The sequence below is a fragment of the Cryptomeria japonica genome, chromosome 6 (assembly GCF_030272615.1).
Source record: "Cryptomeria japonica chromosome 6, Sugi_1.0, whole genome shotgun sequence".
Taxonomy (NCBI): Eukaryota; Viridiplantae; Streptophyta; class Pinopsida; order Cupressales; family Cupressaceae; genus Cryptomeria; species Cryptomeria japonica.
The window spans coordinates 250445718-250517806 of NC_081410.1; the positions used below are offsets into that span (position 1 = coordinate 250445718).

The following is a 72089-nucleotide window of genomic DNA, read 5'->3' on the forward strand; positions in this document are numbered from 1 at the left end:
TCCCACCAACATTTTTTTTAGACTATGATGAGTCAACATTCATAAATGATCTTATAGTGGGCAAAATTACACATTAATTATTTTTACCATACTTATTGGGTACAATTCATCATTCAAAATATGGGAAATTTTATAATTTTAAGATAACAAAGAAAATAAGATTTATAAATTTATGAGACCATATATGTGTGTTTTCCAATGGTATTTCATTATGTGGAGTACTATATAGATAGATCATGATTATTTATTTTGTAAGTCCTACCTTGTAAAAATGTAAGAACAGATTGAGGACTTCAAGTTCCTCTTCAATCATAATCTCATTTCAAATATTGATACATGTTCTTGAGCTCTTGAGCTACTTAAGTTTGAATTATGCTTTGAATTTTATCTAGTCCGAAGACACTTGATTCAATATTTTGACATCTCGTGATCAATTCAAAATAGTGACATTAATATCTTTTAAGATGAATGGAGTATAATGTCTTCTATTATACATTCATATAACTATAATTTATTTAAGATAAGAATGTAACAAAATACTTAACTAACATTTTAAAAATAATATAACAATAAAAACATTTTAAAAATAATAATACTATAGAATTCTATTAAATGACTTAGATTCTATATCAATCATATTACATAACATGTTGATGTGCACTCCAAGCTCTAGAGAGTGCACCAAAATTCTTTGGAATGAATCTAAATCTCTAGTGTTTGGACACATTAATTGGAAGTAGCACATTAATGCAAAATTAAAAAATGTTTATGTGAACGATTTACACACAACATCTAAGTTTTGGATGTCAAAAGTTATCTGGTTACCTCGATCCGAACGTTTGTCAACAGTCAAGTAGATACGATCTTTAATCCGAAATCATCTGAGAAACGTTACCTCAAAGGCTCAAGAGATATCATCTCATGGAATGCAATGATTGCTATATTTACAAAAAGTGGAGCTAATGAAAATCCTTTCGCAACTTTCAAACAAATACGATAGGTAGTTATAAACCCAAATTCTTTTCCGGTGTTCTTGTTGTCTGTGCAAAAATGAGAGCTTTTGAATAGGGCATGGAGCGGTACGGGGATTTTTGTTAGATATTATAGTTATAAATAGTCTGGTAGACATGCATGCAAGATTTGGAATCATAGACATAGGAGAGGATAGATATCGTCTCATTGAATGCAATGATTGCAAGATGACATAGCACAAGACTATAATGTCATCTTCCTCTCCTAAGAAATACACAATTAAAATGGTAAAAATGTAAGGATTCTATAAAATAAATGAATGTCACAGTATCGATATCTAATATTGCATTGTAAAAGGAATGAGAATCACTCTTGTATCACTCATACTCTTATACTTACACTTTTTCCCCATATTTCAAACCTGCATAAATCATTGAGAAAGATAGTTATCTTAAAGAAAAGATGCATAAATCATTGAGAAAGATAGTTATCTTAAAGAAAAGATGCATAAATCATCGAGAAAGATAGTTATCTTAAAGAAAAGATGCATAAAATAGTTATCTTGATTTCAGGAAACTATGCATAACGCTAATAAAGATAATTCTGGTCATACCTAAACTACACGCAAACTATCTTTTTGAGCCACACAATGGATCCATCAGAAAACACACTCAGCCCTTCTCTATCATGAAATCATTGCTCAATGCAAAATCCCTCATCATATGCCCATTTCTGGTTTGATTGCAGAATAGTTTGCATACCTGATGCAATAGTCGATCGATTTATTGTTGTTCGAATATGAATTGTTTTCTCCTCTTGCTTGGGTTCTGTTGCATACCTAATGCTATAGTTGATTGGAAATGCCTCTTCCTAGCTAAATGCCCATGCTTAAATGAAAATGTATGCATAGAAGTGCCCCCCCCCCCCCCCCATCTTTAAGGTTTACACAGGATATTTTACTTTTATATCCTTCACTCCCCCTGTTGTGACTGTATAGGAACGCCTCTCGACGTAATTAGTTACACATAATACTATTATTATAAAATTCTTTATATTATGTTGTTATTATTATAATATATTATTATATCAATATTATTATTATACTTATATTATTATTATTATCTTTAAATGCTTCTTTTGTATTTTATTTTTTAATCTATTTTTTATAAAATTGAGAGGTTTCTACAATGGCAGTAAAAGTATTGATTAACATTTCAATTTTTGAGTAAAATTAGGACTATACGAAAAATATTTAAGTTAGTGTAAGGGTTATGATTAAATAATGGTTGGGGTTAAAATACAGTTATAGTTAAAAATTAATTGGCTTATATATATATATATATAGAATAAGTGAGATAAGTGCCTATTTCTTTATCAATTAATCAAATTAAAGTGCAATAAAGAAATTAAAAATGCAAGAAGGATATCTCTACACTTATTCTATGTATATTGTTAAATATATATAGGCTAGTTTAATAATTATTATTATATATTAATTAAGAAAAATATGTATTAAAGAAAAATAATAACAAATATTAAACGAAAAATAACAAATTAAAAGTTTTTAAAAAATGAAATATATATCAAAAGAGAATCTATCCACGTTTATTATATAAATGTACAAAAATAATAGTTACATCTTTTGGTTTGTAGAAATGGGCACTCACTATCAAATCAGATAAAAATAAAGATTCTGCATTATTTATTTTGTTCCCGAATATATAATGTCATAATTGGTAAATTAGAGTAAATGAAAATAACTAGCTTATATATATTTAATAATATATATAGACTAAGCCGAGAGGTATCCTTCTAGAGGCGCCTATTTTTAATTAATTTTTCAACATTAAACTGCAATAGGCGCCTTGAGAAGGATACCTCTCGACTTATTCTATATATATTATTAAATATATATAAGCTAGTAGCAATCGCAGCGTGAATTGGAAGACATAATTCAATAAGGATTAGGATTCATTTTGGTTTACTATTAGGGTTAGGATGTGATTTGGTTTAAAATAGAGTAGGCCTAGTTATATAAGGAATAGGGTTCATTTTGGTTTGTTATTAGGGTTAGGGTTAGGGTTAGGGCTAAGGATTAGGTTTAGGATTATAGTTAGGGTTTATATTATTGTCGAAGTAAGGTTAATAGTTAGGATTTGGATTTACATCATGGTTAGTGTTACGGTTAGTGTTAAGATTGTGATTAGGCTTAGGGTTTAGGGCTATGGTTAGGACTATGTGTAGGATTATGGTTTATATCATAGGGCTATGATTAGGGTTAAGGGTTAGGGTGAGGATTATAGTTAGGGTTTACATCATTGTTAGGGTTAGGTTAATGGTGAGGGTTTGGATTTACTTCATGATTAGGGTTAGGATTAGGGTTAAGGTTAAGGTTAGGCTTAGGATTTAGCATTATGGTTAGGGTTGGGATTAAGGGTTAGGTTTAGGATAATAGTTAGGGTTTACATCATTGTTAGAGTTAGGTTAATGCTTAGGGTTTGGATTTACATCATGGTTAGTGTTAAGATTGTGATTAGACTTAGGATTTAGGGTTGTGGTTAGGATTATGTCTAGGGTTATGGTTTATATCATAGGGCTATGATTAGGGTTAAGGATTGGGGCTAGTATTATAGTTAGGGTGTACATCATTGTTAAGGTTAGGTTAATGGTTAGGGTTTGGATTTACTTCATGATTAGGATCAGGGTTAGGGTGAAGTTTGTGGTTAGGCTTAGGATTTAGCATTATGGCTAGGATTATGTGTAGGGTTAGGGTTAGGGTTAGGATTATACTTAGGGTTTACATCATTGTTAGGGTTACGCTAATGGTTAGGGTTTGGATTTACATCATGGTGAGGCGTAAGGTTTTGGTTAGGCTTAATTTATAGGTATATGGTTAGGAGTATGTCTACGACTTGAGTTTATATCATAGGGTTACGGTTAAGGGTTGGGTTTAGGATTATAGTTAGGGTTTACATCATTGTTAGGGTTTGAATTTACATCATGGTTAGTGTTAAGATTGTGGTTAGGCTTAGGATTTAGGGTTATGGTTAAGATTATGTTAAGGGTTAGGGTTTATATCAATGGGCTAGGGTTAGGGTTTACATCATTGTTAGGGTTAGTTTAATGGTAAGGGTTTGGATTTACATCACGATTTGGGTTAGGGTTAGGGTAAGGGTTAAGATTGTGGTTAGCATTAGGATTTACGATTATGCTTAGTTTTATGTTTAGGGTTAGGGTTCATATAATAGCATTAGGGTTAGGATTAGCATCATGGTTAGGGTTATGGTTATGTTGAAGATTGTGGCTAGGATTAACGTTTAGAATTATGGTTAGGGTTATGTCTAGGCTTATGGTTTATATCATAGGTTAGCGTTAGGATTAGGATTATAGATATATTTTACATCATTGTTAGGGTTAGGTTAATGGTTAGGGTCAGGTCAAGGTTGGGGTTAGGGTTAAGATTGTGTTTACGTTTGAGATTTATATTTATGGTTAGGATTATGTGTAGGGTTAGGGTTTAAATCATAGGGCTAGACTTAGGCTTAAGGGTTAGGGTTAGGGTTATAGTTATGGTTAGCGTCACTTTTAGGGTTAGGTTAGTAATTAGGGTTAGGTTAATGGTTAGCATTTGAATTTAGGGTTTAAGGTTAGGGCTAGGGTTATGATTTTTTTTAGGCTTAGGATTTAGGTTTATTTTTATGATTATTTCTAGGGTTAGGGTTTATATAATAGAATTATGATTAGGGTTAGGATTAGGATTTATGATTATGGTTAGCTTTATGTTTAGGGTTATGGTTTATATCATAGCATTAGAATTAGGATTAGCATCATGGTTAGGGTTATGGTTAAGTTTATTTCTAGGGTTAGGATTAGCATCATGTTTAGGTTTAATATGTAGAATTATGGTTAGGGTTAGGGTTTATATCATAGGGTTAGGGTTAGGATTATAGATAGATTTGATATCATAGTTAGGGTTAGGTTAATGGTTAGGGTCAGGGTCAACATCAGGGTTAAGAATTTGTTTAGGCTTAGGATTTATGTTTATGGTTAGGATTATTTGTAGGGTTAGGGCTTATATCGTAAGCTTAGACTTAGGGTTAAGTGTTAGGGTTAGGGTTATAGTTATGGTTTGCATCAATTTTAGGATTAAGTTAATGGTTAGGGTTTGGATTTACATCATGTTTAGGGTTAAGGTTAGGGTTAGGATTAAGATTGTAGTTACGCTTAGGATTTAGGGTCATGGTTAGGATTATGTCTAGGGTTAGGGTTTATATCATAGCCCATAAGGGTTATGATTATTGTTATGGTTTACATCATTGTGAGGGTTAAGTTAATGGGTAGGGTTTGGATTTAGAGAATGGTTAGGGTTAGGGTTAGGGTTAAAGTTTATATTAGAGGGCTAGAGTTAGGGTTAAGGGTTAGGGTTACTCTTTCATTTGGTTTAGTGTGAGGGTTGAATTTGGTACAGTGTTAGAGTTCAATATTGTCTACCATTCAATTTGGTCTAGTTTTAGGATTAGGGTTCAATTAGGTTTAGGGTTAGGGTTCGATTAGGTTTAGGTTTATAGTTCAATTTTCTTTGGTGTCAATCAGGTTTAAGGCTAGTGCTTAATTCAATTTAGGGTTAAAGTTTAATTTGGTATAATATTAAGGTTTGGGTACAAATTTGTTCAGGGTGAAGGTTTATTTTGGTTTAATATTCAATTAGATTTAGGGTTAGGTTTCAAATTGGTTTAGGGTAAAGGTTGTCATTCAATTTGTTTTAGATTGGTTTTAAATTGTTTTAGATTGTTGTCATTCGATTTGTTTTAGTTTGGTTTTAAGTTGTTTTAGATTGTTGTCATTCAATTTGTTTTAGATTATTGTCATTCAATTTATTTTAGATTGTTGTCATTCAATTTGTTTAGGTTTATAGTTCAGTTTGGTTTAGGGTCAAGGTTTATTTTGGTTTAATATTCAATTAGGTTTAGGGTTAGGGTTCAAATTTGTTTAGGGTAAAGGTTGTCATTCAATTTGTTTTAGATTGGTTTAGATTGTTTTAGATTGTTGTCATTCAATTTGTTTTAGATTGGTTTTAAATTGTTTTAGATTGTTGTCATTCGATTTGTTTTAGTTTGGTTTTAAATTGTTTTAGATTGTTGTCATTCAATTTGTTTTAGATTATTGTCATTCAATTTATTTTAGATTGTTGTCATTCAATTTGTTTAGGTTTATAGTTCAGTTTGGTTTAGGGTCAAGGTTTATTTTGGTTTAATATTCAATTAGGTTTAGGGTTAGGGTTCAAATTTGTTTAGGGTAAAGGTTGTCATTCAATTTGTTTTAGATTGGTTTAGATTGTTTTAGATTGTTGTCATTCAATTTGTTTTAGATTGGTTTTAAATTGTTTTAGATTGTTGTCATTCAATTTTGTCCAGGGTCAAGGTTTATTTTCGTTTAATATTCAAATAGGTTTAGGGTTAGGGTTCAAATTGGTTTAGGGTAAAGGTTGTTATTCAATTTTGTTCAGGGTCAAGGTTTATTTTGGTTGAATATTCAATTAGGTTTAGGGTTTGGTTTCAAATTGGTTTAGGGTAAAGGTTGTCATTCATTCAATATGTTTTTTGTGATGCTAGACTCGAAAGTGCATGACTTATGCAATGAATCAAACACTATTTTTGTACACATGGTGTCTCTTGAATGATCATATGTGGGGGTTTCTTGAAGTAATTATTATTAAATTATTTCTAAATTATTTTTTGGAGATGTTGCATATGGTGGATCATTCAACTCTAATATGGATTGGTCATATTTTTAGGACATTTGGCCTATGTTTATGAACTGTTATTCAATGCCATGTAAATTTGGGAGTATAATATATTGGGAGTATAATATGTTCATTATATTTGTTGATATTATCAAAATCACATTGTTGAGCATCTCAATGGCATTTACATTTCCTTCGTTATTAATATCTATTTGTGTTTATAACTCAATTTTTGTCTCAATTATATGGTTGTCATGCCACACATGATATTTTTAAAACTTGTTTCCTTCTAATTTATGATAACCTCTTTTTTATTACATTTACATGTATGACAATGTTATAATGTTGCTTAAAAATAAGTAGCTCACACTACTAAAATGTTCTAAAATATTCTAAATCCACTTATAGAACTATATAGAATCAATGAGATGCATTGACAATTGCCTTTTATTTACTATCTTCCAAACAACAAAATCATTATAATCTATTGAATAACATACATGTATGCACCTAGCTATTGTGGAAATCTGTATGACTCCAATTTATTTTGCATATTAAGACATACTTTAAGATTTAGTGCTTGTGAAGACTGACTATGTAACAAAGAAAAGTACCTTCAACGGCATTAAAACTGAATGTATTTATTTTAATAAATTATTATTAGCATACTCCTTAAAATTTGATTGGTTTTTTCTTGCATTAGAGGACAGGGTATTACAGATAAATTAGTTGAGTTTGATAGCAACAAGAAACATGAATACACTAAGACGTCGCATTTATTCTCGACATTTAGGCAGCATTTCTCCTTGGAAGGAAAAAAACAAGGGTTTAAAGAACAAATAAATATATAAACATTCTAATAAACTTTATTCAGGCTAGGTGTCATGCCATTGGGCATAAGACTAATAATTTTGCAGAGTTTAATGCCATGTCTTTAGGCTTGGATATGGCTATATCCCTAGGAATTAAGGATCTTGTAATAGAAGGGGATTCGATGGTGATCATCCAAAGTGTTTTGAAGAAAAGGTCTAATTGTTGGCAATTGCAATATGTTCGGGATCACATTTTACAGCAGTTAAAGTTTTTTTATTCCTTCTTGATTTCTCATTGTTATAGAGAAGTAAATAGAATTGCGGATTTCTTGGCTAATCTAGCTATAAACAGTAATGCTAATTTGTGTAATGTAAGTATGGAAGAGATCCCTACTTCGGTTCTGAAATATCTACACTAAGATTTGGGGTTCCTCCTTTTATATGGTAATTTTGAATTTTAACGTGCCCTTCTTCCTTTGGAGGCAGTCATGTTTGTTGGATATGTTCAAGTGGCAAGTATGCTTTGTAGGTGAGAAATTCTTTTCATTTATGAAGTATGTTACGATCTGGCATAGGCAACAAGGCTGGTTACCTTCCATGGTTTTAGGGTGGCAGCTTGTCATCATTCATTTCTGGGCATGGTCTTTTCAGTTTGCATTCGCACGAGTGTTTTATGTTCTTTGATTGCTTTGTGTTGTACGGAAGGATTGCCTATTCGAAGTTATCTGTCATTGTACTTGTGCTTTGATCATGATTGGGTAAGCATTTCTTAAGTTGCATCTGATGGGGTTTCATGTAATGTTTTTCTGCCACCAGTACCATGAGAAGTATTATGCTATTATTATTTTTATTTATGAAGATATCTCTCACGAGCTTTAAACTTGTTGATTGCCTTCATTTGTAATCATGAATTGTGTTGGCTCTTCTTGCTCACGTTTTTGTTTGCAGATGTCTTTAAAAGACGACAACATTTTTGTATTTTGGATTAGGCTTTGTCTAGTTCTTTCTTGGGTATGCATATGTCGAATGTTTCTACTCTTTGACGATACAGGGTTATTGTTGAATGCCATTATGAGGTCTCCAATGAGGATTCAGGAAGTAGTTCTGAGATGCTTGGAAAAGTTTTTAGTTTGTTTTCTCCTCAGGTGGATTTTGAGGTACATAGGTTGGTGGGGAGTCTCTGGTTGCAGACTGGTTCTAATTTTTCTGGCTCTAAGATTTTGTCTCGATTTCTTACTGTTTGCTATGACATTTTGCTTGATGAGGGTTTACTCCAATTCTTGGTTTCTATGTTCATACCTCCCTCGGTATGCACTTGGGAGCTTGTTAGGTCTGCACTAGATAGCTATCATTTTGAGCTGGGTTTTTTTTACCATGGGGGCTTTCTTCCTCATTCTGATCTTTTGGACAATGGGCGGTGTGGGGAAGTATTGTTTGAATTGAGAATGGGTTCAATGTGTGATAGATTGGGGGATACTTACAAATCATTTGAAACCTTACTAGTTTGGGTTTCTCCTCAATTTGTGGATAAGGCTTTGGTTGTGCTTATGGGTTTACATTCGCTGCTCTCTCTTGGTTTTTTGGCTTCAACACCTCCAAGGCTAGAATTCTCCTTCCGGATTGTCCCTCCTTTGAGAGAGGACAGGGAGCCTCCTGATGAGAGCTCAAGCTCTTGGTTTTTGACTTGATTACACTATGCAGGTATCTTTTTGGTTCATATCTTTTTGATGCAGGTTTCTAACTCATGAACTGTTCGAATTTTTGCGATCTTGAGAGGCTTTGATGCGGCCTGGTTATTTGCTATGAGGTTGCTTCTACAGTTTCAAATTTTGTGGTTTCATGGCCTGTTGGGGCTGTGTGGTTCTCTCCAATTTTTTGTTGGCATCTAGATACACAATATGTATATCTCTATAGCTATGTAATGGGCGATCGATTTTAGACTAATATTGTAAATGGGATATTTGGGTTATTTAAGTTTTTCTTTTTCGGGCCGCAACTGGAGGTTTTCTTGCGGGTTCTTTCCTGTCGATATGCCCTTTGAACCCATTGTAAACAAAAATTGAATATTAATAAAATATAGTTTAGTGGCATGTCCACTTTTATTGAAAATATATATATAAACATTCTAATTTAAATACAGAAAACCAATATTGAATTTCAATTTTACCCAAAACATAAATTACAAGAAAATAAATGTACAATTTTCATTATCATATTTAAAAACAAATAAATATACAAAACCAAAATATTAATTTAAATTTTATTTTTGAAATGCATATGAGAACAATAGGTTCTAGACTCAAAAAGACGCTTAAATTTTGTGGGATCATCATGTCTTGGTAAGGGACGGAAAAAAGATTCCAGCCATCCTCTTATTGATGGAAATTGCATAAGCTCATTTTCTTTGCCTCTTATTTCTTCTTCTGGATGCCTCCATTCTCCCTTTGGAAAACCAAGGTCAAAATCCCTCTTTTCTGGTAAAGGCCAATCCATTCTCGAATGGAAATCCCTGGATTCAGCCTACAAATCTAGGAATTCAATGACAAAAGGCATATGTTCACTATTTCTCTGTCCTCTGCGGTTGAATTTTTCGTGATGGCAACCATCAGGACGACCAAACTTGAAACCCTGCTTCTTTCTCCATGGAAAATCCCATCGTTTCCCCTCAGATGAGGTCTCCCCAAAGGCAAGCTCAATTGCTGAGCTTCTCTAGCTATTTCTTTGAGTTCATCCTTCTCACTAGGCAAAAGAAGATGGTCACTTTGCTCTTTCTCTTCAACAAACCTACAATATGAAAACAATATGAAATCTGTAGAACAATATCACATACCTCTATCTCACATTGAAACTGCACAATTGATCTCTTTTCTATCTGGAAATTACTTTTTGCCAATGACAAGATTACAATTCGAAGAATGGTGCATTACCGTTTTTGTAGTTTTTAATTATCGAATGGAGTGAAATTGTCTCATAACCGTTAACCAAATGACCGTCAAAATAATTAGAAACTCCCGAATGTTGATGCATAAATTTGCTGCCATTGTAGAAACCTCTGTGAATATTTTATATATAAAATATTAAATTATTGTTTGTATAGAAGAACCCAAATCTTAAATCAAATTAAATAATATCCTTAAATTAAATTAAACCATTAAAGTGCAATAAACCGTTAAAATAGTAGCCCTATTTCAAACAATGCAATATTTTTTAACAAGACTATTTTAACAAAAAGTCCCATGAACCCGGGAAGTTTAGCATTGATGAAGTCTGCTAAGGAAACGAAAGGTGCAGCAACGATCTTCCCTAATTCAGCTAAAATGTTTTAAGCATTTAGGATTACATTATAATAGAGTTCCAGTTTAATGACTTAGTTTTTGTTTAGTGGTAATATTCACCCACAGCCTTTAAATCTCCTAATCAAATGAGATGATTTGTAACATTGTATAGCAAAATTTGACTCCTCACTTACCAAAATGTTTGGCTTAGTCAGAAGATTGCTTCTAATGTCCAACCGGTTTCATAATAAATCGACCTGGCTTTGTTTGTTTTTCTTGATTTAAGGTTTATTTCATAGATAATGCGTTCATACAAATTAAAGCGTATATTCACATTGGATTTTTCTCGTGCTTCGGGCTCACTAAAGTAGGTACGCGCTCTTCCGTGCATCAAACAGACATTGGGTGGCAAGGGGATAACCAAAACGGCAAATAAAACGGTTCCAACAGGAATGGCAAAGAAAACAAGAAAGGTTGGTTATGGGCACCTGCAACCTAAGATGTGTGTCGTTTAAGGCTGTGCGACCGATTTTCATAAGGTAAACCTGATGACACAAACAAATCGTAAAAGAAAGCATTAACGTACCACGTACAACAAACTGGTAAGAAATTAAAATATTTCTACGCAGTGGCAGTAATGGAAGAAGCAAACCTAGTAGAATGGAAAAAACTAAAAGCAAATCGTATGATTGATAGTGCAGATTAAATGACTATTGGGAGTGTTTCAATCATTGTGTACCTGCAAATCAATAAAATGAATAGACTTATTAATTGATATTCAAAAACATACAATATGCAAACAATATGAAAAGCAAAATAATCATATGAAAACATACAATGTCACATACTTTCAATTGATTGCTCTGAAATTTTTTTACCAATTCGAAGAATGGTGCTTTACGGTTTTTGCAATTTTTAATAATCCAGTGTAACTGTATCGGTAACTACTTATTATTAATTAAGCCTTAATTCAAACCTAGCTATATTAATTAATATTATTAAGACTTAAATAAACTGAAAACACAATTGAAAATCAAATGACCGTCAATTTTTTTAAAAACCTTTATATGTTAACACATAAATTTGCTGCCATTGTAGAAGCCTCTTGACTTAAAAATTGGAGGAAACTGTTATTTTGGGCTTATAAAATGTTTATATGTGAAAATCAAAATGGAAAATAGTAGGCAAGCAAAAGTATCAACTTCCTGAATCCGAAGGAGGATGGATAGTGCTGAAAATAGGATTTACAGTTATAAGCATTTTAATTTGAATATTTGAGAATATGTGATAGCCAACACACGTCGAGACCCTATTCATTCCACAGATAAGATTGCCACATTCAACTGTTACTAATTATGGAGACCTATCTCTCTATGCAAGCTGGCTATTTGTACCATGGATCTTTGTTCATATTTTATGTGTTTCCCATTTCTCATTATCAATGTTTGCGTGTACTCCATAGAATTAGCATTTTACGAGATCATTCTACCTTATGGTATTTGATATAAGATCAAAACAATTTCATAAACAAAGAAAGGATACTCGGAGCGCAGCATCAAAACTAGAGTTCCAGGGATTCGTTAGCCTCAAGGTAAAGTCGGTGAGTTTGTGCCTTGTTTGAATTTCGACATATGCGAGTGATATCGTTGCAATCAGCAATTGAGATAACTCCACTATGTGGAATTTAATACAAGATCAAACAAAGAAAAAAATATTGGAGTGCCATATCATAAGTGCCATATCATAACCAGATTTCCAGGAATTTTGTAGCCTGTCAAGGCAGAAAGCCCACATGTTTGCACCTTGTTTGAATTGGGCTATATTTCTGCAACTTTAAGCAGTGCCTATAACCAGGTCACTTTTGATTACTTTCTTCATAGACACTTGCATCCATGCACACAAGTACGTGTTAAAAAAGTATTGAAATCTCATAGCATCGTTCAATATTGTTTCCTGGATTTAACTCGGGGAATTCTTTGGCTCCTGCATTTCAGATCATACTCTGTGATCCATAGTCGGGAAGCGGGGAGCTGGAGAAAAATTATAAAAAATTACTTTTACAACAAAAGAAAGGTTTAATATTTGATAATCTGGAGCAACTAAACATTGCATACATTGCTTTACCCAAAGAATCCTATTTGCCTCTATTTCTTGACACAGTGGGCAATATCTTGGATACTTCTATGTACAAAGGGCTTGCATTGTTACAAACTTACATGACCAAATAATCATGAATAATTATGATTGACGGTCATTCACATGAATGGTATTTGCCAAAAGTAATTTAATTTATGACACGTTTGCTGTATTATGTACCCATTGAACAGAAATTTACAATGTCACTGCCATCGCTTTGAGGACGAAGAACAGCCTGAGAGTTGGCTACTGACAGCCTGACGGTGAGATATTGATGGCCGACATATTGATGCTTGCGGGGAATCAATGGATACTGGTCTTTGAGATCCTTTCCTCCAAGAAGTGTCAACTGCAACAGATGAATATGACAAATAGTAGCCCACGTGAGTTAATATTGATTGGATAACATCTGGTACATTATTAAACATAAAATTCTAACAGAAGAGTAAGGAAAGGAATTCAATGGAAACTTACTTGTTGATTGTCCATTTGGTCGCCTTGCTGAAGAACGATCTGTTCCTCGTGCAACAGTGGAAGACTTCCCTGCGCTGGTATGAGGCTGAAGTAATGTTTTACGTTGGGACTTTCCTGGTGGTCTAGGAATATGTGAAGGCGTCATCAATCTGCAATGCAAATTCGTGAGGTTAATAATCAATAATATTTCCAACTTTATATACTTTGATTTCATTTATGGCTTCCAAGGCAAAGGTTCAGAAAGTCTACACCCCACCTTTTGTCATTTTCCGGAATAAGCTTCCCAGATTCCTTTTTCTCTGGGAAAAGAGTAAGTTCAACAATGCTTGAAATAGAGCCATCTGTTTCAGTTCCCATCGAAAGATTTCCATCAGAGATTTCGCTCAATCTCTCATCAAGGTCTCCATCTTTCAGGTCAAAAAGCTCAACATCTGGAGCAGAATTCTCTGTCGATTCAAGAGAAGAGTAAAAAGATCTCACATTTCCCGCGTCCTGTTTGAAAGGCATTCTGTGATCCTTATATTGCAATAACTTTGACATATTCATTGATGTCTCATGTGATCCAACATCAGAATGCTTATCACTGTATTCTGAAACATTTTCATCATCTGAAACCCTTTTCATCATTGATTTCCCATGTGATCCAACATCAGAATGCTTATCAACCAAAGAAATACCTTCCTCGTTCATTTTTCCCATTTTTGCACTGCATTGACTGGTTGTCTCATCCAGAGATAGTGTTCCAAGAAGTGAAGAATTGGAACTGCTACGAACCCCATCTTGACATTCTTTTGAAACATCGTCCTCCATGAATGAATCTTTCTGAAGCTTAGTTTCCAAACAAGTAACTTGAGAGGACGTAAGCTCCATCTTAGAATCCACGGACCTCTTTGATGCCATAGCGTGTTGTGTTGCAACTGGTGTACCGTACTTACCACATATATCATCAGAATCCCCTGTTGAAGTAGATTCACAATCTTGAGAGGACTGAGTTGATTGCCTCAAGGAATACTTGGATGCTTGACCAGACAATGTTTGATGATCCTACAGTAGCATTCACTTGATCAGTCAGAAAATGAGAATGTTGAATGAAATTGAGGGGTAATTTGAAATATTAAAATATCACTTTTTTAGTGAATAGTCTCTACATTATTTATGCAGAATGAATAGATATATTTCATCCAAAAAGATCTAACAAATCTTGCCTCACTGCTTCTCCGTCTGCCAATTGTCAGGCTCTGATTCTTATGACCTTGTCGACCTGTTGCCACTTTATTTGATTGTGCTGTGAAGTTTGTAACCTTCACTCTAAGTTTTTCCTTGGGAACATAAACATCCTGAAAATTAATTTGCAAACGGACAATCTCAGCATCTTTCTTTGTAATGACATCCTTCAACATTGCAACCTGCAAAAGTCAAAGGAAAAATATTCAAAACAAGGTCCATAGACAACATTCACACAATTAACACGCAATACCGATAATGAAACGTTACATGGAACGAACATGTACTCAATGTTACAACTTTAGTAGAGCGGTCCAATTTATGCTCTCGAGGGCCAAAATCTTGTACTCAGGAATATTACCCCAGTTTTATTTTGTCATTTTAATACCTAGAATGAGAACCAGCTTATGGCACAATTCTAGAGTTATTATATTCATTACAACAGCTGTAAATGTCAATTGACATGAGATAAAATATTGAATTTCAAATTTGGGTAGAAAATAACCATCTTTCTTTCATCTTAACAGTTCTTGTATGTGAACACAAAAACCCAAACAGGCACATTCTGTAGTGCTGAGCTGTGCTTGAACTGTAGCTGACGTTATCTCCCTTCAGCAACGAACTACTTCACCTAGATGTTCATCATGATCTAATACCTTGCTGAAGCCTTTTTGTGTAAGTTGAAGTTCAACATTAATACTTCCAATGGAGAAGGGTAAGGACTGATAAATTACTAAATACATGTGCATGCTAGTTCTGGCCCCTGGTCTATGCTGAATGCCTGCACCTAGGACATAGCTGAACAATTTATTCAACCAACAGAGCACCATCTAATAACGCTCAAATGCTCAGTCTACAGAGTATGTTCAGCTGTTTGTGCATGGCCGACACTCTCACCCATGCAAGCATATTTTAGCTTAGTAGATGCTCAATAGACATCCCAGAAAACAGTCAGGTTATTTAAAAGTATTGTATGACGGATGACCTATCTAATATATAACCTAAAATATACAACGGCAAGGTGAACAGTCTGAAATTGTCAGTATTGTTTCATTCAAAAATCAACTATAAAATAAAACATGTTGCAATACCTAGGACCTGTTTGAAAAGCTAGCCACCCTCCTATGTCACAATGGCCACTGCATTACCATTGAAATTAAATATATACAAAATCTTCAAGATGTGAAAATAATACCAGCAAATTTTCTGCTTAACGTTATTTTCAGATGCTAAAATCTTCTGCTCAAGGGTAGTGTTGGAGATCCATGGTAGCATGGGCACAACATCAGATTCTCAAGCCAGAGGAGGTGATGTGCCAAAGAACAGATCAATTTGGTTCCCTCTTCAAAGCTCAACCTTCATCTGCTTTAGGCACATTGTGCAGCCAGAACTAAGTCAATCTACATCTAGGATTCAACTAACAAAATGAAATTCACAAACAAACAGTGAAACAAGAACAACATTCCAGCATTCATTACTTGAGGTGCTTCTACTTGAGGACTGATGCAGGAGCAATCCCCGGTCTATGAGCAATCTTGCATCAACCAAAAATATTTGCTTTTAGTTTTGTTCTTGTTGCAGTTTCTATGTTACTTTCAGCATTTTCCGGTAGTTGTTTCTTTTTCGTTGCAGATCAGATTTTCAGCTTCCAGACTTGTTCTTGTTCATCATTCCAGATTTCCAGTTCAATTGGATTCTTTTCCGGCAAGTTATTCCTTCCGGAGTGCATGTTTCTTGGTTCCAAGGCAATTTTGAGTTTTTCGTCTATGTTGGAGATTTCTTCTTGTGCGGAGAGATTCCTTGGATTGCAAAACAATTTGGCACCACACACGATGTTCTTAGGCCTTTGGCTGACCCTCCTTTGTGGTCTGCACTTCATGTTTGTTCTTGGTGGATGAGATCTTCACGTTTTGGGGCAGACTTGTTTTACACGTTTCATTTTCCTTAGTAAATGTAATCTTTTGTGGCCGACCCGGATGTGTTCCGGATGGTATATATATTGTTATATGTGATCCTTTGAGACGGGCGGAAGTTGTATGATGATCTAGATTCATAAATTGTAATTCAAATACTTCTTGGAGGTCCGGATGAATTGTATTCTGGGATGTAGTCTGTTACCGAGCATGTTAGCCAGCATGTAACCCAGATGTTACCGGATGATCTATGATAAATATATGATGATGCGGATGTCTGATTTTCCATTTTCTATGATCTGGAATGTTCTCTTTGACAACCCTCCGGGTCATGGCTGCATCGAGGACCATGATACACAAAGTTTCAGGCTTGAGGACTCTCTAAGGCAAAGTGTTAAATGGCACAAATTAGCGACTCTTTAACCATTGATCCGAAAATGGAATCTAACAGATAAGACCAAAGATGCTTAGATAAGGCTCCTCTTGGGCTACTTGCCCCACACGCATTAAATGTAAGGGAAGTAATACATTTATTAAAAGGGGGCCTTATACAAATTAATCGGCCTAACAGGCTATGCCCATGGGTTCCTCAAATAAAATGGAGATTTTATTAGAACCCCTTTGTAGTGAAATATTCACTACAGCTACACAATCTCTCTCTACTATAGTATGCATTGTATATAGGTCCATTATTCCAGCTTGCATACGTCATGGTTTTCCCTGCATTTGATTTATGGACATGTCCCATGTCCACAGTGAGCTTCAAAATAAATCTTCTACAGGTAGACAGTTATTCTATTAGAACTTATGTATGGTGAAATATTCACTACAGGTAGACAATCTCCCCCTCTGCTATAGCATGCATTGTATATATCTGTGTCACTTCAGTTTGAATATATCATTGTTTTCCCTGCATTTGCTTCATGGACATGTTCTATGTCCACCATTGATAATCTATAAGGAGTGCTCCGCCAGATATATGTGCTCCCCAAAAGAAGATACTCAAACTTTGAACATATTGGTTGGATTGAGCCCATGGTTCTCATTATGGTAAGTTATTTTTGTATGCTGTACGAAAACATTCAGTCATGCCATATAAGTGTACTAATATGTGTACTTAATCTGACAGTTTTTGCAAAAGAATGCAAGCCATACACTCATATTGGATCAGACAAATTAGCCTCAGGAACAGAAATAATCAGATCTAACAATCTTCTCAAGGTCTATACAAACATTCTCAAAATGACATCAAATTACTGAGGCTCCAAAGATTCTATGATTTATTTTAATGTAAATGGACTCATACAATTGATGAGGACCAGTTTGAATCAGCTTTTTCTCTCTTTTATCTAGACATATTTGGACTCTTCTGTTTTCTGATTGCTACAACATTGAAAATTTCCATTACTCAACTAAGACATTTGTGATGTAAATCTACATTCTTGTTCACATAGGTGTAGGGATGCACACAAGAACCTAGTCAATTACTAGATCATACCTGTAGACTTAATTTCAATTATTTAATGTATTAACTATCAAGTATAAATCACAAAAAGATATATATCAGAGCATTGAGACTCAGCATATCTCTGAAAGAATTTGTGGATCGGACAGATTCAAGTCCATGATAGAGCCTGCAAATCTGTGGTCTCAATTCACATGCTAGACAATTCTGCAGTCAAGACTCACAAGTCTGGTCAGATTCGTGAATTTGACAAGTCTTTTAAAAGCATTAATTTAAAAAAATACAATTAAATCAAAAAATTTAACGGCCACTGTGGCATTACAACACCTAAGTAACCTTTTCCACCCTTATTTGCCCATTTTGTTTTTTCACTCACTTTTCACAATTCACGCATCACCTGATTTTTGCTTGAAGGAGCTGATTTTTTGAAAGCAAGGGCTGAATATTATTTTATTCATGGGGATTATGTGCATAGATGGGCACATCAGAAGAGTTTGACATTCTTCTATTAGTGTTTCAAGCATCCAGAAGTAATTTTCTTATTCTTTTTCTTTTTTTACATTCTTCCAAGTTTCCATGTTTCCCTCTTCCCTTGTTCTTTCTCTTCTTTCATCATCTTTGTTTTCATTCTTTCTATTCTTTTTTGTTTACAGAATCTAAATTTTATAATTTTTAAAATGGAACAAACCCTAAATTTATAACCTTTTCCTGTTCTTTCTGTAAATTGTTTTCTGCTTTTTTGAATTTTATTTCTCAACGATACTATTGTTTATTTCTAGAAGTTTTAAAATATTGGTTTCATAAAGAAAAAACTTGGCCAAGAAAGGGCAGGTGTTTTACATATATTGTGGTGTTGAATTTCAAAGAGGCGTTAATCACCTTGCCCACATAACTAGACATAATTTAATAGCGTGCGAGGATATTGAACCAGAGGTTATAAAGGAGATAATGGTTAAATGAGACAAGCATTCAGGAAAAGGAGAAAAGCTTAAGTAAAACTAATTAGATAGTTATTTTATGTTCCTCCGATGCCATGAGCAAGTTCTGGTCTCCAGTTCATCATTCAAGGGAGATGTTAGATCCAAGGTTGAACTTCATTGACACAATACTTGAAAGCATCTGTTGAAAAAAACAAAAGGATTGCAATGGGTGACTTTTCACACTATTGTGACACTCCTTTCAATGGGAACAGGTATAAGTCTAATTTTTTTAATTCTGAATTTTTGCTCTAAATTGTAATTTTCAAGAAATTTCTTATTTTATTATTTTGAACCTTTCAAAAATTATTTAAGGTTACTTTTATTTTCACAATTCTGAATTTCATTTTACACACCCTTATATTTAAGCATTAGCAGATGCGATCGTCATGGTTGGTCCAAACATTCAAAGCTCCCAATACAGATAATATGGATCCATTTTTTGTTGATTAGGTCACAGATTTTACCACAAGTATTATGAAGCAGTAGACTGAATGGAAGAAAGTTTTTAAGTCAATTGATGCCTTTGTAATTTAGAAAACACTAGGATTTATGGGCCAAATTTGGAAGAAGTTGGGATAGACGTGAGTAAAAAGAATGTGGTGCATGTAGTTTGATACTGCAGATAATTATGTCATCATATGTAGACTACTAATGTACTCGCTAGGTCCATTGTGTTAGTTTAATGCTAAATGCTTTAGCGAAATGGAGTGGGCCAAACCGGTTGTGGAGCATGGGCATACTGCTTGCAAATATATCTACAATGATGCTTGGGTCCTCTATCTAATGAGGGTGTTCAACGAGAACAAGAAGCTTTGTCCATCCTTGTATAAGTTTATAACCCATCTGCAATCTCAATCATCACCTTGCAGTCTTTTCTATCATCAAACACTTCTTTGAAGCAAATGTTTGTTTGTGAGCAATGGAATGTGTGTTCCAAGTTCCAACTCAAGGACAAATGTGAGGATTAAATCGTAGAGTGGTTATTCAACGATGCCCTTTTCCAGTTTCCTTTCTGAAATTTTCTTTTTCTATTTTATAATGCTTCTTTATTCTTTGTTTTCCTCAGTTTAAAATTAAGTACAGAGTAATTTTTTTATTTTTCTTTTCTTTAGATTTCAGTCATTGGTTTCTCTTAGAGTTTCTTCAAGTTTGGGATAGTGGTTGTACTTTTTCGATGAGAAATAAATTCTTCAACTTTAAGGACAACTAGGGGTACAATTGAGGATAGATGTTGAAAAATACATAATATAAATGTTCCCCAGGGTTTTTCCAGGCTACCCATCAAAAATTTCTCAATTTTAGGGACAACTAAGGGTACAATTGAGGATGAATATTAAAGAATATATAATATCCATTTTCCTCCAAGACACGTCCTTTGGGTTTTTCCAGGCTACCCATCCCTGAGATGCAGGAACGGCTTGGAGCCATTCCCAGTGTTTATTTTTGTGCCCTACACGTATCAGAAACAAGGGGGATGGATTGGCAATGCGTAGGGGATAGCCGGACATCCAAGACAGCCAGGGACATCTTAAACGTCTCCCAACCCTCCCCTTACCTACACAAGCATTTTTATTTTAAAAAAAAAGGTTCATATTTCTGCCAGCCTGTCATAAAGAGGGTACTTGCATCTCGTGGGAGAGAATCTATGTAAACTCATCTGGACTATAATTGATCACAATGGCTTGTATCTTTAAGGTATGTAATTGTGGAACATTAGACTTAGCTGTTTCGAATTAAGCATATGGAATAAAATATTAGACCATATCTCTGGTTGAGACATACCTGCAGTTAACTACAAGCTATCAATGTTTTAGTTATTTCAAGTTAAGGCTTTTAAAAACTCACCTCAACCTGTGGCTCAAATATATGCAATGGCATGTACCCACAGCTCGGCACAGTCATTTTACCGTACTTATGTTCTAGTTACATATGACTTTACAAAAAGAGACAAAGCTCATGACAATTACTAGAGGAATCACAATCGTCATGTTTTTCTTTTAGGAAACCACCAAACAGACCTTAACCAAACTTGGAAATGTACTCTGATGTTGTTCAATTATATAATGTATATGAGGAATGCCTTATCAATGTTACTATACGAATATTTGAAATTTCCCTATATTTTTAAAATTTTCCCCATTTTTTATATAGCCATCCCCTTTGACCTTTGCCATCCCATCATCCCCTAAAATGACCTCAAAAAAACCTGTCCTAGAAATGCATCCCCCGTCCCCATCCTGGAAACTTGATGGAACATAGTATAATATTAATATTATGTATATTAAATACAACAAAATTAAAAAATTACTTCAAATAAACTCAAAGAAGCTGATATTTTTTAAAACAAGTTTTCAAATTTCAAAAAAACATGTTTTGAATGGTACAGTAAACTCCACGCCAAGTGTTGGGTGAGCTTTTAGTTGGAGACATGTTGATAAAAATCGTATCTATAAATTTTCTTTTTGTGACTGTAACATGCTTTTACGAAAAAAATATTGTGATAGATTACTCATTAATGTATACAGAATTCATATTTTCAAGGCAATCGAACCTATTACTGGTTACATTCTTCTAAAAAGTGTGTGACAGCCTGTGTGGATGTCCTGACAACCTCAGGACATCATTAAGCATCCTAGGGAAAACGGGAGATCCCTGTGGCATTCTGAAAAAGAAGAAACGTCCATGAATTTTTCTGCCGAGGGGAGGCAGGAAAAAACTTTTAAAAAGGACATTTCCTCTCCATCCTCCCGTCACTAAAATGTTCCAGGCATCCAAAACTACATCTAGACCCAAGAACATGTCCTCGTGTAGTACCGATTTCTCTTCTTAATGTGGTCAATGGAAAAAAGCTTTTCTCTTCTTAATGTGGTCAATGGAAAAAAACTTGCAATGGGCTATATATATGAGGGCATGGAAAAAGTCTAGTAGCATATAAAATTCTATGGCAAGGTGAAGAGCAAGCATAGGCCCATTTGGGATATTATCAAATGACAATTGTCGATGGATATAAAAACTCCATAGGCCATTTCATACTTTCAGCCACTTTTTGAACCCACACCTCCAATTCTTCAATAGCTTCAAGGCACATAACTCCATAGGCCATTTCATACTTTCAGCCACTTTTTGAACCCACACCTCCAATTCTTCGATAGCATCAAGGCACATGAACAGGTTATGAATGGCATCTACAAAGTGATAAAGGGCATGGAGCCAAGTGTACAATTTAGTATGAAGCTTGTGACAAAGATTGAGATATACAACCAAGAAAAAATGGTTCTTTTCATGAGGTGTTTGCAAGGCTGCAAGAACAGGTGTAAACCATGTATAGTTCATTAAAATTTAACTTTTCAAAATTTAGAACTTCAAATTTTTAGTACTTATTGTCATTGTCTATTGATTTTTTCTTAAGTTACCATTATGGGTTGAGTTCAAGTTATCATTATTTTTTGAGCCCCTAGTTATAACAAATAGATCAGGTATGCCCATTAAAAATTATTGAAATTTTGAGAACATAAAAATAGTAAACAAAATTAGCCACAATATTAATGTTAAATGCTTAAAATAAAATAAAAATGTAAAAAACACTACTAATAATTGATAATTCAAAATGTTAAATATGTTATGAAATGAATCTTTTAACAATAGAACTAGCAGCAGATTAGTGTGTTTACTTTTGTTTTTCTTGCATTTTTTATTCCTATTTATTTTTTTAGTTTGACATTATACTGTGATTCCATCATGACTTTCTTGTACCCAGAATTAAAGACCCTTGAGGAGTACCCAAACCAGTACCAATACCAAAACCATACTAATACAAGGGCCTCCATGGCAATACTCAGTAACAGAGAATTTGTTATTTAAATATTTAAACATTTTAATATTTAGTGTTACAAATGAAAATTGGGAAAATCCTGCTGATAAGGTGGCCCAATTTTCATAGAACCAACTTGCAGAACTTCTATTTGTGAGTGTAATTTAAGTATGTTTAAGCACACACATCAAATGAAAAACCACGTCAAGCTGTCCATGCAAAAGTTCAATGACTTTATTTGCCTCTGCCACAATAACATTATAGCACCTCCCCTATCAAGCTGGAAGAAAATAATCCACAATCAAAGTGGATTGCTAATGCTGATGGCCCCATGTACATAGAAGACCATATATGAGCTGATCTATCAATCATGTGGCTAGGCTTGTGTTCGGGAGTGGGAGAGAGCCAGCACAACCAAAGATATACACGAGGAGAGTATAGCAGGCAGAATGGTTACAGATGCTTCCTTGATGTGCTCAAAGCACCATGGGTCCATTGTGGAGTGACTAGTGTTGGGAAAAGTGAAGCAGGATCCTCTTAACCTTAGCTTGCCGTTTTATGTCAGGTTATTTTGGTCATGCCATCATCATGGATATATAAATTTATGGCTTTGTACAAAAAGCAATTTTACAAATATAAAAGTAAATCTTCTATCATATCAACACTTTCAATAGTCAAAACTCAAAACTCAAAGTCACAGTTTTCACTTCTTAATTTATACATGTTTATGGAGATTTGACTGATTAATTTTATTATTATATGCATTTTCAGTTGATTTGGCACGCAATGCATATGAATAGTTCTTCCCCCCTAGAAATCACCAGATTTTATGTTTTTTTATTTATTTTTTGTCATGCCTGTTTGAGTTGAAAAGCTTGCCGACTTTATGCTGCACCAGAATCTCGACACCATGATATTTATAAAGTTGCATGACACAGAATATACACTATACCTCCACAAGCCAAACTTTGAAGAATCAGCACCAGATGCTCTCAACCTGTACCCTGTTCAATCCTGCACTCCCACACCAATGTAACCTGGGTTATTCAAGCAATATTTTCTTTTCTTTGAACCTGAGTTACTCAGATGATATTTTCTTTTCTTGGCCCAAGCAAATTTACTTTTTCTATCATTAGAGACCTTGTGTTACACACCATAGCCAAGTCACTTTGATAGCTTACTGTAGCATACTAAGACTAACATTTAAACCTCATGCAGATTACACACTGATTCAGAATAACTTTTTATTGACATGACAACTAAAAAGCATTATCACATTCAACAGATTGAAAGTGATCCCACATCTCCCTGTACCCTGCCCATGCCTAAATCCCCACACCAATTGAACCTGGGCTACTCAGATGATATTTTCTTTTCTTGATCCAAACAAATTTACTTATTTATCACCAAGCCAAGTCAATTCACTAGCTTACTGCTGCACATACAAACCTACTTTCAAAGCTCATTCAGGTTATATACCGATTCAGCACAACTTTGCATTGACATGAAAACCAGACAGTATTGTCGTATTAAAAAACTGCAAAATCTTGAGACAGATACATGTATTAATAAAATGCTGAATAAGCATTGCAGAGAAATAAGCCACATATACAGGCAAGTAAGATTTACTGGAACAAATTGCTAGGAGGGATTCAGCCCACAATCTAACTTATTGAGTCATCCAAGCTTCTGTTGCAAAATTGTTGTGGGGTGAACTTGACTGTAACAGCACCCCTTTTGTTGGCAATGTAAAGAGTATGAGATATTTGAAAGAAATGGTCCTATTTGTACTTCAAAAAAAACTGCAGTGGGAAAGCATCCACCAAGAGGGTAGATCAGCACTCAAACTTCAACTGCTGCCATTAGTTACCATTGTGGCAGGGATGAAATAACCATTTTAACAAACAGACTGAGAAGATGAAACTTGGATGTAGTTAGTGATCTTTGCCCAGCAGAATTAAGGTAATCCTGCACCCTCATCTAAATTATTGTATTGATAAAAGAAGACAAAAGGAATAAGTACAAAAATTTAAAAATGGAACCAAAAAGTGATCAAAGTAAGAGAGCAAAATGCACCTTGGCTGAATACATTTGTGGCTTCAATAATAGTAAATCGTGATAATTTATGAAAGTATGGGAAAGCAAAAACTCATTAAAAAAATATTAGTTTACAATCTATAAGGCAAATCCATGCCACATTAAGAGACAAATGAAAGCAAATTCAGAAAAGACATACAATTCAGACGCTATATGCATTTCTGGCCAAGCACTCCAGAGTTGTGAAGTTATCTGGAGGAAATAGGTGTGAGGTTTGAATAAATTTAAAGGAAAGCAAAGGAGTAATTCATCTTATTTATGTAGAATTATCTTCTACATGCAGAATCTCAATTCATTTGCCTATGGTTCACACATCTACTTCAATAGCACCAGCTCAAGACCCAACTTCTTCCAACGTATCTGTGTAAACAACCCATAATCTAGAAGCTTCCTGAGATGCAAATTCTCCAAATATAACTCTTGAATGAGGTGCTCAAAACTAATTAGTGACAGAAATGTTATTCAAAATGAGTCTCAATATAATAGCAATACTGTGCATGAACATTTATGCTTGAATCAATATAACAATATGTCTTAAGACTTTGAAATGGTCACAGAATTATGTTGAGTTAAAGGCCCCAACAGCCTTTATTCCTGGTAATGCCAATGCCAGCAACCTTGGAATTCACTAGTTAATGATGTAATGAGTTTGTGGTGAATCGCTTCCTAAGTGCTGTGTACTTCTGGGTTATGTCTACCATGTTTTCTATATTGAGTTCCCTATTCACTTTTTCTGATAAAGACAGGTTGGTAAAAAGAAACAGTGTACAGCAAATCAAGGAGACTCATTCAGTTAGGCAATCCCCCAGGTCCTCCTGCAACATATTTTCTTTAGCTAAGTTAACAGAAATATCCACAGCAATCATATAGCATTAAAATCTTAAATGGTGTGCGTTTAAAAGTGTTCTTGTAAACGAAATGTATTTGTATTTTAGAATGTTCTTAAAGATGGATTATTTAACATGCAAATTCATCTTTATCGCATTGTCAGGCTATGAAAGCTTAAGAACTTCCAAAAATATTATAAGATCAAACCTTAGGCTTTGGTACACGTGAAAAAAGTAGTAGCTGCATAGTTCCTGAGCTAAGAAATCAATATAGAAGGTATCCTATTCAGAAGTATCAGGGAACCTCTAGCCTCAGATAAATCAGAAGCATGTATACAGCCTGACAGTATAAGTTCAAGTACATAGAAAACAGAGAGTGAACCGAGCACCTGTTCCTTCAGGTCTCGAACATCTTTGCTCTCCCTATTGCTACGTGCAGCACCCAATTCCACACCAGACACTCTTTCTGCAAATTTCAATGTGCTAATTGTCTCTGAATAAGATTCAATGTCCGGATTAAGTTGAACAAACATAAGTGTCTTTGCTTGCCCACCTTTGCAAAGAGAAACCAATCCAATCAGTAGTGTAAAACATTATCTATAAATAACAAGATGACAAAATTGATTAGTCAAAACTTGACACTAGCATAGTTGATATAGTTTAGAAATATAATGACAACACAATTCAGAATACTAAGTTGTAACATTAGAAACAGATTTCATCACACACCCAAGGAATCCTGAAGAATCTGAGTAAGTTTGCTATTACGATATGGTACATGAACACTTTTATTAGCTAAAGCATATATAACATCTCCAAGAGCTGAGAGAGACTTATTGATATGCTGTGCTTCTTTAAGTCTATCACCAGTGACCTCTGATTTGTCTACCCTCTCACTGCCAGCCAGATCTACTAAATGAAGACACCCTCGGAGAGCTGCTCCAGAAGATAAGTCTGTTCCTTGCACATGTACAGTCAGGACACTGCAAATAGATAAATCATCAAAAAGTTGTTAACAAACGTTGCAAGGCAGTTGCTTACATAAGGAAATTAGATTTTAGGTAACAGATGAAGAAAATAAAGAAATCAAACATCAGCACCTATGAGAGCGGCTGCTGCGCTCATTAAGTGCAGTGGCACCTACTGCCCTGTTCCTCTGACCAATTTTCATCAAATCTACAACATCTGCTGTTGATTCAACTTGAAACATGCTAGCATCAGGAACACTGAGTCCACTTTGCTGAGATATGCTTCGGATCCCAAGTGTAGGTAAGTCAAAGATAACAATTAAAAAATATATAAAAAATGCTGTCATTTCTCAGGTATAACCAGTGGATACAACAATGAAGAAAAGGATAACAAGCATGATGAGAAACAAAAAAGAGAAGGCAAAGTAGTATTAAAAAAATCTTATTAAGTGAAATTAGAAAGGTGGTAGTCATGACAGGAATTGTAAAAGCAACAGCCAACAGGAACCAGGATAAGTATAAGAACACCCAATTAAAAATACACTATACCGCTAGAAAAAAAAAATCTAATTTACCAACCAATGTTTGATTGGTACATTCATAAAACAATGATGCTTGAGAGGATATCTTTTTTGTGATCCATCATTTATAAGTAGATCACGAACTTGCTCATTATATATTTCAATCATTTGTACACCAACTTCATATCTAAACAGCTCTCTTCTTTTTTGTGAAATTTGAAAAAGATCATTTATTGCTCTGTAATTAACTCCCCAGTCTTCCTCAGACGATGAATTCGGACCAGTCTGGTCACAGACAACAATGGCAACAATCAAGACCATAGAGAGAAAATTAAAAAGAAAATGAAAAATTCTTCCAATAAACTTTCTTGCAGAGAAATAAATGACACTTAGACAATTAACAGATACCAAGTAACCTCCTAATCACTAAAGCTGAAGCATTGTGAAAAAGAAGTAGAAATACCATTGTGAAAGTCTTTCCAGAACCAGTTTGACCATAGGCAAAAATGCATACATTGTATCCATCTAGAACAGATCTGATCAATGGTCGCGTGTCTAGAAACACTTCCTCTGTGATCATGTTAGACAAAAATTAAGCTTTAAACATTAAAAGAACACTTTTGGATGTTAACAAATGAAATGCTATTGAGTCTGTGAATTTATTTAATAATTTTAAAAAGAATGAAGCTGAATAGAAATAATTATCCAGCAAAAGATTAATAAGTACTTATTTATATAAGTCAGGTTATATTTTGAATTTTGAATTTTGAAACCAAATGCTATTGTAATTTTTAAGTATTTAGAAGTGACCTGCAAAACAAGACTAACAAGTACTTAGAAACCTTGCCATCATACAAAAATTGCATCAAAGTATGTTTCTGACACAGTTTCATTCTCATTGGCTGTTTGCATGGCTCAAGAGTCAATACAATCTGCAAATTTTTCCAACTTACTAATGAAACAATTCTATTACAAAACAAGCCATTCTATCAAATGGGCTCAAAATAAAGGGAATAAGATGTCAAATTCACCTAAGAAGCATGCATAATATCAAGAGTCTTTCAAAAATTATCTAATTAGCTAACACCTCCTTTCAAAATTAAATAAATTCAAATAATTTGTTTAATTTTCCCACCTTAAATAAATAAAATTAATATTTTATTTATTTTCTCTATGCATTTACATCCTACCTTATCCTTCCACCTCATCAATCCATGTGCATAGGTCCTACCCTCTCTCAACTTTTCTCATCTGTGAATCCTGCCATTTAATCTCTACCACTGATCAAATGTTATGTGAGGCATATAAATAAGACCTTCACTCACTCATTTTCCCCCTAGCACTTTTGAGCACCTACACTATAGTCAAATTATCAAGCATTAGCATTGTCAAGAGCTAGCACTATCACTATTAAGAATCTATCATCAAGCAAAACCTTGATAATATCATGTTGATATCAAAGTTAGGCTATTAAATCTGAGCGCAAATCTACATCAAGCATTCAAGCAAGTATCAAGTAACAATAGAGCAATCTAAGGTCTTTGCTATGGTATTATTGCTTATCATAGATCTTAGGCTTAGTTTCGTGATTGTGTGGATTTTGAATTTGGATCTTGCATTGCATTGTTTCCATCTTGTTTAGATTCAAAAATACTATATTTTATAACTTATTGTGCCTTTCCAAACAAAATCATGCCCACAAACTCCAAATGTATCAGCTTGCTTGAAATAAATTTCCCTTATTTAAACCACTATACCTTGAGATGCAGAAGAACCAAAGACCTTGTTGAAGTTAAACATCCTTGGAGAGTCCTTGCCTTGCTTGTTGGGATTAGCAATTATCAACTCTCCATTTTCACCAATGTATTCAATTGTAGTGTGTCTCCCAGACTCGCCAGAAATAAAGGGTCTCACTCTACAATACACACGAATATTTCCTGTGGGACCCAAAGTAAGTTCAGAATTGGGAAGAATAAATATGAGTTTGACAATGCCCATGAAATACAGCCTACACCCATGAAATCACTACAATACAATGGTAAATCAAATATAAAACACACCTTTCAGATCTTGAACTTCATTGTACAGCTGCCGATTCTCTGCAAGAACTTTGTGATACTTTGTCGCAACATTTGCTATTCCCTTTAGTTGTTCTTCTGTATCACATACAACTATCAACATTTCTCTAAAAAGTAGCTAATGTTTCCTTCCATGACTCCAAAGAATGCCTCTCGAACAGTTAATAAATTACATATAAGACAGTGCATAACTTACCCAACATTGCAATTTCTGTTTTCCAGCTCTCTTGCACTTTAATAACTTCTTCTTTGGTCTGTTGAAAAACCATTCTCGTCTCCTGAGGTATTTTCAGAATGGACAAAACATCAAATTCACGAATTCGGTATTACATAAATGTACCACAAAAGTCATATGACATATGAGGTAAAGGATAGCATAAAACCTGAAGTGCTTGAAAATGGCTACTTGAGAACTTTTGGTAAAAAGCATCCCTAAGTCTCACACTTTGTAATTCCATAGCAGTGGTTTCTTCTAGCTCTTCAGTCTTCCTTTTTGATAGAACCAAAAGATCTTCTGTTTCCTTCAATTTTTTCTGCAAATCTAATTCAACATCACATTTTTGCGATTCCAATTGCTGCATGTATTCCTGATAGGTCTTCTTCATCATTTCTAATTCCTCTTTCAAGGCCTGAATAGCAGCGTTACTTTCCTCCCTCTCTTTTATAAGTCGTATTATATCTTGCTCCTTTGCTTTCCTCTCATCTTCCACTTGAGTATTCTCCATCTGGAAAATGTATATTAGATACATTTGGATGCCATCGATTTCTTCTTGAACAAAATAGCAAGATTAGATAGAAGCAGGGGTAAACAGCACTTGACGCAAGCCACAACTTGGCTAGCAGGTGCATGGGTACAGAGTAAGCACAGCACAGGCACCCAAAATTTGGGTACGGAATTATATTAAACTGTAAACATCAAACTTAGAAATATGACACTTTAAATATATAAGATCATGATAAAACAAAGTCCTGATTAAACTAAAATATATCATATCATATAAGATATGATTTAATTTCAATGCATCTACAAATGTCATGTGTGAATTACAAACTAATCATGATATAGAAATTGTTCAAGAGTTGTAAGTTACTACATGTAAATTAAAATTAAGAAAGTATGTCGTTGTAATATGACATCAGGTTGCAACAGTTGAGGAGTCATGACAAGTCAATATCGGTTTAATGGGTGAGAATATTTGCTGGTTGGATGTCAAACCCTTCAAATTTTGTTTGCAAGCTGTTTTTTGTGAATAATATGAAGAGAAGTATGGCAGTTGAGAATTAAAAAAGGTCAAATCAAGAAAATGATAATAGATATTGGATAAATTTAGAGTTTCATTTACTTGTATTCTTTTGCAAATTCACTTTTGTAGTTTAATGCGAATTTAAGTGGAGGGTAATTGTGGTTAAGTACCAGTGTATTGGATTGCACCTCGTATGTCTATAGTGCAAAAAGGGGCGTGTTTCACACCTACACCCTCACTGGGTACCTGGTACGGGTTTGTTTTGGGTGTGAACCAATTTTGGCCAGGTACATGCTCCTGGGCAAACTTGTAAAAAATGTTATAAGTTAAAACTTAAAATAGAATACATGCATCAACTTACACATCAAGATTATAAAAAGCATTGTTGAAATGTCCAGATAACTAGCTATTGCCAATTTGGTAAGCTTTTATTTTCTTATAGAGGCAATGTTTCTTTCAAGAAACTCATTTTATCTGGGATTGCATATATTCAGCACGGTGTACGAAAAAAACTAGCATATAGGAAATATGCATCAATAATGAGAACATCCTCCTATTACAAGATGATATTTGTTCTTTGTGCCTCTTCTACTATATCTAAGACATTGAATATGCCCCGTCCATGAGTTTCAGATAATTTGCCTACATATTAAGACATCAGAAGGCATAATTATAAGCACCAAATTCATAGGCATATGTATTGCGTTAGGGGATAGGGCACCACTCATAAGGGTTTTATTTCAAGATGCCCATATTCATGCATGTGCACACAGATATACATATGGCTACCTCTTAGATGAGTTTTATTTGAAATGACCACATACATACACACATCACTATAATAATATCTAGATATGCTGGTATATGGGTGCAATAGTTGCTATCTAAATGCTCAGTTAAGGCAGTGGCAATAGAAATTTACTGTTCTGCATGAGAGATTGGGTTGCAATATAGCATTTCCCTAAAGACAGATACCTCTACACACATAATACTTACTAGTATACTTCATATATTCCTTTAGTACTTGACAATGCAACATGTCCCTAAAGACAGATACCTCCACACACAATACTAACTAGCATACTTCATGTATACCTTTAGTGCTTGACAAAGCTTGCATCCACATCAGCTCATCACCCATAAGAAAAGTAGTTGTAATACCATGTGATAAATGAAGTAAGTCCCATCTTTTATCCAAGAAAAACAAGATTATCCAGTCTAACTAAATGAGCATGATTTCAACTGCAATTGTCATAAACAGAATATAAAATGCAAAAACAAAGGATTCGTGTACAATTGATGAATGTAAATCGTTCACACGTCACATGGGGCAATAAGAAAAGATGCAATCATTAACAAACCAAGAGATTAGTCTATATTCATTAATACATAAAATTCATGGAAAGATGAACAAATAAAGACCGGTTTTTATTAGAACTATGGTTGGTCTGTTTATAAATTCACAGTATAATGTTGAAAAATATTTTACTTACAATCATACAATGCTTAAATTTTTCCATTAATCACAATTAACAAAAGAAAAGGATAATTAATTAACAAAAATTTGGTAATCCTGGCTATAAGCACAAAATAAATTGAAAAAAAAAATTAACAAGAAAAAACAAACCTTTATCTTATGCAGTTGATCTGTAAGAAGCTGTTAAACATATACAAGGAAAACAAAACATCAGACTTAACTAGAATACAAATTCCAAAAATCCTTAAATTATTAAGCAGAAAACACTACCATGACTTAATTCCAATTATATATCCTATGCATACCTTGATTTCCTCTGCAGTGCCAGCTGCAAGAGCCTCAAGTCCATTTGCCCTAGACATTATTTTATCTTCTCGAGCAATAACTTCTCTTAGTGCAAGTTTCAGCTGCAAAAGTAGATCAATCTATTTAATCAAACATCTCTTTAGCAAGACAACAATCATTTCAAAAAATATAAGCTTTTGATAAGAAAAAGATTCCCAGAAAACTCAATATACTAGCACATCTTGCTTTATATGAATCCTTTGTAATCTGCCATTGAGGATTTCCTTGTGCATACTTTCTTTGTGTGTTCCCCTTGAGCTAGAAGACGGCGTTCAAACTCTTCCATTACTTTCCTCAACATAAATTCTACTAGCTGTAAAACATACATACAACCAGAGCCATCTTTTGGGTTACATTGATTCATCAAACTGCTGAAATTTAGAAAGACTCAGAAATCAAGGCATCATTTGCAAGACAAGCATTCCAATGGACGGCATGCCTTAGACTACATATAAAGACCATGTTACTGAAAACTGCTATTGGATAGTCAACTTCAGAAAACAACTTAGGTATTAGAATTTAAATAACTTACAGATGGAACTTCTTCATTATGTTTGTCACCAAGAATAGCACTCACAAGGCTTAAAAATGATTGAGATGGTGCATTCTGCACGCAACAGAAAAGTGGTGTGTGTAAAAGAAATGGGTTGATATCAGTGAAACCTAAAAAATTGAAAGTGGAAAGGATTAAAAAGAAAAACAGAAGAGTTTTACATTTTGACAGTGCCTATATATTTCAACAATGGCTATGGTTTATATAGTTACATCAAGACATTTCAACATTCCAGAACACTCTACTGCTTGAATGTCTGGATAACGCATTGCTTTAACTTGAAGAAGCTCACGAAACTTCTGTCCAATGTGTTGTATCCATGCCGTTGTAGAATCTAAAAGTACAATAAAAACAAGGAACAGTTAGCAACTGAATTCGGGATTTGTGAAGGAAATGTGGACATAAGTCAACTGACACTAAACTGATGAAAAATATGCTAGATTCCCTCAAAGAGTAGGGTTAAATATTTCCAGGAATGGGATATCCTTTTAGATGTATTACCTGACATAATAGAACTTGTTAAAAGACTTTCAAAATCATATCTTTGCTCTAAACCCACATTACCCCTGAAGTCGCCAGGCTTTAGAGGCCACCTGCCTGATTTTTGACCATTTGAACCTGGAGATTCATCAGCAGGCTGGGTATCTGAAGCCAGACAGTTATCCAGATCTGGAAGTATCCATCTTTTCCGTGGTTGACTTCCATTTTTAAGAGTGCTGCTGAGGAATTTTCCAGGAGAAGGACTTTTTCCTGTAGACTTGATTTCATTAAGGATGCCTATGTCAGTCGCTTGTTTCAATAGAGACTGGACCTCCGTCCCATGTTTCCAGTCAAAATATTCTTTTAGAGATAGAAGACAGTCAATGACATTCACCATACTTCCCTGTGGACACCAGCACAAAGCAATGTTGAGAAAAAAAAAAAGGGAAAAGAATGTTAAATGCTAAGCAATCTACATCAGCAAAAACAGAGTGCCCATGCCTGCTCGAGATCAGATGCTTCAAAAGTTGGAAGCCTTAATTCATCTATTGCCACCAAGAAATTCCTAAGATTCTCAAACCGTTGGTATGCTGAATGTGCAGCACCTTCAGTACCAGCCAGGCTTGGATTTGATATAATCTGAAAACACAGATTGCCCTCAAAAAATGTACAAATACAAAACAAACAGACATAGAATAACCAAAAGGTCCAAAACACTTCTGTCCAGCTTAAAACAATAAAAGCAAATCAGTTTCCAGGTAAAAGCATAAGATTTTCCAAATGCCCAAGTTATTTTTGAAATGCCATGAAATGCTAATGTACAAAACAAGAATCATCTTTATGCAAAATAGTATAGCTGCAGCATAAGCATTATCCACTAAAGAGGCCAAGCATAGTAAGTCTTCCAGGACTCAAAGCAGCTGGAATCCCCCACACCACAGAGTCCATTATAGACTTAACTTTAACAGGACATCCAAAAGAAACCAATGCCCTGCCAGGGATGTTGGTCTTTCAAGGAACTTGGAGCTTGATATTCATCTTAACTCAATCCCTGCTCTAACAATGTGACCAAACTTGAGGCTTTTATTCCAAGAATAAAGCTCTGCAATTTATTTTAAGAAGATGATCTTAAAAGTTGGAACTAAATCAACCCTCAATGTCAATGCTATGAGAACTGAATCATGCAAATAATAGGGAGCTCAAAGGATTACAAGAAGAAACCAAGATGTTTGCTTAATGTCCTCTTTGGCTGTAACTCTCTTCCAAGCACACAGGTACCCTGGCGGATTTTTTTTCAATCACTTAACCAGCATCATTTTGCACTAAGACCATAAAATGATCGGATCTGAGATGTGCTATTTTGATTATATGTGGTTTACTGAGTCTTGGTAAGGGCATCATGTTATGGTAGTTATATTGATGATAAATTATGTGAAGACTATTCAATGACTAGATGCTACATTTTATTTCAGTAATATTTTATGATGAGGCAAGTCATAATCCTTTATATTCAAGGATTAGTCATTACCATCTTAGACATTGTCCTTCCTGTTATTCATCATTTTATCTTTAGTTAAACCTTATCATTTTAGCTTAAGTATCACATAACCTGAGTTAGAATTATCCCATCCCAGTAATAATGCACTGTTGATTTGAACTATTGTTTCTGATTTGAATTATCGAATATATAAAAGCATTTATTACAAATGTTTCTCCAAGTTTCAGGGATGGAGGGATGGGATTTCAAGAACAGAAAAATTTTCTAGATTTTGGGAGGGATAACAGCAATTAAAATTACATATAAAAACTAATTTTTTAATTTTTAAAATATAAATAAGTTTGAAACACCTAAAAATTATTTAAACAACCTAAAAGAAGATAATATTATAAAAAATACAATAACAATTCATTGGGTCCACAATCCACCTGATAGAGCGATAACCGTAGAGTCATAGACACAATGATATTATGAAGTGTGATTTATATTGAGAGATAACAAAAGAAAAAATTGTGCATCAAGCATATAGCACATAGATACATTGAGCAAGAAGCTCAGACAGATAAGTCATCATCCTAATGATACCTTGGAAACTGTTCTTCTTCCTCTTCCTCTTCTTTGTTTTTACTCTTCTCCTCTTTTGCTGGATGCAAAAACAGCACTGGTTATGGATTTATAGAGAAATTTCTGGTTTTGGCGGATCTTCCCTCTTTTAGGGTATTATTTGTTTTAGATAAAAAAAGTTGTTAGTTTTACATGTCTACCATGGGGATGCTCTAATGTACACAAGATAACCAGGGCATCCCCATTTTCTGAAAAAAGAAAGGCATATCTCAGAGATGTCCCAAAAAAATTCAGAAAAGGTGAGCACTGGGGGAATACCTTATCCTCCCCCCATTCCCAAAATGTATAGAACAGGTATCCAGATCCCAAGGATGCTGCATCCCTAAGGGAGACAGACAATTTCTGAACATGTGATGTTCAAATGTTATATATAGTTATTTTATAGTACATTTATAATGATTTTTATATGATGATAATGAGTCATGACTAAATATGCTTACTCCTATTTGCGTAGATTTAATGCTCATTTATTATTATTTCTATATGATGATAATGACTAACTATGCTTACCACCATGTGTATAGAAGCATTTGAAAGTAGTACTGTAAAAAGGAATCATAGAAGAGAGAGGATTCAACATCAAGGATCATCAAAGAAAAGAAATTGCAGAAACCATGATGATTGTGTTTGCATCTTGCATTTGTATGTGTAATTGGTCTTTTAATTCCCTAATGTTGATCTGGATTAGGCTGTGATACTAATGGACAATACACCAGTGAGGGACTGAATGTGTTGCAACCAGTATCGACAAAGCAAGCAAAAGATGTAAAGAAAATAACTGAAGTTGAACAAGGAAAGCTTTTTATTAAAATTGAGAGCCAATACTAACTTGGCAAACTCTATGAAAGAGATGCATGCCTTCTACTTTGAACATTGCTTCCAATTCAACCGATTTATAGATTTTTGAAACCAAACTAGAAAATCTAGTAAACTATGGTTCCCATTGGAAACTAAAGTCACTTCCTTGGAAGCTGAAATGGGCAGCTGGATGAAGATAAACTAACTACAAAATTAAAAATTACTATAAGAATTATTATATTTTGGTACGGGCTTGGCAAGGTCATAACTCCTAGCCCACTGGGCAAAAATTAAAACTGAATAAGTTGGATGTGTTGGAAAAACCTCCAAGAGAACTTTTTTGAGTTAATTGGAAGGAAGCCATCAACTCTCCTCCTAAACATCTATTCATAGTCTCAAGGTCCAATTCCACTCCGAATGCCTCTGAAAATGCAAATTTTAAAAATGCAGAAATAACAGAAAAATTAGATTTTTGATATTTCCTAGAATCAGCTGTGCAATTGCCATCTAGATGCCCTTGGATGTCCATTAAATCAAATGTATATGTTGCTTAAGGTCTTTGAATAGAAACATTGCATGCTTTTAACTTAGACTTAGTACCTGAAGTTACCACGATCATGTGATAATGATTTACAGGAGAGTTGTCCAAATTGAAGGAAAAAAAAACTATTTGAATTTTCTTGCATGGTAAATATGGAAGCGACTGAGGTGTGGATGGAGAAGTGTCTAAGTTGTCAATTCTGCTACCAATTCAGATACAGGCATTGCTTATAGCATTTTGTAATTTTGTTTGCCTCGAGTTAGGTTCAAGTTGGGTACAACCATATCAAAAATATAAATATTAAAAATATATAAATTATTGCCATATAAACATATTAACCATAATATGCGTAATAAACAAAACTAACTACAAAATATTATTGATATTTTGATAATTGATAAATAAAAATGGTTAAACAAACTTTATAGCATCCATCCAATGATCAAAGACTAAGCAATATAATCTACATGGAATATCAATATGAGTTGTCATATTGCTCTTCATCAAAAGCACCCCCATCATCACTTGGTTCATTAGAAACAAAAGCAACTCCAGTGCTAGTCCCACTAGCTATGCTAAATCAATTTTATAATCAGTTCTATTTGCTACCCTTATTGTTGTTGACTAACGCAAGACATGAAATGAAAGCATATAAATCTGGCTGCTCTAGATCTACATTCTAACAGCCCACCAGCCCTTCCTTGTAATCAACAACTTGTTTGTGTGATATGATGCACAAGTTGTAATGCGCATACACCAACTTCTATTACCTTCTTGGCAACAGTTGCACTTAAGTAGATAAAGGAGTATGTACCCCAACTTTCTCAGTTGTAAAGTAACTTGCAGCCTATTTGGGTAAATTTATCAAATAAAAAGCTTTTAATTAATTTATTTAAAAATTACAAAAGTAAAAAGAGTTCTTTTTTTTTAAAAAGAAAAATTAAAAAAACATACCTATGATAACATTTGATGGCAAAAGGTTGCAAGTACATAGATCCTTGGCCATGGAGGTTCAACCATGCGTAAGTATCCTTGGCCTTATCTTGAAGAATGCTAAGGTTGGGTCTTGTTGAAGATGTTAACTTCCCAAACTTTTAATTGATTTATTAAAAAATTTAAAATTACGAAAGTAAAAAAAAAATACCTATGATAAAATTTTATGGCAAAAGGTTGCAAGTATATAGATCCTTGGCCATGAAGGTTCAACCATGTGTAAGTGCCCTTGTCCTTATCCTGAAGAATGCTAAGGTTGTGTCTTGTTGAAGATGTAAACTTCCCAAATTAGCCCACAACTATAACCTGTGTGCCTACATCAGGAAAGAAACTAATAAATGTCACCCTGTACTCATCACTAACTTCAACATCCATGTATGGTAGCATACTTCCTAGGAAACATTAGTATCTCAATGTTGTCAGATTTATGAGCTCGAGCAAAGGCAAGAAGATGTAGCGAGGTGGTCATTTTGTGACACTGCAATAAGAATTCTTTCCACCTGTACTCATCACTAACTTCAACATCCATGTATGGTAGCATACTTCCTAGGAAACATTAGTATCTCAATGTTGTCAGATTTATGAGCTCGAGCAAAGGCAAGAAGATGTAGCAAGGTGGTCATTTTGTGACACTGCAATAAGAATTCTTTCCACCTGTTTGATAAATGACTCTAAAAGATCTTGCTCCTTTGTTGCTATCATTCCCTTTATTTTATCAATCGTGGGGTTGATTCCATCAAAGCTTTCACCCAAACAAGTTTGATCCATATCAGTAAATCCAATCATACTAATGGTGTACTCAATGAAACTCAACAAATAATCCACACAACCCCACCAACTGTGATCTAGGATCAGCCTTTCCACTCTTTGGACCCTCTCTCAATTTGATTAAATACATAAGTCTGAAGGTTGTTGATTCCCATGGCAAATTAAGTCACTCACACCTTCACAAGTTTTCTGACAGCAATTGTATGCAATGTGAATCAAGTCTCAACAACCTCATAGGAATCAAAATATTTTTAAGTAGTAAAACAAATAAACAAGAATGTATAATACAGCATCTACTACCTTTTTTTAATTTCTACTTTAAAAACAAAGAATACTAATTTTAATTTAATATAAAAATTTAAAAAATCACACAAAATATTTAAGTAAAGACTATTTAATATTTATCTTTAGAAGCTCCAACTTTGAGAAAAACTTGAAGCTAGATGGTTTATGACTATGATTATTAGTCACATGCATTTAAATCTCATTGATCTCATATATTCAGATCTCATTGGTCTCTATATAAACCAGTTCTATCCACTCACTTTAAATACCAAACTTTTGCAACATCAAGTCAAGTGAATGAAGGACACACAACATCCAAAATATATGGTCATATATCTCCTCAATCAAGAACCCTGTAGCTCTATTATTTTTAGCATTGTCCATTATAATTTGAACACAATTTTGAGGCCCACCAACTCAAAGGATGTTGGCAATAAATTGTGCATCTTTCATCTACCTTTTACAATAGAATACCCAGAAAAATATTGATCCTGTAAGGCACATTACAATAACATTAATCAAAAGTTTATTTTTGCAATCTTTTCATCCAAGAAAAATGAACGCTTCTGTTTCAACCCAGGAATGCCTAATGAACTAAAATAAAATGTCCACATGTGTCCTTTCCTTGGCCAATAGGGCAGTGCACACTTTCCATAGCTAGGCAATATGTATCTTTTAGGGGGCCTCATTGATTCCCTTCATCATTTCCCACCGTATGTGACCTCACAAGGTTGAATGGAAGCCTATTGGCATCAATAAATCTCCCAAAGAGCTAATCAGCAAACTCCTCCAATTATTTTCAAAATCCCTTTCCAACATGCCTGCAACTTTTGTCCTTTTGTGATATGTAGTATCATCCTCTTCTGAAGACAGTGTCACCAAAAAAGAGTGTGGCGACCACAAATGGGGAAGAAGTTGGATCTTAAGGTGGTTTACTCAGTTGAGATCCTTTTCTTGATGAAGGATTGACTTCAATTGATTTTCTTCAGCTGCCTTATATGCATCCTCTTGCTCTTTTATATAACCTAAAATTTGTTTGTTGGCAGCCCTGTTTGTTTGACTTTGACCACTGCAAGTTCTAATTCTTTGTCCAGGAATTGCATACAATTGGACTTTCACCCTACAATACAAACTGTTTTACTCATATTAGCACTCACTGCAGCACCGAATATGACCCCACAGCTCTGCTGTTCTAAATTATCGGTAGCAGCTTGGTTGTGAATGTATGCCATGCCAAAAGGTTCAGGGTTATTACTGTTTGTCTTGTAAAACCTTGATAAACGCAAGTTGTGAGTATACGAACAATCATGCTAAATCAAGAATTGAGTTATATCAATACATGTTGATTTAAGGAATATAATCCCTCGCTTGAATTAGGATTTAGGCTCTTATTGGGTTTAAAAGCTTTTGTCAAGGACCTTGTATTGGGTCCCATTAATTCTGGCAAGGTTATAAAAGACAATAGTCATAGTGGGGTAAACACGGGTTTGTTGATTTTATTTTAATTTTTTATTACATAGCAGTCCAAATCTGTTGTATAACATCTCCCTTGGTAAGGTAACATGAAAATAATTATCATGCTCCTCCTGATAGGCATTATGAGTGATAGGTACGAGGAATCTCTTTTACTTTTCTAATACATGAATGAGTCTGTAAAATTGCAAATGGTTGATAGAACATTGCTCCCCTCACATTTTTAATAAAATGGTTGATTGATGTGCCTTGTAGACTGACATCAATTATTATACCCACAATGATATGCAGGCACAAACGTTTTAGATTTTTGAGTGTGATTATGATAACATCATTAGATTATTGGTTGTACCTTATTGCAATTATTGATTGTAAACCTTTTGAGTGATGATGTAGATTGTCCGTAGTCTTCCTTAGAAACCAGGAAGAAATGAATTCTTGAGGGCTTAAACAGAAAACTAAAGGTTCTGAAATGTAAGGAAATGAGATCTTAGGGCTAGCAATGCAAACTAAAGATCCCAATTCCCTTTCATAACATTGGAACACGAATAGGCCTAGCTACAGTCCTGATAGGATAGCTAGGCACTAGTGTTTTGTTCCTTTGTTGCAAAAGAAGTACGAGATTGTGAAGTGTGTGTATTTGATCCAGGGCAATGATTGAATTTGACAGAAAACAGAAAATACAGAAAGAATAACTGAAACAACAAGGCAGATCTGGAACAAAGATACAGATAGGAACCTCAATCTGAAATTCGGTGCAGACTGTGCCCAACAGGGCTGCTGGGCGCCCTAGTCTGAAGGTGTCAAGTACTGGGTTTTGAATTGGCATGTTATCCTAGGTGTGGGTGTGCTTGAGTATAGCATGATGCTAGTAGTAAAACCTTGACCTTGGCAGGCATTAGATCATAAAATAATGAATTGTCATAATGAGAGTGTACCATATATAAAGTGTTCAAATGGAAATTTTCGTAATTCAGGTTTAAATAAACCTTTGGCGACTTTGAGAGGTTGAAAATGAAATGGAATTACAGTTTTTACTATAGGCCCATGTTATTTCCATTAAGCATCATTATAGGGACAAAAACAAACTCCCTGAATATTAAGGAGATAAAAGGTTTTTGAGGGCCAACTTGCCAAAAAATGGGTATAAGATTTTTCTGATGAATCTTCACCTTGAATCCTCTCTCGATAACTGAAATTAACTGTCATATGATTAAAAAAATTCTTGGCTTCAAAAGGATTGTTTAATAATTAAGAAAACTAATGAGTATGAGAACAGAAAATAAAAAGTTAAATCCATAGCATGGTACAGTATCATCAAAACGACATGTCAAGTTCTTACTCTAAGTACATTTATAAAGATAATCTCTGCAATTCATGTTCTGATAGGAACTCTGTTCTTAATATCCATAAAAAACCAGCTTAAAAGTCTGACAACACTGAAGCCAACCCTGAACATTGCATATCGGCTATCTGTTTCTGCAAGTTTTGGAATTGAAAGAATGAAGATGATAAAGGTCAGCTAGATAAAGTAAAAATCAAAGAAAACAGTCATTAAACGGTGATGTAGACAAAGAGATGGTATAAAAAATTACTAGTCCATGGTAGCATTGCTAGAAAAGGAACACTGGAAGAAATTGAAGCAAATATATAGGCCCAACAAACAAACTGGTTTGATGAACTGCGGAAAATGGAATGAAAGAAAGCAACAGAGGGAAAAGATCCGGTGGTGGATAATTCAATCAATTCAGAGAACTACTGCAATGACCCATGAAAAAGCAATATCATGTTATGCCTCTTTATGGCGGCATTCCCACCTTATGGTAGAGTATGAAGACAGTATAAGTACTAAAGATATCACTTTCCATCTCCTACTTAAACATCATTAAACACTCGGAGGAGATTCCCACGTAGTTCAGTATGAACTTTGGGAGGAAGAAGCTTCAGGTTATCTATCTGTTTTCTTCTGCTAATGCAAGTTTTTGATAGCCATAGAAAAACAAAGCTCGGCATTTGCATAAGAATAGAATTGTTCATGTGCTGTAGAGCAGGATAATCTGGTTTTTGGACGCTCTGTTTAGTTACTGTACAATCGTGAACTTTGAATCTTCATTTTAATGAATTTCGCCCTTCTATTACAGAGGGTTAAAATATCAAAAAACAGTAAGTATTGTTAGATGCGGCATTGCTTCCAGAACTGAAGCAAAAGCTCTTGATGGGTTGTGACATTTCGGATCTGACTAAAATGTCGAGGAATCAACGGTGATTCCAAGTAATCCTTACTCTGCTCTGCAAATTCCACGAAGAAAAAAATCGTTGTGGAATAATTTATAATAGTTTTTGGTGGCATTTACATATAAAAAAGTTACCTTGGGTATAGATCCAGGATTAAGCTTGTTGATGAGGTTGCAAAGAAGCGTTCCATTACTCAAGCAGGCTCTCAAATCTTCTTCGGAAGGCTCATCGGCCAAATGCAATGGCTCACTCTCAAACATACACTTTAGCCACACTGCAACATCCGCCCTTCGCGCACCTACATTCCACGACAACAGAATTAGCAGATCTCAACAATGCCCACCGGAAAAAAAAAATGCAGCTCGGTACACTACCTGCTTCTGCATCCTTTCTTGAAGCCATGTGAATATCACTCAACTTCATAGTAAGCTGTTGGCAAGCATGGTTGATGCCGTCTTCCACCAGAGCCTCAGCACTTTGAAATCCCACCTTGCTTTCAACACCATTATTTACACTCTCCAACGATGAACCCCGACCATTTTCTATCAGTCCTTTTTCCCCCTTCTCCCCAACCATTTTCTACCAATCCTTGCTACCCAAGCGTAGGAATTCAGCAAGCCAAGCTTTCGAAACCGACAAAAATAAGGAAAAAACGTCGTCGTCCAAAAATGCCGTCTACAATACACAGCTTTTAAATAATAAGAATGCCGGCTCCCCGCGCTCACGCACACTGTTCCCAATCACCCGCGCTAATCCACGCAAATACCTCCCTGTGCTGAAAATGTACAATACAAAAATGTTGTCCCAAGGAAGATCTCTTATAATTACAGAACAATCCCAACTACAATGCATGAACTGGAATAGCCATTCGTATTCGTAACGGTGGGAAATTTGTTAAAAGAGCTCAAATTCCAAGACGTGTAAGGTGCAGATTAACTCCAGCGAGGTCGGAGTAGAGCCCAGCGAGGCCGGAGTAAATGTATAGCGTCCCATACAAAAGAAGTGACAGCAGATTTTAACCGTTTTAGGCAAAAATCTGAAAAGGTTGCCCAAGTAGATCTTAAGATGTATTTTACCCGTTCCCGATAATCTCCCGCCCTGGTAAATCCGGCCCGGCAGCTCTAGCAACAGCTTATTTACTTTACTGCACCCTCCGAGCCTCGAACCTCGAACCTCGCTTTAGCTAAGGTGCTTTCGGCGCTCTGGGCTTGGAAGACTGGGACCCTGGACATGAGACGGAGACGAACACAAACAGACGGTCAACTGCCGTCGCCGGCCGGGTATTCCCTCCTTTAAATAAAGGATTGATAGTTGACCGAGTGTGACCGTGCCGGGTACTGACAGGTGCTGGTTACCAAATAGGCAGACTACAAAATTAAGCTTGTCAGGGGTTCTGGCGATTACAAATCGACAATCAGTCTTTTTATGCGCCGAACGTATGACATTTGAGAAAAGGAAATGAAAAAAATAAGGTGGAAAGTTGTGAGTGTAAATAAAGTGGCGGTTGAGATGAGGTGGGGGAGGGAGTGGAAAGGGACTAATTTCCAAGTTGTTGGGAATGCGTGTTGCCCCACGGCCCACGCGACACTGACGTTCGTTAATTCACGTTTTATGCTTCCTAATTTTAAACACCCCCGACGTCCCCGTGAATTGGGACAACTAACTTGTGCTCCTTTTTTCAAATTATTTTGAGTAAGGGAAGCAGTTGGAGGGGAGACTAAAATTCTATTTTATATAAATCTAGGTAATGGAGGTTTTTAAGAGCATTCATGGGTCAAATAGTTTATGAAATTTTTCAATTATAAGGGTAAGTACAAAAGTTGTGTAAAATAAGCATATTATTATAAGCGAATAAATTTGATCTCTTTTTTTTTGGATCGTGGATCTTTTTTTGTGTATTTTAATCGAGTAATCTACAATTTTTGTTATCATTTATTTTTTCAAATAGGTTAGTAGAGTAGAATAGAATAGAAGACTTTTAATGTCATGAGGTCAAGGATAGTTTATGGGACATCAAATTTCTTTATTTTAGCATGGTCAATTGTTGATCTTCTACAATTTAGTTAATATTGAACTCTCTCATTCTATCCACCTAATCTTCGTTGAATAAATCTTGAAAAATTGTAACACCCCGCTAAGGAACCCCAAAGGAACTAACAATCAACATACAAAATAACATAGCAATATTTTTTTTAAAACATAATACCTTATATCATCAAACACGTCATGATGGTGACAACTAATATGCACAAGTGGAAGATAAACATATATCTCTAAACAATGCCCTCTATGGGTTCCTTAACATCGCTACTATGCAATGCATCCAAGCATGAATTAGAATGCTTGAAACAACAATGAAACAACTATAATATTCCATAACATGATAAACATCAACATCTATATCTAGGTTCATTTTAAGCACCAAACCCAAATGTTCCTATGATAACCTTTCAACATGAAATAAGATAGGACATACAATCACATATGAGTAGTCGGGACCAACACTAATCTATCTAAACATTATTCTATCATTACATTGAATATTAATTGCTTCAATCTAAATTACATTGATGTCCTTATGGAGCGTTCAAGAATCAATAACAATATAGTTACAATGCTTCTCAAAGATACATAACATATTACATTTACATTTACTGAATAACTTGCAACTGAAAGACAAGGGTACTCAAATGAAGAAGATAAAGATCTTTCCTAATGCACATGAACAAGTCACCAGTCCCCTATGGAGGTTGGCAACAACCACTCGACCATGTGGAACCCTTAGGTCCACCCCACCATGCCTAGGTGATACACACAAGGCCCCAAACACACAAGCAATAAGGAAGGGAAACAAGATCTACTCTTAAGCACAACACCAAACATCCAGGGGAACATAAAGGTGTACACAAGTATAAAGCTCAAACAAGGACAAATATGAAACATGACAAGGATCCACCAGAGGCTTCTACTCACAACTAAAGATGATAAGGATACTAGAGTACAATAAGGAAAGAGTGTCATTGCATAGCCTCAACGTGAGTTACCTTGGCAGCCTCTTTAGGCCCTAGCCCCCATTGACAACTCATGCAGAACTGAAACAGTCCTATCATGAAGACAAGGAGGTTTGATTATACTAAATCGATGCCCCTCAGATAGTTAGGCCTTCCCACTCCCATCCTTAGTTTGTACAAGCACTCAAGGCCATGGATGGGACACCGTGTTATCTTATTAATGTGTTTTATCCTAGTTAATTGATTAGGTTATCACTTGATTAAGAAACTCTCCAATGAGTTACCCTAGCAGGCTCTCTAGGGCCTCGCCCCCTATTGAGAGCCACTCTCCCTTAATGCATCTAGTTATACATACCCTAAAGTTCAATTCAAGGAATCATAAAGCACTAAAGCATATATATCTCATATTGGACATCCATGAATCCATTTTCAAAAGATTGAACGCATAATCAGAATTAAGACTTTCACTAGACCCTAACATCAAGGGGTCAACCCTAAAACAACATATGAATGTAGAATTAACTCTTTTCTCCAATAAAAAGGCATAGGAATGGGCATATGATCACTCTATCCTCCCAAATCACATCAGCCAAACCCAAAAACACATGACTAACAAAATATAAGACCTAATTGAGCCTCTAGGATGACTCGGGAACCAAAACAAGACCAAACAGCAAATGCAAAAATTAGAATTGATTCCTGCACATTTGATCTAATGTGTTGTGCAATTGTGCCTATTTCATATGTAATTGTTGTCTAGAACTGGGCACTTGCAACCTAGAACTACGCACTCGCAACCTAGAACCGTGCACTTGCATTGACATCCAATTAAGCAATGAGATGACTCAATAGGAAAAATCAAAGCAAGACCCATTTGGGAAGTGCCTAATAACCTTCCAAAAATTCAATCAAATCATCCCAAAAGTCCATGCATAAAAATTAAGAAAGCAATTTTCATAATTAACCCTAATTTAATTATGAAAAACAAGAGAAATTACAACCAAAACTTATCAATTTCAAACCAACAATGAAAACACATTTCAAATTGATACAAATGATATCAAACATCACATTTCCATTTCAAAACATGATAAATTCAAAGATATGCAAGAAAAATAAAGAACCCAACCTCCAAATTGAAGATCAAGGGAAGAAGGAGAAACTTGCACACTAAAAATTTCATCCATAGCCTCTTAGAATTAGCAACAAATCCAACAACAAACCACTCCAAATTCCAAGAAAACAATATCCAAAACCAAGAATATTCTCCTCACGAATCAAAGCCAAAGATTGCACTCAGTCTCCATTCAAAAACCCTTAAAAAATCTCCTCCAAAATTGTAGCCAAAGAATCCTCAAAATCTCCCCAAAAGTTGCAAGTCCAAATCTCCAAAACTTCCTCCAAAAACCAACAATAAAATTCCTTCTGAAAACATGTATGGGAAGAGAAACCAATCCAACCAACCAATAACCAAAAACATTAACAAAACGTCGATTATTTAATAAATACTTCAATTAATAAAATACTAAAATATAATTTCTCCTAACACATAATCAATATTTATTTATTTACTCCCAACACATAATCATATATTTATTTATTTATATTCTATTTAATTAGCCACCCCACCAAACGTAAATGCATATGATCTCTAATATAGTTGCCCCATACATAATATAAATATATGAGATGAAACATAGGAATAGGAGCACACTCAAATAAACAATGATTTATAATTATAGCACTTAGGGTATAAATATCACTTAAAAAAATAATATATCCTAAGATAATAACATAGATAGCATAAAATTTCACTTAATAAAATATATCATAGATAATTGTAATGGTGGGAAATTAGGGTTAGGGTTAAATTAAGATAATAAAACCACTAAATGACCTTATTAACCATTACATTAGGGAGGAGAGGAAACTAATAGATCCAGCTTTAAAAGATCAAGATTCTAATCAAATTTATGGCTCCTTTGATAGGGCTCTATCCTCCTTAAATTGAATTGAATTGGATTGTAGAAGATTAGGGCAAAATAGGTGCTACAGATGTCGTACGGAGACACCAACCTAGATCCGGGCAAAATATGATGTCATGAATTTGTTCCCAAAAGTTTGGCTTGATTTTTCAGGACCAAGTAGTATCAATTCGCCATGGTCCTCTAAATTTCTCGTCATCAAAAGTTGAACCTGTGCATCTTTGTGAACTCTGTCGATCCTCACGAATGCAACTATGTACTTGTTTCCTACATACATAAAGAAAGGGGAAATTGTTGGGAATAGGGGTTTGCCTAAGTTAAACCCTAGTTTAGAAATTAAACTTGAATGAAATAATGCAAATACTAAAATAAATGTTGAATAGATATACCTCGGATTTGTAATTGTTGATGATGATGCTTTTCTCTTTGAATGTAATCACAAATATTGTATGAAATGGCATGACAAACACAAAACCCTGATTATACACATACTTGCATGAAAATTGACATGAATTTTCTCCACAATACTTGATGATGAATATGCAGCCTTGAAGATCTCTGAAAATGATTGATAGTGAATGTTTGACGAATGCACGAATGATAGGAATGGAGATGTAGCATTCTTAGATGAAATTAGGTTGATAAAATGTCTTTATATAGGAGCTTCTAAGAAAATTATTGATTATGTCGTGGAGCCACGAGGATTAAATCTTATTGATGAGATATATCCCCCACCCTGTTGATAGTTCTGATACTTAATATAAGTACAAATCCAATAGCCAACAAGATGAGAGGGGGGGGGTGAATCATACAAACTTAATCTTCCATAAAAACATCAGATTCAACCTCGGTAACATATATTTCAGTAATATAACCAAAACTGTTAAACATGCAAACTCAAAAGCATATGAACGTCATAAACCTCATAACACCAGAACGTGGAAACCCAAATAGGGAAAAACCACTGTGGGATTTCGAACCCACTAATATAAATATACTCTTCTAGAGTATGCTCGGTTAAAAGCAAATCCTATTAAAGATTACAAACACATTGCTAGATGTGACCCGGTTAAGGGATTTCCCTCAGATCTGTTAGGATCTTCACCTTGTTAAAGGATTTCAAACACTCAATCAGAATGTCACCTTGCTAGAGGGTTTTACAAATAAGACTGTTAAGTCCACTCGGTTAAGAGATTTTCTGTCACTTTCACAAAATAACAGTAATAAAATCTATCTGCAACTTCACATCTAAAATGCTAAAGCAGATTCTTATCTATTCAATACAATCTAGACATAGAACTAATCTTGTCTATCTGCTGGGTTTCTATACTCTGTTATTTAAACAGGTCTTCAAGCTTATGTGCTCGGTAATCACTATGTAGTATCCCTATGCATACACTTGCCCGCATACATTGTTTATCAACCGTTTCCTATTTATAAACAATTAGGTAACCGCTTAATCTCCTTGATCACATTTCCCATGATCAATCATAGCTATCAGATCTTCAATCTTGTCCAGGTTCAATGCATCTTTCGATTTGAAAATGTTTTACCCTGCCTTGGAACTTGCATATTAGTCTTGGAACTTGTGCCAGGGTATTGCGGTTCAATCTGAGTTGTAGATCTTAATACCGACTTTTTATTGCCTTAGATTCGTTAACAAACTTCATTCACGGCTCACCAATCATTGATCAGTTCCAGCTCATCAGCTTCCTTCATTAAATAATGCATGTAAACATTTAATGCATTCTGTTATAGCTCGGTTACAACTTGGTGAATACTAAACTTCACTCGGTAGACATTCCGCCTTCATTAACCGATAGCGATAACCTTAGGGTTTACCGACTAGGTTCCTTAGGGTTTACCGACTAGGTTCTTTGCTTGATAACATAGTATAGTATTAACCTTTTATGTTTACAACATATGTATGATGTTAAAACAATCTAAACATCATGATCTCATCATTGTCTGACTCGGTACTAGTTGCCCATTGAGTATCTTATTCATCCCCTTATTCATCATATTCTTTCCTGTGTCTTTTATCGACATCTTTATAATCTTCATATCATACTTCTCAAGATATGGCAACATCATACTGAATTAGAAAATCAATTTCTTGACATCAATGACAAAATAATAATATCAAAATAGTAAACATCTTTAATCAGTTATATCCATAATCATCAACAACCTTCTCAATATCCTTATGAAATGCCAACAATCTTTCATTGTCTGTTATAATGCAATATTGCCAACAATCTCCCCATTTGGCATTGATGGCAAAACCAATTGATTTGACCTTAAAAGATTCGGATTGATGTGATTCTAAAATGCTGAAATGCTCTCCCCTATACATTAGACTTCTCATGTTTTCAGTCTTCTTTCCAATATGTAGTTTGCTCGGTTTTCTTTTAGTCTTCTCCCCTGATAGGTCTTCTTCCTCTTTATAGTAGTCTTCTCCCCCTTTGACAACAATGCCAAAAAGTAAAGAACTAAAACATAATTACTTTCCGTAAGAAGTTATTTCCTGTTGTTGTGTATTAACTGAGTCTCAGTCAGAGCATTTGTCTTCAATTCCTGTTCCCTGTAATATTTCCTGTATTATTTCTATACACCTTTAGAAAACATCCTAAAGTGTATAAATTAGCATCAACTCCCAAAAGATATTCGTTAGAGTCATCGGATTGATGCTTTCACCGAACTCGGTCAGTGAGTAGAAGATAGGAGTAGGACCCCTAACTTACTTCTGAGATATTCAAAAGTGTCCCTTGGTAGTGGTTTGGTGAAGATATCTGCTATTTGTTCCTTTGTGAGGGCAGGGGTAGGAGCGGATCCATCCCTTTCCCTCTAGTAGTGTATATCTGAGATAATGATATTTGATAGATATGTGCTTTGTCTTAGAGTGCATAACAGGATTCTTTGAAATATTAATGGCACTAGTATTGTCACAGAATATAGTTACTGGCTCGGTAACTTTCTCAGTTATACCTTCCAACAGTTGTTTGATCCATGCAACGTTGGCACAATTCAATGCTACAGCAACGCATTCAGCTTCTACTGTTGACTGTGAAACACATCCTTGTTTCTTGCTAAGCCAACTCACTAGTCTTTCTCCTAAAAAGAAAACTCCTCCACTTGTGCTTTTTATGTCATCAATGTTGCCTGCCCAATCAGCATCAGTATAAACTTTTAAATCAAAATCATTTCCTTTCTGATATACTAAGCCATAATCCTCTGTGCCCTTCAAGTATCTAAAAATTCTTTTGATTGTTGTCATGTGTGTTTCCTTAGGATTTGTAGAGAATCTTGCAACTATACCTACTGCATGTGCTATATCCGGTCTGCTGTGAACAACATATTGTAGCTTTCCAATCATGGATCAGTAAAGTGTCTCATCAACAGATGCAGATTCATCATTCTTTGATAATTTGCAGTTGGTAATCATAGGAGTACTTACTGGTTTTTAATCCTCCATTCCAAATTTCTTCAAGATTTCCTTTATGTACTTGGTTTGAGTAATGAAAATCTCATTTTTCATTTGTAGTATCTGTAAACCTATAAAATACTTTATCTCACCGATTAATGACATCTCAAATTCTTTGCTCATTTCATTTCCAAAGTTCTTGCATAAAGAGTCATCTCCACAAAATATAATATCATCAACAAATATGGTTGAGATCAAGTATTCCATTTTCATCATTCTTCATGTACATGTTGTTGTTCTCACTTGTCCTTATAAAACCAATCTTAATCAAATAAGAGTGCAATCTTTCATACCATGCTCTTGGTGCTTGTTTCAAACCATATAAACCTTTGTTCAATTTACATACCTGATCTTTATTCTTGTCTTCAACAAATCCTTCAGGTTGTTCAATGAAAACTTCTTCTTCTAATATTCCATTCAGAAATGCAGATTTGACATCCATTTGGTATATCTTGAAATTTTTGAAAGCAGCATAGGCCAACAATGTTCTTACTCCTTCAAGTCTAGCAACAAGTGCAAAAGTTTCACCATAATCAATTCCTTCTTCTTGAGCATAACCTTTGCAAACTAGTCTTGCTTTGTTTCGAATGACCTCTCCTTTTTCATTTAGCTTGTTTCTGAAAATCCACCTTGTACCGATTACATTTTTGTCCTTCGGTCTTGGGATTAGTGTCCATGTGTCATTCTTCTTGATTTGATCAATCTCTTATGTCATAGAATTTATCCAATCTTCATTGTTAAATGCCTCTTTCACTATTCTCGATTCAAATTCAGATATCAAACATGTGTTCTGTCTCAGTTTGTTTCTTGTCATCACTAGATCATCCTTGTCTCCTATAATCTAACTTGGTGCATGATGTCTTCTGACATACTTGGCTAATACAGGCTTGGTAGGCTCTATATGATCTTCTTCATCACTCAGTAACTGGATAATTTCTTCATTTTCTTCAACAATCTTCTCGGTAGGACTTCTCGATTGAACATAGACAAATTCATCATAGTCTTCTGGTTCCTTGGAATTTCCTTTATCCTTTCTTTCTGCAAATTCATCAATTTTCACATTTGCACTTTCTACTATTTTGTTAGATGATTTGATCAAACATTTAAATGATTTGCTTCTAGAAGAGTAACCTAGAAACGTCCCTTCTTCACTTTTCTGATCAAATTTTCCATTTCTGTCATCTTTATGAACATAGCATCTACTTCCAAAGATTTTAAAATAACTTACATTAGGTTTCTTATCATACCAGATTTCATATGGTGTCTTCAAAGTACCTTTCTTCAATTGAACTCGGTTCAAGGTGTAAACTACTGTGCTTATTGCTTCTCTCCAAAATGTTTGTGGCACCTTGTTTTCAATCATCAGTGTTCTAGCACAATCCACAATAGATCTGTTTCTTCTCTCAACTATTCCATTCTGCTGTGGAGTTCTCGGTGCAGAGACTTGTCTTTTAATACCATGATCATTGCAAAATAAGTTGAACTCATCAGATGTGAACTCTCCTCCTCTATCTGATCTAAGACATTTCAGTTGTCTTCCTGTTTCATTTTCAACTCTTGCCTTGTACCATTTAAACATTTGAAAAGCTTCTGATTTTTCTTTTAAAAACATTACTGACATCATCCTTGAATAGTCATCCACAAATAGTATGAAATATTAATCACCATAAGGACCACAAAGATCAGTGTGCACTAGATCTAAAATTCCTTTAGAAGTGTAAGACTTACTTGTAAAACTTGATCTTGTCATCTTACCCATCTGGCATCCTCGGCACATAGCATTCTCAGGTTTTTCAAGACTCGGTAGACCTCTTACTCTGTGCTTCTTGCTTATTTTGATCAGATTATCAAAATTGATTTGACAAAACCTTTTATGCCATAACCAGGTATCATCTATCTTTGCATGCAAACACTTATTCCGAGTTGAGTCAAGGAAAAATGTGTTACCTTTTGTTTGTGTCCCGGTAGCAACTAACTTTCCTTTTTTGTCATGAACTTTGACAATTCCCTTCTGAAATTCTATTCGGTAACTTGTGTTGTTTAGCTGTGCTACACTCAACAAATTGTATTTCAAACCTTCAACCCAATAAACATAATTGCATCTTGCATTATCAAGAAGTGTTATAGATCCTTTACCTCTCACTAGACATGGTGCATCATTACCAAATCTAACATAGCCTCCATCATAATCTTCTAATATAACAAACTTGTGTTTATCTCCTGTCATATGATGTGAGCATCCACTATCTATAATCCAAGAATCATTATTGTTTATGTGAGATATTAGGGCTTTTTCCTCACACCTCTCTTCATCTAATCCATCCTGGATAGCCACATAAACTACTTCCTCTGTATCAGTCTCATCTGATTTATCATCGTTGGATTCCTCATCAGCTATTAGGCATGTCTTTCTATCTCTTCTTTTGAAGTCTCGGTGTCCTCTGTAATTGTAAAGCGGAAAAATCGAACCCTAGTTGTTCTCCCCTCCCCAACTCCAAGGAGAGAGAAGGGAGATTCACTAGGGTTGATGGTTTTTCACTTAGGGGAGACTTTACATTCAAAAGAGGGGTTGAAACCCACAAGATCCAATCCCACGCAATGCAAGATTGGATTCTATATGAGTTTCAAGGGTTAAGACAGCAAGGCTACCCTCTTTTGTAAAGAATGTAGATAGAATGATTAAGCTAGGAATACATAGAAAGTGAGAAAGATTTGCTTATAAACTGAGATAGGGATATAGGATGAAGCTGCAGACCTGGAATTAGCAGTAAAATGTCGAGACGGCGCTGTCCTGCAAATTTGAGCAAAAGTTGACGGGACGATGGCGCCCGGCGTGCACACGGTCCTCCGAAAAATCCGCGAAACGAAGGGGGATCTATTCGTCTCTGCACAAGGATTCCAGATCTTCAATTTCAGCTGCGCACCTGCAACCTACACACAGAAAAGCGAAGACGATTGGGGGGTTAGGGATTAGGGGTTTGCCCTTAGGTCAAACCCCGGTTTTGGAATTAACCAAGAAATGAGAAATGTTGTAAATGTAAATGACTATAATGTAAAACAAGTACTAGTACCTTGTTGTAAGGATGTTTGTATCCTTATATGCGAAGGTATAGATGTTGTTGTTTGTTGTATGTTGTATGTTGTAGCATGTGATCTCCTCTTCAATGGTTGAATCCTTGTCTTGAATGCAACACTTAGCCTTGAATGGAGACTTAGAATGATCAATTGCTTGAAGGAATGTTTGAATGCTTGAATGCTTGAATGCTTGAATGCTTGAATGTTTGAGTATCGTTTCCACCTTTTTCACCCCCCTACCAAAATGAGAGAGGAAAAGTAGTTTATATACTTGTCAATTAGGGTTGATAGACTGATTTTCCCGACCTTAAGCCGACCAGGAAATGTTATTTTCCAATTTGCAAACAAAAAGACCCGAAGTCCCATAGGAGACCGGGCCCAAAATAGGGCCAAGGACCAGGGCGCTGGGCGCCCTAGTCCTGAAGGACCAGGGCACTAGGCGCCCTGGTCCCACCTCCCGGGACAGCAGGGTGCAAGGGGGGATCAAGCAGGGTGCTGGAAAAATGCAGTTTTTGATGTTGTGGACAAGTTTCGGGGTCTCCATTCAGGTTCCGTGTTGCATCGCCATCGTGAAGACCCAAATGCGGTCGAAATTGCAAGTGTCGCAATTTTAGGACGCTACATTTAGCCCCCACTTTAGCGGGAGTATAAGCGTACACTCGTACTTCCAGTAAAGTACAAGGAAACAACATTGAAAAACTTTCACCACGTCAAGGAGGCAAGATACACCAAGCCCCCAGTGGACTAAGGATCTTACGACTTCGATTGACAAAGTAAAAGGGAAGATCACGAGGGAGAACTATGACTGTCAGTAGCAAGGTTCCCTCACTATGAGTCATGCAAGAAAGATATCAAAAATTTTCAAGACAAAGCTAAATTTGTCAAGAAATTTTCAAGTATCTTGAAAAGATATGAACGGGATGTATGCCCCCCTACGTTAAAGCGATCGCACACGCCTCACCGGGGGTGATTGCTTTAAGGTAGTGATACATATAATAAATGAGAAAGGAGCACGTTATCACAAGGATTTAGCCCCCAAGTGTGAGATAAGCCCAAGGATAATAGACACAAAACACAAAGCACAAGGTGACTTCGCTTTCCTCAGGGTCAGTATGCTGTATGATAATTCATGTATATCATATGTATGTATGCATAATTGTTCTTCATTCCCCAATCAAGGAAGGTCACCTAGAAGAAGGGAACACATGTGTCTTTTGAGTCAACATGAGAGAGACCAAAGAGATCTCAATGCTTTGCATCGTCCTCAAGTAGACAACACTAAGGACAACAAATAGAAGAATGAGAATAACATATAGAAGAAGTAACAAAAGAAAGAGAGGAGGAGAGAATTTGCTATGCTAATGAACTAGTCTAGCACGTCATCTACCCCCCGATCTTGCTGATCAATGTTTCGGGAAGGCAGGGAACACGCTAGAGGAGGAACATCCAACACAGCAGATGGAGCTATCACAAGATCCAAACAAGGGCTATGTTCATGTTCCAAGCCACGTTGTTCTTGTCTAGGAGCTAGGATAAGTGCTTTAGAAAATTCATTAGATAAATGGTTATCAATATCAACAAGTTCATATTCACTATCAGAAGCAAGATAAGTAACATTTTCATCTATATCATCATCAAGATTTATAAAAATAGGGTCTTTAACTCGCACAGGATCAAGACCATCATGCATCTTATGTTTAGGAGATTTTGGCTCAATTTCCGGCTGAGGAGAAAATGGAATAATACTAGTTGAAGGTGTTTTTGGGGATTGCAAAGTTTGAGAAGCAGCTGCCTGAGCTCTAAGACGACGCTTTCGTCGGCGTTCATGTGCAGAACGATTTCGTCTAGTCTTAGTAGGAAGTTGAGAAGATTGAGGAGGAGGAATGTTCTCATCCTTATCACTTGGGTGTTTAGGTTGTGGTCTCTTAGGCTGAACAATAGGAGAAGAGGAAGGTCTCTTCTCTCCATAAGAGGAAGGAGGAGGAACTACTCCATATAAGGGAGGAATATTTGGTTTAGGAAGGAGACCAAGTCCATCATGACGAGGAGGGATAGGTCTACTTTTAGGAAGTTTATTAGATATAGGCATAGTCACATCCATAGGGATGGGTTGGGAATCTTCTTGAGGAAAGACATTAGTTTTATCTTTCAAAGGAAGAACTTCCTTCTCAAGAATGATAGGAATGTCAAGTTTGGGTGTTCTAGGTTCACTTAGAGATAGGATCGTATCTTTTTTCCACTTTTGATAAGATTTGAAAAGATGATCACTTCGCGGAGGAAGAGATTGGAATTATTTAGGCCAAAAATAATCAAGAGGAACGCTAGAAGTTCTTTCAGCTGGTTTAAAGAGACTATGATTGACAGTAACAACTTCACCATTATGGGGAAATTTCAAACACTTGTGAATAGGAGAAGCAATAGCTTTCATGGAAGATAGCCAAGGATAGCCTAGCTTCACACGAAATTGTTCGGATGATGGAATAATAGAAAAGTCCACATCAAGGGATTTGTTATGGACCTCAATAGGTAATGTAATAGAACCAATTGCAGGAGAAGAAAATGCATCAAATAGTTTCACAACCACATTTGTTTCGTCATAGATCACTTGATTCAATTGCAAAGTAAAAAGAAATTCTTCAGTAATGACATTAACCATGCAAGAAGGATCAATAAGCACTCCACGGCAAGGTGTATTTTTGACTTTTGCAACTATATATAAAGGACCATCAGGTGCCCTGATAGTTTCGCTAGAATCAAAGGTGATGGAAAGTTCTTTAGGGATTTTATGCTGCTCCACAGAGTTAATCACATTTGGAGTCATAGACACAAGATCATCAGGTGAGACAGAGGAATCAGTAGAATCAATTGCATTAGAGGTATGAGAAGGTAATGGATCAGTAAAAATCTGAAGATTTTGGTTAGGAGGAGCTACAGATGTATTGCCTTTATCATTCACTCCAGAAACAGAGATAGTATTATTATCAATCAAATCTTGAATTTTACCCTTTAAAGCAAAACATTTTTCAGTATCATGCCCAGGATGACGATGAAATTGACAAAAAGATTTGTTATCAAAATAGGGTGAATTAATCTTTGTAGGGTCTATTTGCCTTATAGGAGGAAGAGTAAGCACATTTTGTTCCAATAACTTATTCATAATACTATGCAATGATTCATTCAAAGGAGTAAACTTTCTTTCTTTCTTGAAAAACTTAGAAATAGGAGGCACACCTGATGCTGCATTCACATTGTTGTTGATGTTTTCATTGAATTTAATTGACTCTCTGTTCGGTTTAAACTTGCCAAATGGTTGTTGACTACTATCACCCTTATCACTCGGAGCCATAGGATGTGATTGTTCCATTTGACTCACAGTCAGTTGATAATTGTGAAGAGTTGCGCACAACTGTTGGAAAGAAGTAAACTCAGAAAACAGGAGTTTTTCTCTAATGTCTTTTTGTAAATTAGAAGTAAAGATTCTTTGAATATCATTGTCAGGCACTGGAAAAGAAATTTGAGCATACAAATGCTTATATCTACCAATGAAATCAGTCACTTTTTCTTTAACACCTTGTTTACAATGCATTAAATCAATCAAAGTAACTTTAGGACTTATATTGTTTTGAAATTGTTGAATGAAAGCATTTGCAAGTTGTTCGAAAGAAGTAATAGAATAGGAAGGCAACGAGCAATACCATTGTAGGGCTTTGTCTCTTAATGTTCTAGTAAACAGTTTTGCAAGCAACCTTTGGTCATAAGCAAAATCAGTACATATTGTTTGAAAAGTCTTAACATGTGTTAGAGGATCACCCTTACCATTATAAAGCTCCAAATGCGGAATTTCAACATGTTTAGGGGGAATAGCTCGAACAATGTCAAGAGAAAGTGGGCTCGCAACATCAAATGTGGGCACACTAAACTTAGATTGATTCATAGAGGCAATTTGTTGCTGTAAAGAAGAGACAGTTTGTGCAAGATTGTTAATGGTTGCTTCAGTCGAAGAGTTCATATTAAACGTGTTAGATTGTGATGGATGTGTTATGTTATTGAAAGAAGGTAGAGAGTTAGGTGGTGGGACACTATGATAGTTAGTCATAGGAGATGATTGGAAAGGAGGAACACTACAAGGAGGAATGGAATGGTTAAATGAATTGCCCCCTTGCGTCATGTTCATTTGTGGAGATATAATAGGAACACTCATTGAAGGAATGAATGAAGAAGTCGGATTGAATGAAGGAAGCGGGTTGATTGAAGAAGAAGGATTGCCCCCATGACTAGTGATCATAGGAGGAATGTCTTGTATTGAAGTAGTCATTATGTTTGATGTAAAAGTAGGTATACTAGCAATAGAAGTCGTCAAAGGAATAGAATGATTGTCTTGAGTAGGAGGTTGTGTATAACCCAAAGTTTCAGCACAACTCTTCATAGGCATCACATTTGAATCCACAATGTGTGCAATACCACGCAAAATATCAATTCCATTCTTATCACTTTGAAGCATACGTTTTAGACTCTCAATTAAAGGAAGAGCTTGACTATCAGGGTATTCTTGAGACATCCATTGTCGAAAATCGTCAAATTGGTTATCCAATTTTGAAAGTTGTTCTACAGAAACCTCATGGAGAGCTTCTTCATCATTAAGAGGATTAGAGGAATTACCCATGTCCTCGTTAAAAAGGCCATTCAAATTAGGTTCCATCTCCTCAGTAATTAAACCTTGAAAGGACTTAATTCTAAGGCTTCGTCTAACGGGAATAGTGTAAGTAGGACTTATTGTTGTAAAACTCATGCACTAAAGAAAGAGAGAAGATTTTGAATTTTAGAGGTAGCAAATTTCAGTAAAATCAGCCAATCTTCTAGATTTAAGCTGTTAAATACAATCAGGACAATCTCCCGAAATTTCGGAAAAAATGTCAGGGACCGTGGCGCTCGGGGTGCACACGGTCCTCGCAACTTTTTTCGAAATTTGCAGGGATGAAAGTTATGATGATTTTAAAGCTAATCTGAAAAAATTGAGTGATTTTACAATCTGTAGATAGGCCAAATTAAAGTTGCAATCTCAAAATTGAACCCTACCCAGATTGTCGAAAAATGCAAAATTTGAATTTTGAAAAAGAGAGGGAAACTGAAATTTTGAATTTTATGATTTTAGAGGGAATGTTGAGAGCAATGCAAGTTTTGAAATTTAGAAGTTGACTCAATTTCACGCAAAATTCAATTTTTGAAAGCGGAAATCAAAGTTGTTGTAATTAAGCACTTAATTTCAAAAGTCACAAATTGCAAAAATTTAAATAAAGCACTGAAATTTCGAATGAATGATAACACACTTTTCAGATTTAGGATTGTAAGAAACACAATTTTGACACAAATTTCAATTTCAACAATTTTTTGAATGATTAGAAGCCTCAATCCAAGCAATCACTAGACCAACTTTGACTGTAATTTTGAAAGTGTTAGAATTGATGAAATCAGCCAAAATTCTGGATTTTAGCAGAAAAACACAGTGAGATCTAGCTCCCAAAATTTCAGAAAAAATGTTGGGGATGATGGCGCTCGGAGTGCACACGGTCCTCGCAACTTTTTTCCAAATTTTCAGGGATTAAAGATATTATGATTTTATTGCGGAATCCAAAGTTACAACTGATTTGGAGATGTTTTGATCAGTGAAATTGTCGAACAAAGGTTGAATCAAGAGGGTTTCAAAAATTAGGGTTTTGACACTTAACCACTTAATTTTCAAAATTAAAGCACAAATATGAATTGATAATTTGTAATAGAAGGGCAGATCTGAAAGAAGCATTAACAATTAAACATTTCACAAGTTTAATTACTTAAAAAGAAAATTTAGGGTTTTTCTGCAATCAACCTCTAAAATTTGCAAAAGATCAAACATGGAAATATAATTAGGAAAGCAAAATTTTCAGATCTAACCATGAATAATCAAAATGAGGATGTTCACGTCGGGTTCACCAAAATGTAAAGCGGAAAAATCGAACCCTAGTTGTTCTCCCCTCCCTAACTCCAAGGAGAGAGAAGGGAGATTCACTAGGGTTGATGGTTTTTCACTTAGGGGAGACTTTACATTCAAAAGAGGGGTTGAAACCCACAAGATCCAATCCCACACAGTGCAAGATTGGATTCTATATGAGTTTCAAGGGTTAAGACAGCAAGGCTACCCTCTTTTGTAAAGAATGTAGATAGAATGATTAAGCTAGGAATACATACAAAGTGAGAAAGATTCGCTTATAAACTGAGATAGGGATATAGGATGAAGCTGCGGACCTGGAATTAGCAGTAAAATGTCGAGATGGCGCTGTCCTGCAAATTTGAGCAAAAGTTGACGGGACGATGGCGCCCGGCGTGCACACGGTCCTCCGAAAAATCCGCGAAACGAAGGGGGATCTATTCGTCTCTGCACAAGGATTCCAGATCTTCAATTTCAGCTGCGCACCTACAACCTACACACAGAAAAGCGAAGACGATTGGGGGGTTAGGGATTAGGGGTTTGCCCTTAGGTCAAACCCCGGTTTTGGAATTAACCAAGAAATGAGAAATGTTGTAAATGTAAATGACTGTAATGTAAAACAAGTACTAGTACCTTGTTGTAAGGATGTTTGTATCCTTATATGCGAAGGTATAGATGTTGTTGTTTGTTGTATGTTGTATGTTGTAGCATGTGATCTCCTCTTCAATGGTTGAATCCTTGTCTTGAATGCAACACTTAGCCTTGAATGGAGACTTAGAATGATCAATTGCTTGAAGGAATGTTTGAATGCTTGAATGCTTGAATGCTTGAATGTTTGAGTATCGTTTCCACCTTTTTCGCCCCCCTACCAAAATGAGAGAGGAAAAGTAGTTTATATACTTGTCAATTAGGGTTGATAGACTGATTTTCCCGACCTTAAGCCGACCAAGAAATGTTATTTTCCAATTTGCAAACAAAAAGATCCGAAGTCCCATAGGAGACCGGGCCCAAAATAGGGCCAGGGACCAGGGCGCTGGGCGCCCTGGTCCCACCTCCCAGGACAACAGGGTGCAAGGGGGGATCAAGCAGGGTGCTGGAAAAATGCAGTTTTTGATGTTGTGGACAAGTTTCGGGGTCTCCATTCAGGTTCCGTGTTGCATCGCCATCGTGAAGACCCAAATGCGGTCGAAATTGCAAGTGTCGCAATTTTAGGACGCTACAGTAATGATTATCTTTCTGTTTATCATCTCTGTAATCTCTCTTTTCAGTAGAATCTTTGTCAGGACAGTTAGAAGCCATATGTCCTATTTTATCACAATTGAAACATCTCACAGGTAGTTTTCCTTTATACTTACCTTTGCCTCTCGGTAACCTTTTGGCTAATAGTGCTTCAAACTCTTCTTGCTTTCTGATTTCCTCATATAATATGTGTATTGCCTCCATGTTCTTACGAAATCTTTCACTTGCTCCACTGTGATCTCCTTCAGAGTACTTATACTTTCTTTCATTGAAATCATTAGATTCATCAAGATGAAAAGAACTAAATGTAGATTCAACTTTATGTACCGAAGATCCACTGTTATCAAAATTACTTAACTCAAATGCATGTAGCTTACCAATAGTAGCATCTAAAGAAACTGCCATATTAGGTACATACCTCAATTCATTGATTGCAGAGACTCTGATTGCATAAGTTGGTAGAAGGGTTCTTAACAATTTACTTGTTATATCCTTTTCTTCAATAGTTCCACCTACTCCTTTGATTTGATTGACAATCTCCTTTAGTCTTGTACTGTACCGAGTTATGTTCTCACCTTCATTCATCCTCATAGATTCAAGTTGTCCTCTTAGACTATCTACTTTTGCTCTTTGAACATGTTCATCTCCTCCATATACTGATATGAGCTTATCCCACATTGCCTTTGCATCATTGCAGCCTTCTAGATCATTAAACTCTGAATCGGTCAATGCAAGTGTTATTTCAAACATTGCTTGAATATGTTCTTGCTTTGCCTTTATCTCTTCCATAGTCAATGGATAGGTGTTTGGTGTGACAAAATCATTCTCCAGATAGTATACCGCATATTCTCCAACTCCTGATAGATGTAGCTTCATCCTTTTCTGCCATGTAGAGAAACTTGACTTGTTCAGCTTCGGTGCATCGCTCTTATACATCTTTGGATCTTTAACTCAAGTGCCTTCAAACTTTCCTTCCGGAGTCCAAAGCTCTAATACCAATTGATAGTTCTGATACTTAATATAAGTACATATCCAATATCCAACGAGATGAGAAGGGGGGCGGGGGTGAATCATACAAACTTAATCTTCCATAAAAACATCAGATTCAACCTCGGTAACATATATTTCAGTAATATAACCAAAATTGTTAAACATGCAAACTCAAAAGCATATGAACATCATAAACCTCATAACACCAGAACGTGGAAACCTAAATAGGGAAAAACCACTGTGGGATTTCGGACCCACTAATAAATATACTCTTCTAGAGTATGCTCGGTTAAAAGCAAATCCTATTAAAGATTACAAACACATTGCTAGATGTGACCCGGTTAAGGGATTTCCCTCATATCTGTTAGGATCTTCACCTTGTTAAAGGATTTCAAACACTCAATCAGAATGTCACCTTGCTAGAGGGTTTTACAAATAAGACTGTTAAGTCCACTCGGTTAAGAGATTTTCTGTCACTTTCACAAAATAACAGTAATAAAATCTATCTGCAACTTCACATCTAAAATGCTAAAGCAGATTCTTATCTATTCAATACAATCTAGACATAGAACTAATCTTGTCTATCTGCTGGGTTTCTATACTCTGTTATTTAAACAGGTCTTCAAGCTTCTATGCTCGGTAATCACTATGTAGTATCCCTATGCATACACTTGCCCGCATACATTGTTTATCAACCGTTTCCTATTTATAAACAATTAGGTAACCGCTTAATCTCCTTGATCACATTTCCCATGATCAATCATAGCTATCAGATCTTCAATCTTGTCCAGGTTCAATGCATCTTTCGATTTGAAAATGTTTTACCCTGCCTTGGAACTTGTGCCAAGGTATTGCGGTTCAATATGAGCTATAGATCTTCATGCCAACTTTTCATTGCCTTAGATTCGTTAACAAACTTCATTCACGGCTCACCAATCATTGATCAGTTCCAGCTCATCAGCTTCCTTCATTAAATAAAGCATGTAAACATTTAATGCATTTTTTTATAGCTTTGTTACAACTTGGTAACAACTCGGTGAATACTAAACTTCACTCGGTAGACATTCCGCCTTCATTAACCGATAGCGATAGCCTTAGGGTTTACCGACTAGGTTTCTTAGGGTTTACAGACTAGGTTCTTTGCTTGATAACATAGTATAGTATTAACCTTTATATTTACAACATATGTATGATGTTAAAACAATCTAAACATCATGATCTCATCATTGTCTAACTCGGTACTAGTTGCCCATTGAATATCTTATTCATCCCCTTATTCATCATATTCTTTCTTGTGTCTTTTACCGACATCTTTATAATCTTCATATCATACTTCTCAAGATATGGCAACATCATACTGAATTAGAAAATCAATTTCTTGACATCGATGACAAAATAATAATATCAAAATAGTAAACATCTTTAATCAATTATAGCCATAATCATCAACAACCTTCTCAATATCCTTATGAAATGCCAACAATCTTTCATTGTCTGTTATAATGCAATATTGCCAACACCTATTTCAAATTAGGGCCAGATTGAGTGGGACCATGGCATTTTGGGGCACCATGGTCTAGACCAGGGCATTCCACACCATAGTCCCACCAAAATCAAGACCAAAACAATGTAGAAAAAGGATGGGTATCCCATAGTAGGACCCACAAAAGGTTGTTCATGGCCTCAAAGTTGGAGAACATGCACAAACATACCTATAAAGGAGATGAGGATATGACATGCTAAAGTAGGGGCACAAACATGAGGTGTAAATTGGACTGATGAAAATTTACAATGCTACATTTTGCCCCCACTTTAACGAGAGTACAAGCCTATGCAAATACTCACAATAAAGAAGATGAAAGAGAGGAGCAATTAGGAGTGGGATCAAAATGAGTATAAGATAACACTGATTTTGAGTAACCAAGCCCCCAACCTTAGGATCTTAACTTGGACAATCGCATGCAAGGACACACAAAACAAGATGAAGACAAAAATTCAAAGAAAGACAAACAAAGACAAAAGGCAAAAGACACACAACACAAAAGATAAAAACCTAAACAAGACCTCAAGTCAAATAGTCTAAGAGACCTTGATAATCAAAATGTCTCAACTACTAATATCATTCTTGAAATGTCATCACAAGGACTCAAGTGATCACATAAAAAGAGCAAGAGCACGCATCAAACCATGAACCACAAATAGAAAGGCTATGAGCTCATGATGAGAAGAAAGGGAAGGCATGGATATCACATTCCAGTTGTGTTTTACTAGGTAATCCATGAGAAGAAGAGAAAGAGAGGACATGGATTCCATGGGCTAGTTGTGTTTTTCTAGGTGATCCATGTTGGGGAGGAGAGTAGGAATAGTCTAGCTATGTTTTGCTAATTCCACTCATCTTGCTTTGTATGCAACTATTTTGTTTCAGGTGTCAAGCATCTCGTATAAGAGTTTGTTTTCTCTGGTTTCAAGCATGTGACAACTCATATAAGACATGAAATGAAAATGCAAATGTGTGTCTGGTATCAGGAACATCTCGTGTAAGAGTTTATTTTCTCTGGTTTCAAGAATGTGCACCTCGTATAAGACATATATAAATTATGCGTTTGGTTTCGTGCATGAAGCATCTTGTGTAAGAGTTTGTTTGCTTTGGTTTCAAGAATGAACACCCCATTTAAGGCACACAAAAATATAGTACAATATGGCACAAAGAGGGAAATATGTATGCCCCCCCTTCCCCCCTTAAGATATCAACATAGCCCTATGTTGATGTCTTAAGGAAGCTAGAAATAAGGATACCCACCTTCAACACCAAGAAGATATCATTTTAAGAAACAATGTTCATAAATCCAAGCTAAAGATGTAGTACTCTTACAAGCAAGGATAAGATAGTTGAAAAAGAGATCACTTGCATCAAGTGTTAAGAGTATCCTTGGAGGAGAAGAGATCTTTGCTCAAAATACCTATACCTCCAAGAGGATTTCTTGAACATAAATAACATCATTGGCCAAAAGAGAGCAAGGAGAACAAGAATGCATGTCTTCTTCTTATTGTCAAGTGCAAGGGACTCTTGATGAAGGATGACATACTTTTGACCCTAAGTAAGGGGTTTGTTTATAATAGATATGCATTGCCAAGTGTAAAAGAGGTTGTAGTCAAGGATACACACCTCTTGCATAAGTGAGAATCCTTGAGTAAATAACAACTTCACACAAGGAATGATATAAAATCATAAGCAAACACCACTCAACAAAGGAAAAGTGGATCCTTAGAAAGGACAGGAGAAAGATCAATGCCCCCCAAGCATAGGGACGATGAGAAGAATTACACAACCTCTAAGGAGAGATTATACATAAGAAAATGCACTATTCCAAGCAAAGAAAGGTCCTAAACAAGGAACACACATGTACTCACATGAAGGAATATTCAATGCAAGAAAAGTCATCAAGATATGCAAAATGCAACTCTAAAGAAGAGGTAATCTTCGAAGAAGGAAAGTTTAAGATGAAATATTGCATACCCCCCTAAGGAGAGATTATTCATAAAAGATGTACCATTTAATGCAAGAAAGGACATCAAGGTATGAAAAAATGCAACTCCTAAAGGAAATAGTGAAGCCTTACATAGAGAGAAAAGATAGGATAATATTCTTGCCCCCCAAGTGAGGAAACAAGGAAGAAATATGTGTGTTGTTGCCCCAAGATGTTTGTAACTGAAAAAGCATCACCACTCATGAAAAACATCCCCCAATGAAATTAACTACTAGTCTCACAAGGTTAGGAGCAACATCGAGGGTGATGGGGTGCTTAGGCACTACTTCTTCACCAAGAAAGAGTGCAAGATTTGGTTGCAAGAGCTATGCGAGCTCTATCATATTTGTCTTGAACAAATGTTTTAAATGCTTTACAATTTCCATGAAATGATAATAACTACGATGAAAAAGACAATGTGCATCACCTTCCTTATACTTATAATTGTAATTAAGTCTTATGAAAGGAAATACAACATTCTTATCATACTTTAATCTCCAAAAGATTCTAGTAGCTAATTTCTCTTAGTCACCAATAGGAGTAGGTCTTGTCTCTTGAGATGTAGGACAAGGGTTGTTAGAAGGAGATGGATTGTTTTCTATGATTTTAACTATGACATTATCAATGAGTCCTTGCATTCCATTTTGAAAATATGGACAATCATGGATATCATTATCATTAGTTTGATGATGTGAGCAAAAAGGAGTGTTTGAAGAAGAAGCACCTTTAGATGGACAATAGAGTTTATGTCTTGCAAAGTACTCCTTAATTTTTTGTACCCTAAGGAGATCATCCATAGGTGAATGACGAGGATGTCCTAGACCTTTGGTACTAGCTTGTGTAGGAGGGTTTATATGGACTTTGATTCCTTGTTCAAATTTTCCAAGTCCTTGTCTTCTATAGCCTTGTCTTGATATTATGTTATAACCACTCTTATAAGAGCATTTTAATTGAGATGGAAAAGGAGTATTATAATTAATTTCTTGAAAAAATTTAGTGTAAGTACATGTAGAAGGAACAAAGGGAGAAGTAGATGAAGAAGGAATATCATTTGTAAGAAAATTTTCCTTTCTATCATCATGCATATCATCTTTAATAGGTTGGGAGGGAAGATCCTTACCATCTAAAGCCTTGTATTTACTTAAAGTTATGTGGGGAGATAAATCATGAATGAAATGCATGGCATCATCGTCTCTACAAATATTTTGATAGTTAAGATAATCTTTAGGAGAATAAGGGGGATCTAGAGAGATTGAAACACCAATATTTTGACCTTGCCCCCCTTGCACTAGGTTGTGTGTGTGAGAAGAAGATGGTGTCGTGTTTCTCTTCAATTCTTCCTCTTCATTAGAGATATCATTGATAGGAGTATTAGCTCTTTCTTAATTCACATGAGATACCCTAAGAGAGGTACAAGTGTTAGGTTTTTCATTAGCATCTCTAGGATTATTATCTACAAAAGCTTTTATGTGATCTACATATGTATTGCATTTTCTTGAAAATATCACCATAAAACAACATGCATCATGGATAAAGCTTTGAGATTTAGTTGATTAGCAGGAAACATTTTTTAACTTCTAAAAATGCAATATTCCAAAGTGCTATGAATGAAAAGAAGCAATGTAAAGTGAAAGAAACCATTGTCCAACACATAATTTTGATAAATATAAGTAAAACATAATGTAATCATATGTGAAATGGAAAATAAACCAGATCTATTAAGAGTCGTTATGAATGTCTAAGATCATATCTGAAAATTAAAGTTACAAATTATGCAACCCACAAATCAAATTAACCAAAATAAATTAGGGTTTTTATGAATTTAACCTTAAAATTTATGTATTTTTGATTAAAAATATAATCTATGAGTGCAAAGTTGAAAATTCTAATGCATGCAAATCAAATCTAAGAACACAAATCAGAAATAGTGGTGTAAGAAGTCAGGTTCACCAAAATGTAATAGTGAAAAATTAGGGTTAGGGTTAAATTAAGATAATAAAACCACTAAATGACCTAATTAACCATTACATTAAAGAGGAGAGGAATCTAATAAATCCAACCTTAAAGGATCAAGATTCTAATCAAATTATTGGTTCCTTTGACAGGGCTTTCTCCTTTGTGAATTTAATTGAATTGGATTATAAAAGATTAGGGAAAATAGGTGATTATTAAAGAGATTGGGCAAAAACAGTGAGTTACAAATGTCGTATGGAGACACCAACCTAGATTTGGGCAAAATAAGATGTCATGGATATGTTCCCAAAAGTTTGGCCTGATTCTTCAGGACCAGGTAGTATCAATTCACCATCGTCCTTTGAATTTCTCACCATTAAAAGTTGAACCTATTCGTCTCTATGAACTTTGTCGATCCTCTTGAATACAACTTTGTACTTGTTTTCGATACACAAAAGAAAGGGGAAATTGTTGGGAATAGGGGTTTGCCTAAGTCAAACCCCGATTTAGGAATTAACCTTGAATGAAATAATGCAAATACTAAAATAAATGTTGAATAGATATACCTCAGATCTAAAATTGATGATGGTGATGCTTTGATCTTTGAATGTAATCTCAAATGTTGTATGAAATGACATAACAAACGCAAAACCCTAATCACACACACACATAATTGCATGAAAATTGGCATGACTTTGCTCCACAATGCTTGATGATGAATATGCAACCTTGAAGATATTTGGAAATGCTTGATAATGAATGTTTCACAGATGCACGAATGATAGGATGGAGACTTGGAATGCTTAGATGAAAATAGATTGATAAAATGTCTTTATATAGGGGCTTCTAGGTAAATTACCGATTAGGTTGACCTCCAAAGGTCATGTAGATCCACGAGGATCAAATCTTACCGATGAGATATAACCCCACCCTGTTTCAAATTGGGGCCAAATTGAGAGGGACCATGGCATTGTGAGGCACCATGGTCTAGACCAAGACATTCCATGCTCTGATCCCACCGCAGTTAGGACCAAAACAATGCTGAAAGAGGATGGGTATCCCATGGTAGGACCCACAAAAGGTTCTTCATGGCCTCGAAGTTGGGGAATAGGCACAAACAGACCTAGAAAGGAGATGAGGATAGGACATGCTAAAGTAAAGACACAAACATGAGGTGTAAATTGGACCAGTGACAATTTATGATGGTATAATAACAATAATAATTACTGTAGACACATAAATTTGTCCACTAAATTAAATAAATATTTAATATTTGTTGAATGCACTAATATTATTCTATTAATTAAATTCACATTTAATTAATTCATTTTAATCCTATTCTTCTAATCTAATTAAATAAATTTCATTAATTTACTTAAATTAAAATTTCTAACAAAGTGTTTTCGATTTTGAGGAGGATTGTGCCCATGGCAAAGATGGGGGTACTCTGTATTGGTCTACAGGTGATGATGATATTAAGGTTTCTATGTTTGGGATTAATGTGGGAACCTCTAGCCCCCTTAACAATGATGTGAATGTTGAACCGGAAGAGGAAAATGTTGATCAAATCAACTTGGTAGACCCTAATGAGGTCATGAAAATGATGGACCCAGACGCTATTGGAGCCCAGACTGTTATGGCCCCCGAGGAAGATGTGGTCAAGGAAGCAGTGATTGGCGAGGAAGCTAAAGTGGACATGGGTGTTGAAAATCAAAACAACCAAGCACATAAGATGGAGGATAACAGGGAGGTGGAAGGGGATCCCAGCCCTGGAACAAATCCAGAACATCAGCAATGAGGTCTCTGACCTTCTGAGGCGTATTGAAAGCATGGGCAAACTCCCAGATTTAAAGGTCATCACTTATGAGATAAAACATATCAAATGCAGGTTGGATGCTCGAGATAACCAGATTATTAACTTTAACAAATTTTGTCTTCAGGTTCTTCATAGCTTGGTGCTGACTCTTTCCCTCCTAAGGGAGCATATTGCGGTTGAGTAGGCAGAAAAGGAGGAGGCCAGGGAGCTATATAAGTTTATGTACAATGATGAATAGGATCATTGAGATGTTAGGGGTTCACAAGTCTGCCCCTTAGTTTCCTTCCGGTCTTTTGTTTTGGTTGGGGTCCTCTGTTTTTTTGCTTTTTTGAACTCTTCGTATGTTTTTGTGTTATGGATGATTGTTCTTATTAGTGTTGTTTATGCGTTGTTATAGTACTGTTATGGTGTTGTTTATAGTTCATACTATGTAAAGGGTCAACACCCTGGTTCTTGCTTCTTTATTAATAAAAAACATTATTTATTTATTTAAAATTTTGATTTAAATAAAATGTAACTATAAAATTATATGATCGCACTTCTTCCTTTTTCAAGTGGGAATGATTGTGATTATTATATATTTTTTAAACAATATCATAATAATATGGAAAAAAATTAAAATAACATAGCTGAATTTAATGCAAGCAATGCACATACATTAAATGCTTATCATATTGTATTTTATACATATTTTTAAAAAATACAACAAAAGTCATAGTTTTATACATATTTTAAAAAATACAACAAAAGTCATAGTTTTATACACATTTTAAAAAAATACAACAAGAGGCATAATATATTTTCAACTTAATATAAGAACTGTCACTTTTAAAATAATTTATTATTAATATATTATAAATTGCATTTCTTTGGTTTTTATGATAAAAAGCAACGTTAACTAGGGCATTGACCCTTAACATAGTCATAGACTATCAACAACATATTATTAACATCAAAATATCAAAACACAAAGTTTGCGGCAAGAGTTAAACAAAGATGAAAAGTAGTAGGGGCATACCCCGAGAGTCTTAAAAACTATACAAGAAACCATAGCCTAAGATCGAAGGAGCCCTTTTACGAACCCCAGTCATATCTATAAATTTTTACCAGTCCTAAGAAAGGAACTTGTAGAGATCCTGGTTCACTTGTTTATCAACTTCATCTTCAACAGTCCTATCTCGAAGGAGGCAGAGAGTCAACGCAAATCTATGCATTACCTGAATGCAGATTTTGTTGATGCTCATGATTTGCTTGTCCCTGGTACCCAACCTATTTCTAATCTCTTTGATTTCCTGTTTTATCTTTTGAATTTCCTCATTCAGCCCCAAACTATCGAGGTTGTTCCCCAACACAAAAATCGCAATTGATGGCCTTCTGCTCATCCTTCTGAAGGTAATCAATGGGTTCCTCATTTTCATCCTTTTGTACAGTCTGTTGATCCTTATCCTTGGGAGAGGGCCCTTTTCCTTATTCTTCTCCTTATTTTTTTTCGTGTTTCCTATCCTTCTCACCGTTTTCAGTTGCCGCCTCTTCATCATTCCAAGCCCCCATGTCAGGCTCAGAATCCATCCTAATAATGGGGTCCATTATTTGAATGTCTCATTTGGGCCCCCTCATCCAGATTCTTGGTAGCTTTCTCATTGGTTATGTTCAAATCATCAGGTCCCATGGGGGGAGCAGGGTCCATCATGCTGTCAAAGTCCAATTTTTGAGTGCCAATCTGGTCTCCCATAGGTTTATTTTAAATATTGCCACCCTCACCCTCATCAGGGTCTTCCTCAATTTTTGTGGTCATTTAGGTCGCATCCTTCTTGTCTCCCGCACCCCTCAAGGAAGCCTACATGACCTTCTTCTCCCCTTAGTTTCGACCACTTGGTCTTCTTCGTCCAAATCCTTAGAGCTAGAATTATCAATGATAAAACATTTGCATTTTCCAATGCCTTTACCCTTGCCCTTAGAGAAAGATATTTTCCTATCCTTTCACAGTAGGGGGGGAGGAAAAGGTAGGGGGTCAATTTAGTAATAGTAACCAAGGAAGAGGGCATAGGGGAAGAAAAAGCTTCATTAGAGAGATGAAATTTTTTGGAAGGGGCCATTCCACTCGCAAAAGCCACCAAAGGAAGCAAGGCATGCAAAGGGGGTTGGATAAGCATTATATTTCTGAGAGGGCAAAAGTCCAAATGGAAATGATAGAGCCTATAAATTAGGTTTTGGTGGAGGGGGGTGGTGAGACAAGTTTATGGTCTTATTTTTTAAGGATTTGTTATGATGTCTATGATGATACTTTGGTATTGTGATGACATTTTTTATTGTGTTAATCCCTTAGAAACTATTATATTTTGGGCTTAAGTTTGACCTTGAAACAATTCATAATATTAATCCATATGCTATGTAATTATCTATTAAATGTGCATGTGTTAACGATGTCATTTTT

General features: G+C 35.3%; 1 protein-coding gene across 1 annotated transcript; it reads right to left on the reverse strand.

Annotated features, from left to right (window-relative positions):
* Window positions 1-12507: 12507 nt before the first annotated feature.
* Window positions 12508-43886, reverse strand: LOC131037307 (kinesin-like protein KIN-14J). Its single transcript, XM_057969402.2, has 22 exons — window positions 42985-43886; window positions 42745-42908; window positions 33897-34034; window positions 33417-33798; window positions 33128-33249; window positions 32895-32969; window positions 32598-32675; window positions 32323-32424; window positions 32168-32197; window positions 29680-30021; window positions 29493-29574; window positions 29279-29374; window positions 28976-29155; window positions 27682-27788; window positions 27324-27503; window positions 26830-26993; window positions 26459-26712; window positions 26119-26282; window positions 14618-14818; window positions 13669-14456; window positions 13413-13561; window positions 12508-13287 (listed from the first exon to the last, which is right to left on the reverse strand). Exons 1-22 carry the CDS (start codon window positions 43184-43186, stop codon window positions 13142-13144), a joined length of 4146 nt encoding a protein of 1381 aa, XP_057825385.2. The 5' UTR covers window positions 43187-43886; the 3' UTR covers window positions 12508-13141.
* Between the last annotated feature and the right edge of the window lie 28203 nt (window positions 43887-72089).

Coding starts and splice junctions, on each gene's coding strand:
- LOC131037307 (XM_057969402.2), bottom strand. CDS start 43,186: ATGGTTGGGGAGAAGGGGGAAAAAGGACTGATAGAAAATGGTCGGGGT. Junction 14,457..14,617: donor GCAGACGGAGAAGCAGTGAG/GCAAGATTTGTT, acceptor ATGCTACTGTAG/GATCATCAAACATTGTCTGG. Junction 13,288..13,412: donor ACCAAATGGACAATCAACAA/GTAAGTTTCCAT, acceptor CATCTGTTGCAG/TTGACACTTCTTGGAGGAAA.